At 44.9% G+C, this 71938-nt stretch overlaps 1 protein-coding gene and 1 long non-coding RNA gene across 2 annotated transcripts; one reads left to right on the forward strand and one right to left on the reverse strand.

Annotated features, from left to right (window-relative positions):
• Nucleotides 1–5078: 5078 nt before the first annotated feature.
• On the reverse strand, nt 5079–35630 carry PNPLA4 (patatin like phospholipase domain containing 4). The gene is made up of 7 exons (XM_047075871.1): nt 35598–35630; nt 34281–34465; nt 30328–30422; nt 30025–30160; nt 18138–18203; nt 6009–6161; nt 5079–5311 (listed from the first exon to the last, which is right to left on the reverse strand). The coding sequence occupies exons 1-7, from the start codon at nt 35620–35622 to the stop codon at nt 5180–5182; spliced, it is 792 nt and encodes a 263-aa protein (XP_046931827.1). The 5' UTR covers nt 35623–35630; the 3' UTR covers nt 5079–5179.
• A 574-nt stretch (nt 35631–36204) lies between these two features.
• On the forward strand, nt 36205–58212 carry LOC124509633 (uncharacterized). The gene is made up of 3 exons (XR_006961469.1): nt 36205–37362; nt 53145–53307; nt 57123–58212. It is a non-coding gene; the product is annotated as an uncharacterized LOC124509633 (long non-coding RNA).
• The last annotated feature ends 13726 nt before the right edge of the window (nt 58213–71938 follow it).

Consider the following 71938-nt stretch of genomic DNA (forward strand, 5'->3'; position numbering starts at 1 on the left):
TTGGGCATTTGCAGCAATGTGGATGGAACTGGAGGGTATTATGCTAGGTGAAATAGGTCAGGCAGAGAAAGACAGATACCATATGTTTTCACTCATAGGTAGATCCTGAGAAACTTAACAGAAGACCATGGGGGAGGGGAAGGGGGAAAAAAGATACAGAGAGGGAAGGAGGCAAACCATAAGAGACTCTTAAATACTGAGAACAAACTGAGGGTTGATGTGGGGTGGGGGAGAGGGGAAAGTGGGTGATGGGTATTGAGGAGGGCACTTGTTGGGATGAGCACTGGGTGTTGTATGGAAACCAATTTGACAATAAATTATATTTAATAAAAGAAAAAAAAGAGGCAGCATTACATCTGTGATGTCCCTGCCAATCAGAAGGAAATATCAGATACAATGAAGCTCAGGAAAATCCTATAAAGTAACTGTAGTGAGTGGAATAGTGACTTCCCAAAGTCCTGTCCATCTAGAACCTCAGAATGTGACCTTATTTGTAAGTAGGTCTTTGCAGATATAATTCGCTAATAGTATCAACATGAGGGGCACCTGGCTGGCTCAGCTGGTACAGCATGCAACTTTTGATCTCAGGGTTCTGAGTTCGAGCCCTATGTTGAGTGTAGAGGTTACTTAAAAATAAAATCTTAAAAAAAAAAATAAAAGAATGTGAAGACGGCCTCATCCTGTATTTAGGGTGGTCCCTAAGTCCAAAGACTGGCATCCTTATAAGGAAAAGTGAGGACACAGAAACATGCACAGGGAAGAAGCCCATGTGAAGACAGGATGGGAGAGGGATGAGACCAAAGGCCAGAAATGCCGAAGACCGGCCATCAGCCACCAGAAGGTGGGAGAGAGGAAGGGAGCATATTTGTCTTCAGAGCCTCCAGGAACAACCAACATGGCCTACACCTTGGTTTTTGGACTTCTGGCCTCCTGAACTGTGAACGAGTAAGTTCCTGCTGTTTGCAACCACCCAGTTTGTGATATTGGTTACAGCAGCCTTAGGAAAGTCATAGAGAAACAGACCTGTAACCTTCCACACTCCCACTGACGCTCCCTGTGCCACGAAGTCAAAGAAAGACTGACACAAACGGTCCAGACTGAAGGGCACTCCTAAAAGAGACCCCAGAGAGCTCCCTCACCCCGTCTGCCTTGGGAGGACACAGGGAGAAGACGGCCGTGTGCGAACCAGGAAGCACGTTCCCGGAAGACACTGAATGTGCCAGCGTCTTGATCTTGGCTTGTAGCTTCCATGAGTGTAAGAAGTAAAGTCCTGTAGTCTATGAGCACCCAGCCTCTGGTGTTTTGTTATAGCATCCCAAAGGGCCTAAGACACCTTGGTGTGGATGATAAAACTGCCATGATCGTGTTCAGCCAGTGGAAGAGCCATAGGAAGTAGCAAACTGGAAGAGATCCCCACCCCTTTGGAGGGACTGACGGGGATGACTCCCTTGGGTTTGATAGCACCGTTAGATACTTCTCCTTCGGGCTGGTTGGTACAGCTTCCCCTCCCAGCTCCACAGCCTTGCCAGTAGGAAGTTTGGGGGGCACCAGGAAGTGTGCCCATTGCCAAAGTATCGCCCGTGTGAGCAAGCCCAGGGGTCGATCACTCCTTTGCCAAATTTTCTCCTTTCCTGAAGCAGCTACTGGGTTTGAAGCGGTGCCACCGTCAGCCTGCCCAGCAGCACTTACTCTGAGCCCAGGCGCGTGATGGGTTGGGTGGGGGTGACGGTGGAGGTGTGACCTTGGCTAGCAGTGGATACCAATATGTCTTGCGTTGTGACAAAAGGAAAGGCACTGACTGTGCGCCCCTCTCAAGCATCCTGGCCCTTTCACACTGCTACAGCCTCTCATTTGACCTGCACCTTCCAGGATGGGATTGGGCACAGTTCTAAATCCATGAACCATTTGCCTACAGACCATAGCCTACGAGCCAGGGACCTACCTGCAGCCATGAGCTGGCCCACGGCTGTAAAATCATACGGCAAACCTCATGGGACGTGGTTAGGAGAGAGCTGTGCTTCTGGACTATCTGGAACGATGTGGCTTTTCATAAGTGGATGGTACACCGATGTGCCCTTTACTTGGTCTGCCCACAAAAGTGAATTTGACTATAGCGCCCTAAAGAATATCTATAAACAGGGTAGGTACGTGAAAACTTCACAGTAAGTAAATGGAAAAATTCAGTAACTAAATGCGTCACCTGTGCTCAGTTAGGATGCATGTGCCATGACCTGCCGTATGTCAGGCCTACGCGTGTCTGCATGCATATGTATGCTGAAGTGTCAGGTTTGGACCAAGTAACTATACCCTATTTCCAGATTAAGACGGATATGCTATTACTGTGAGGAGTGTAGGACTGCATGTTCAGAAATACTGTCTATGGTGTCGGAAAGACTGAATCTTATCTTTGCCCCTCTTTAAGTCAGTCAGGTGCAGGAGACATTATCCTCAGAGGAATACATAAATATATGTATCAGCCCTGAGCAAGGAGATATTTTACCTGTGTCAGCAGAGGCGAGGTTAAGTGCAAAGCTGAGTGATTGCATGGTGAGTTCAGCCCAATCTGCAAATAATAACTGTCAATCTGTAAATAATAGTAATTAATAATAATTACTTGTAGTTATCAGTAATTACTACTAATCATTAGCAATTATTATTGTTGTTTAAAAATTTGTCCAGTTTTTCTGATCTGCACAGATTGCTTTTCTTCCTGCTTTATGTGGGTAATTACTTCAAATTTCGAATTTATTTTGCTATAGTATAGCAATAACTTAGGCAAAAAAACCCTGAAAACCCTGAGCTTCCTTAATTATTGGTTCCTCAACTGTAAAATTAATGGACTAGATCCAAAAACTTTCTATGATTAATATGTAGAAATATAAAAAGGGAAAATAATTATACATGTACCTGTTTTAATCATCAGAAGAACCTTAAGAGCAGAATAACTGAAATGTGCCAGTTTTAAGTGCCCTTGTCTGTTGAAACTCATCATTCAATGCCCAGAGCCGTACGGCTGTGTTTTTACAAGCTTCTGGTATGCACACAATACACCCAATATTGTGACACCAGAATGTAACAGAGTTTTTTTTTTTTTTTTTAATACGCTGCTTGCTGCTTTAGAGTATTATTTAACTTCAAACCCAAATCTAGTTTCTCTAATTGTCAATGGAAACAGCGGGTTCCCATAGTTACAAAGGAAAGAGTGTTACTGAAGAGAACAGAAAGACTAATGAAATTTTAAATGACAGATTCAAAGGCACAAGGAATCTGGCCCCAACAGGGAACCGGGGGCTTATCAGGGCGACGATCACAGTAATTACCCTGCAAACATACCAGGATCTGGCTCTGAGCGTCTCCTCAGACTTTCCACACACCAGTGCCACAGCCCTTCCAAATACTGATGTCGATCCTGTTGTAGAGCCTGCTGGGAGCGCCTGGTTTCCAATCACCAGAGATGCGCGAGGGCACCTTCTGGGCACGACAGAGCCTGCCCTGTGACCTGCTTCACACGGGGGCCCTGTGTGGCACCCCAGCACGCACAAATTACTTTGCACAGTGTCCCGCCTCCACATTTCCCTCCTGGTGGAAGGCTACTGGCCTGCACACCCATCTGTCCGGGATCTCACTGTGTTCCTCAAGGAAAGTACTGTCCACCAACATGCTCCAAGACCTAAGTGGTAGGGTTGGTAGCTTAGAAGTCTAACACGCCAAGATCTGTCTTTGCTTCCGGGAGGCATCCTAAAGAATTTACTGAAATATCATACAAATGGGATGTTCATGTAAAATGAAAAAGGGGAACATCTGGTGAATGAACAGATGTGACACTGAACTGAAAATCGTCATGTCACTTATAAAACAACAGACTAAGATAGAACTACTTGTTTTCTAAAGTAACAAGAGACACGTACTCCAAGGAGTATCCCTATTCTGTAGCGGGTCTCTGCCCAACTCGGAAGCCTAAAGTAACAAGAGACGCGTACTCCAAGGAGTATCGCTGTTCTGTAGCGGGTCTCGGCCCAACTCGGAAGACTAAAGTAACAAGAGACGCGTACTCCAAGGAGTATCGCTGTTCTGTAGCGGGTCTCTGCCTAACTCGTAAGAAAAGAAGCACTAGTTAGTGCTATGTGCTAAAAATTGTGTATCTGGGGCTTTTAAGAGCCATAAAACTGATTTTAAGAAAGGGTTAAAGTGGTGAAAGAGAAATGCATAACAGCTAAAACATGCACTGAAGCTGGTTTGTTTCTAACTGACTCTTGGGAATTAAGAGTTTATGCTTCGCAGAGCCCCATAAAAACAGATTTAAGATTGCACACAGTGTCCATGAATTAGCGTAAACCCACAGACAAGTCTTCAATGTGATAGGGTAGCCACTCAAACAATAGAAGGCCTAGAATCAGTAGAACATGACTTGAAATAATAAATGAATGATTACTTTGGATTTATTTCTTCTTTACTAGGCTATGTGCTTGAATTGGTGCTTCATATTTAGTAGTATATTATCTAAGTTTCTAGAGTAGATACATCCAGTCCATTGACTGATGGCTAAACATCTAGTGAGGTATGGCCTTGCAGAAACAGAGGGGGCAAGAGGGCGAGACATCAATATGTAGGCAGAAGGAGATTGAGAGATACAGAGGTAAGGAGAGAGAGAATTATTAATGGCAGCTCCGGGTTCATAAGCATCAAGACAGACTGATAATCACGTTAGCTGGGGAGCTGGGGTTTAAAAGGAGGAAGGTGGGGATGGAATAAACCTCTACTGAAGAACGAGGAAACCCTACCTAGGGTCCAAATCTGCTGGGCTTCTGGGCTACCGTGTCCCATCCACCCTCTACCAGGCACAATCACGTCCACCCGTGAGAAGCAAACCTTTGCTCCTCCAACCCTGGTGACACTGGCATGTCACAGAAACGCCCACGTGTTTCACCGCAAAAACATGCAGCCACATTCTGTGTAGGAAGACAGCATTGGTGGTGGTCCTGTTTCAACATTCCATGGTTTATCCAAATTGCTGACCCTTCTAAATCTTTCAAAGGACACGAAAACTAGTAATCAAGAATCCTGATAGGCTTTTTAAAAAAGGGATTTAATTAGAAACATCCATCAAAAGCCATGTGGATAAAAATGAGAAAAAAAAAAAGGCGTGAAATCTGTTTTACATCATAAACTTTGAAGCTTTCTATTCAAACCAATTTTCTTTAAGTAAAAACTTAAGGGCGTCACGAAAGCCATGTTGATACAGAGATTCCATTTTCCTCTTGCTTGGTGGAAAAAGGGCTTGGTTCAGCCTCACCAAGTTAGCCACAGACAGCTAGAACAGAAAGACAAATTGAAGCTATGAGACATTACAGTACAGGGACATGTAACCTGAGATTTCTTATCACAGGTACAATTAGGGGCTTAAAAAGTCTGTAGGAGAAAAATCCAACTTGAAAGGTTAACTTCACCCACAGGCTAGATGAGGGTCTCTCGGTCTTGATGCTAATGACGTGTGGGGACACATACTTGTGCGTTGTGGGAGCTGTCTGCGCATCACAGGATGTTGGGCACCAGTCCTGACCTCTACCCCCTGGATGCCAGGAGTGCCTAGCAGATGTGAGAAGCAAACGTGTCCAGGCATCGCCACTGTGTCCTAAGTGTAATATCACCTCGGGGTGAGAACTATTAGACGAGGTTAAGGAAGTCAATATGCAAGTTCTTCAGTCGAGTTTTCCTCCAATACTTTGTGACACTTAATTATCACCATGTTTTTAAACCAATAAGCGATCTAATTTAAACTTGCCCTGAAATTCTCCCACTAGTTTACTGACCTGAAGAAGTGAAGAGAGAAGAACTTTTCACAAACGGACAGTAAATGGTGACAGGTCATGTACTGGAAACTAGTAAAAAGCCGTATTACTGAGAACATGCAGTTTGTACGTAACATTATCAACGAGCTTCCAACATTTTGGAAGCGTGTGGAAGTTCTTAGGCAGGCGACTTCAAATATCACTGGACACATCACTCACCATCATGTCCTGTTTGGCGACATTAACGTACACATTCAACTGCCCTTTGTCCTGCGGGGAGATGTCCAGTCGTCCACTGAAGGGTGAGATGGTCACCGTCCGGCCGACAGGGAGGATGGGAAGGCTGTTGGTGAGGCCTCCATCCACCCACTTCTGTGGAAAGAAACAGCCCGTGTCAGCACATGTCCATGAGACACGTCCCATGTGGAGCAGATAAACACAGATTTTTCAACAGGACTCCTTCCTTGTAATATCATCGAAGCCTCTTCTATGCTCTTAAATTACTGTTTATGGGGACTAATCCGATGGGTGATTTTTTAAATCTTTCTACAGAGATCATTTACCCATAGAATGAGAAGCTGACAGAAATCAGGAAACCTCTCCAATTGTTTAAAAACTTTCAGGGGCGCCTGGGTGGCTCAGTCGGTTCAGCGGCCGACTTCGGCTCAGGTCACGATCTCGCAGTCCGTGAGTTCGAGCCCCGCGTAGGGCTCTGGGCTGATGGCTCGGAGCCTGGAGCCTGCTTCCGATTCTGTCTCCCTCTCTCTCTGCCCCTCCCCCGTTCATGCTCTGTCTCTCTCTGTCTCAAAAACAAATAAAACGTTAAAGAAAAAAAAAATTTAAAAACTTTTAGAAGAGGGGCACCTGAATGGCTCAGTCAGTTAAGGATCCGGTTCGTGGTTTCAGCTCTGGTCATGATCTCACGGTTCGTGAGTTCAAGCCCCATATCAGGCTCTGCGCTGACAGTGCGGAGCCTGCTTGGGATTCTCTCTCTGTCCCTGTCTCTCTGCCCCTCCCCTGCTCCCTCTGTCTCTCTCTCAAAAATAAATAAATTAAAAGTTAAAAAAAAATTAAAGCTTTCAGATTATTTTTTTTAAATGTTTACTTTTGAGAGAGACACAGAGTGCAAGATGGGGAGGGTCAGAGAGAGGGGGAGACACCTAACCGACTGAGCCACCCAGGTGCCCCTAGTAGATTATTTTAAATACGACGTACCTAAATTTTTATGATGCCGGTGGATGCATGCCGGTGGATTCACTATTTAATCAGAGTGGAAAGCCATGTTTACAGTTGATCCTGAATAACCAACTAGCAAATGGGACGTTCCATTTTTGTTATAAGAACTAGACATTGGCATTTCCTGTAGCAAACTTAAAAATAACCAGAACAACCAGAAATCCTTCTATTTCCAAAGTGGCACCTTGAGTTTAAGATGTGAGTTTTTATTTATTTTTTTTTCAGGTTTTTTTTTTTTTCAGTTTGTTTATATATTTATTTTGAGAGAGAGACAGCGAGCATGAGCAGGGGACGGACAGAGAGAGAGAGAGAGAGAGAGAGAGAGAATCCCAAGCAGGCCTCGCAGTCAGCACAGAGCCCAACGTGTGGCTAGAGCTCACAAAACGTGAGATCACGCCCTGAGCTGAAATCAGGAGTCGGACGCTTCACCGAAGGAGCCACCCAGGCGTCCCAAGAAATGTGGTTTTAAAGCCAGAAAGAATGACAAGCACCACATGAAAAAAAAACAAAAAACAGACATTACTCACAAGAGGTTTCTTTGTTTTCTTTCAGACCCGTGCCTAATGGAGAGGGATGGACAGAGCAGGTAAGAGAAGCTTTAGAGGCTTCCGCACAACTGTGTGGTAAAAGAGAGAATGAGCAGGGGAGGGGCAGAGAGAGGGGGAGACACAGAATCCGAAGCAGGCTCCAGGCTCCGAGCCGTGAGCGCAGAGCCCGACGCGGGGCTCGAACTCACGCGAGATCACGCGAGACCTCGCGAGATCATGACCTGAGGATCACGCGAGACCTCGCGAGATCATGACCTGAACCGAAGTCGGGTGCTCAACGAGCTGAGCCACGCAGGTGCCTCATTATGCTGTCCATTTCAGAGCCACAGAGTGTCAGGCCACCGTTGTTCCAACGTGTGTACATAATCTTTGACAATAAATAAACGTGTGTGTGCGCACACACACACACAGCTCAAGTGCAAAATCTCCAAGTTATATCTGTGATTGGAAATAGCTTTCAGTTGATAGTCGCAAAAAAAAAAAAAAAAAAAAAAAAAGTCTGGTAATGGTTGACAAGCCCCCAGAGAAGAATCCTCACCGCAGAATTCTGCAGGCTGAGTTTCCCCTGAACATTGAGAATGTCATGTAGGGAAACCATATCTGTGCTGCTCAGCGTAGAGGCACAGGAGGGAGGGAGGAAGGGTTAGTAGACAACGTCCTGAACTTGGTTAAAACACACACTCATTTTGTTCTAAGGTGTCTTTTTTAAAATGTTTTTTACTTGTTTTTATTGCTAAAGCTGGTGACTGATCAGCACTGCACTGTTTGCAATGGCTTTGGCCAGCAGCAGCTCCCCCAAAGGGCATAAAGGTAAATGACGAGTGGACCCTGTGTTGAAAAGTGGAGGGGACTGCATTTTGCTGTTGCAGAAAACAGAAGCAGATCAAGGTGAAAAGAAAACCGATCTGCACGATTTGCATGTCATTATTTTTAAAAGAACGTCACATACCTTACCATGTAATTACATTATAATTCACCATTCATATGTGGTTGTGTGTTTAACTCCCAGACTCGTGTTTGTGTGTATTGTGTGTGTATATATATATATATATATATATGCTTATATAAACAGGTTTTTTTTATGTTTATTTTTGAGAGAGGGGGAGAGAGAGCGCGTGTGCAGGAGCGGGGCGGGGACAGAAAGAGAGGGACAGAGGATGCGAAGCCGGCTCTGTGCTCACAGCAGTGAGCCCGATGTGGGGCTCGAACTTATAAACCATGAGATCATGGCCTGAACTGAAGTTAGAGGCTTAAGTGGCTGAGCCACGCAGGAAGAATTTTTAAAAGGGAGATTTGCAGTGAGAAGGCCCCAAAATATGCGGTTCTGTGCCTTATTGTCTCAGAGCTTGCTTTTGTTTTGTCTTTTCTTTTTTTTTTTTGCTTTGGGCATGGATACCAATTTCTATAATATGTTAACAACTACAGGGAAAAAAAAAAACACCTCCCCAAATTATCTTTCATAGTCTCAATAGGATATTTGACCAATGACGTAGAACTGTGCTTAGTTTTCATCGAGGGATATCAATAATATGTACCTTGTGTCATGGGACTTGAGAGCTCATGCGACTTCACTCAATTTAAGGAAAAGAGGGCAATTTGGCTCATCCCACTGCCAAGTGTTCTAATATATCACAGGGTTAATGAGTGCTGTTTCCGGGAACTGAAAAGTCTTTGTCCAAATGTGCTTCACTCTTGATAGCTGATTCTGATTGCATAAAGGACTACAGGAAACGTACAGCTTATCTAATGACTTGACTGAATGTGCAGCAGACCAGCACCTCTCTCACCGTGATGCTGCCGGCTCGGGCACTCTGGACGCAGCACCTCTGGCTGCTGATGCGTGCTCTAGGGAATGGATCTAGACCATTCCCCCAAACCGCTCTTCTCTCTTTCGTTTTCTTTCTTCCTTCCTTCCTTCTTTCCTTCCTTCTTTCTTTTTCTTTCTTCCTTCCTTCTTTCCTTCCTTCTTTCTTTTTCTTTCTTCCTTCCTTCCTTACTTTCTCTCTTTCTTTTTGTTTCTTTTCGTTCTTTCTCTTTCTTTTTTTAATATATGAAATTTATTGTCCAATTGGTTTCCACACAACACCTAGTGCTCATCCCAAAAGATCCCCCCCTCAATACCCATCACCCACCGTCCCCTCCCCCACCCCCCATCAGCCCTCAGTTTGTTCTCAGTTTTTAAGAGTCTCTTGTGCTTTGGCTGTCTCCCACTCTGACCTCTTTTTTTTTTTCCTTCCCATCCCCCATGGGTTCCTGTTAAGTTTCTCAGGATCCACATTAAGAGTGAAAGCATATGGTATCTCTCTTTCTCTGTATGACTTATTTCACTTAGCATCACACTCTCCAGTTCCATCCACGTTGCTACAAAAGGCCACATTTCATTCTTCCTCATTGCCAGATAGTATTCCATTGTGTATATAAACCACAATTTCTTTATCCATTCATCAGTTGATGGACATTTCGGCTCTTTCCATAATTTGGCTATTGTTGAGAGTGCTGCTCTAAACATTGGGGTACAAGTGCCCCTATGCATCAGTACTCCTGTATCCCTTGGGTAAATTCCTAGCAGTGCTGTTGCTGGGTCATAGGATAGGTCTATTTTTACTTTTTTGAGGAACCTCCTCACTGTTTTCCAGAGCAAAACCGCACATTCTTTCAGGCGCGCTGATTCCAGCCAAATCGCTAGTAACAACAGTAACAGCGGTAAACATTCCTCAGCCCCGAATTAAAAGTGGAAATGTTTTGTATCCAGTGTGGTCTAGTTGAAACGCCTGCCTCGTAAGTACTGCTGTCCGTGAATTCTCTGGCTCTTTGCTACCGATTCCTCCAAGTGTTCCGTGCTGCCCACCTCGCGGCCAGCATTCTGTAAGGTGGGAACGACTGCCGTGGGCTTCTATGATTCCAGAATCTTTCACAGAAAAAACAAAAAATAAGAAAACAAAACCCCTGTGCTGTTCTTCCCATGACGGTTTGGTATCACGTATAAAGGGACTTTGGTGACGGTCACCATCATGCATGTGTCAGGTCTTGTCAAAGTTTGGGGTACACGCTGAGGTGCCCTGGGAACCTAGGAAGGACACGCCCGGGGTTTAGGAATTTGAGCACTTCTTGTGAAGTAACTAAAGGGGAAAAACGTAAGCAGGTGATGTCCACAGCGTGTGCCTGGATGCGTGGTGGGCACTGTGCTACGTCCATCCGGGAGAGGGTCTCCAGGCACGGCTCAATCGTCTTCAGGTGTATCTTGCTGGAAAAGCAGGTGAGTACAGGGGTGACTGGGTGGCTCTGTCGGTTCGGCAGCCCACTCTTGATTTTGGCTCAGGTCATGATCTCACAGTTGGTGAGTTCAGTCCCTGCTCGGGCTCCATGCTGACAGCACGGAGCCTGCTTGGGGTTCTTTCTGTCCCTGTCTCTCTGACCCTCCCCTGCCCTCTCTCTCTCTCTCTCTCTCAAAATAAATTAAAAAAAAGCAAGTGAATACAAACCACTTTGTCAGAACAAGCAATGAAACGCTGATGTCTATAATTATTTTAAGTACACAGAGCGCAGGGCTTAATGGTTCATAGAATGTCTCCCCTATTACTTAGTTTAAATGCTGTTGCATAGGAAGGTCATGCTGGTGTAGTCAGATTCCTCACTTGACAGAAGCAGAAACTGAGGCTTGCAGGGTCACTCACTCTAAGTTACAGGCTGGCAAACTGCGGCTGCTTTTGCGAATAAAGTTTTATTGGCAGACAGCCATGCCCTTGCGCGGAGACACTGCTGTGCTGCTTTTGCACTAAAACAGCAAAGCTGAGTAGCTGGGTCAACAGACACTGCACGCCCCACACGCCAGGGCGCTCACTACTCAACGCTTTACAGAACGTGTTTCCCAGGCACTGCCACGGGGTGCACGGGCAGAAGGGGTGCAGCTGGCCTTCTCACCTCCCTTCTTCCTTCACACACACCGTAAAGCGGCCGTGTCTGAGGGAGGCAGGGAGGATCAGAGTTGTTTTCTGCAGGGGCGCCTGGGGGGCTCAGTTGGCTGAGTGTGCGACTTCCGCTCAGGTCATGATCTCACCACTGGGGGGTTCGAGCCCCACCCCAGACTCTCTGCTGTCAGCACGGAGCCTGCTTCCATTCCTTTCTCCCTCTCTCTCTGCTCTTCCCCAGTTCGTGCTTTCTCTCTGTCTCAAAAATAAATAAAAACATCAAAAAAAAATTAAAAAAAGAATTGATTTCTGCAGGGTACAGGAGGTGGGGACGGGGGAAGGAATTATGGCACACATGCCTTATTTTCTTTTATGATACAGAGGACAGATAGTGATGTCCCACAGAACATTCTTGGGTTTTGTGGTTTTTGTTTAATGTATTATTTTACTTATTTGAGAGAGAGCGAGGCATGGCAGCTAAAGAATCTGAATCAGGCTCCAGGGTCTGAGCCGTCAGCACAGAGCCCGATGCCGGGCTTGAACGCACAAACCATGAGATCATGACCTGAGCCGAAGCCGGATGCTTAACCGACTAAGCCAGCCAGGTGCCCCTGAACACTTTTGGTTCTTGATTCTCAAAATAGAGGGGAGGGAGAGACAGAAAGACAAGGAAATACCCACTCCCCAAAATGTAGGTCAGACCCTCCCATTAGAGATAAAGAAATGCAGGAGGGGAGAAGAGATCTATGATCCCTTCTTAATCACAGGGAGACAACTTAAAACAAAAAATTTAAGAAGAGGTTAAAAAAAAAACCCTTCAGTACTTCTACTAAAGATTATGGGTACATTGTTGTATTAACTTTTGAATTTCTGATTTTTGATTCAAAAATGATGACTTTAGGTACTTACTTTTCAGAAAATGCTAGAGGTGTTTAGCTAGTGACAGTATAAATGTTACATCAAAAATATTCCCTGGAACGCTAACATGTTTTTTCAAACCGACAGTGCAAAAACTTTTAGGATGTTGCTGAAAACTAAGACCTTCTCCGTCAGAATAACTGACTTGATACCCAGATTCCCATCAAGCCTAATCTGGCCGGTCGCCAGGCCAGTTACCACTTACTGTTGACTATGTTGGTGACTGCACCACCTATCTGTGTGAAACGTCTAAGTCACGAAGAAATAGACGTGGGAGAATTATGGTAATAGTTATATACAAATACGTAGTAACAGTATTCCACGACGGTCTTTCCCACAAATATGTCAGTAATGAAAGAATTAATAATCCATATCCCATACAAAATGCTCAGTAGACTAGAATAATTCAATGTTAAATTTTCTCTAGATAATACATAGTCAAAATATTGCCTGAATTCTAATTCAGACAAGAAAAAAGAAAAAAAAAACACCCTAAAGCTTGTCTTGTGATGTGCATACCATCAGTTCTAGAGATGATCTTCTGTTATTATGACCAATTAGACCATTGCCAATGCTAATGCTATCACTTAAAAAACCAAACCAGACAACTTGTTAGTTCAGACCTCCTCTTGAAAATGCTCATGCTTGTTCCAAATTGATGTCAAGAAATGTGAAAACGTGGCATTTTCTGAGGATGCACATTCAGAGGCCAGATATGCTGACTGAAGATTCATGAGCAAGAAATACAAGTCTGACCTTCAATATGTTTCTGTTCTTCATTTATTCAGTGGCTAATGACTATCTACCATAAACAGGGTCCTAAAAACAGGTCTTAGAAGAGGAAGCCAGGAGACCTACAAGAACTTTAAAAAAGTTAGGGAAGGGGCTCCTGGGTGGCTCATTCTGTTAAGAGTCCGACTTTGCCTCAGGTCATGATCTCATGGTTCGTGAGTTCAAATCCTGCATTAGGCTCTGTGTTGACAGTGTGGAGCCTGCTTGGGATTCTCTCCCTCTCCTTCTCTCTAAATAAACAAATAACTTTTAAAAAAATTAGGGAAGGGGAGCCTGGGTGGCTCAGTGGGTTAAGTGTCTGACTTGGGCTCAGGTCACGATCTCAAGGTTCGTGAGCTTGAACCCCCGCGTCGGGCTCTGTGCCGATAACTCAGAGCCTGGAGTCTGCTTCGGATTCTGTGTCTCCCTCTCTCTCTCTGTCTCTCCTCCTCTCATGCTCTGTCTCCTTCTCTGTGTCAAAAAAAAATAAACATTAAAAAAATAAAAAAATTAAAAAAAATTAGGAAAAGGAAATAGACATCAGACTACGTCAAATAACTACTAGACAGGTTAGGAAGGAATTATACTGTCTATTAAGTTAATCTTCTGCCTTACGAAAGTATGAAACTTATTTAAAAAAAAATTTTTTTTAATGCTTATTTTTGAGAGAGAGAGAGAGCGAGAACGCACAAGTGGGCCACACGGTATACTCACCAGGCCACACCACCACAGGGCACTGTTCTGCCCCCTGCTGCTGCTGTCACCTCAGTCACTTCAGAAAAACCACCAAATCCCGCCAACCAATCAAGACCTGACTTCCACAAAAACACTAAAACCTAGAACAGGAGACGTGTTTTCAGCATGATGGGATTTTTTCTGTAAGTTAAGTCATAGGAAAAGCTCACACCCACTGGCAAATGCTGCATTTAAATCAAAGTTTGTGTTTGGCTGAAAATGGAAAGATTCCAGCAAGCAAGCTGGCCTACAAATCCTACAGAAACTGTGGGAGGCTCTCAGGCTGAAAGAGCATCTGTGATGAGCACGGAAGGAGGCCAGAATGTTGGTAAGTGTGTGCATATGTGCACAAGGTCTCCGAGGGTTCTGTCACTCACCGTGTGCTCAGGACCCCCTCTTTGTGGACAGCAGTAAAGCACAATGGAAACCTGATGCTTTCAGGAGACCTTAAAATTAAGTAAGTGTCACATGTCTACTACTTTGCACAGACACGGGTAACGGGCAACAAACAGACTGGGGCAGGAGACACAGCAGAGACACAAACGTTGGAGATCATCCTGGGAAAGGTGCCCACTCACTAGCTAGGTGACCTCTGTGAAGTCAAATGCACATCTCTGAACCTCCCTTTCTCCTCGTCTGCAAAATACAGCGCAGTCATCACGTGACAGGTGAGGGGGTTCTGTTGCAGCCAATAGAAAACAATAACAGCATGAGTTGTACTGCTTTTTCCATTACAAGGAAAATGGAGAGTGGACTGGTAAGGGTGGCCTCCCCAAGTCGTTCAGGGCACGTCTTTCCAGTTCACTCTGCGGCCATCTCCATGGTGGGATTGGTGACCTCATGATGCAGAATGGCTGCTGCAGTTCCAGTCATCACAGCTAGGTTCTGGGCAGCAGGAAGTAAAGAAAGGTATTCAAGCTCCCTTCCTATAAGTCCCACAGTAATCCAGCTTATAGCTCACCAGCCAGCACTTAAATGGGAGCCTCACCTAGCTACAATGGAAGTCTGGAAATGTCCAGCCAACCACTCTGATTCTGTCATAAGGAAGGAGAGGAAAGCTCACGGTGGAAGAAAGCTAGAAGCCTCTATCACCTGCACCTCATTCATAATACCTTTACTAGTATTTGTACAGGAAACTGTTTAGCATAGCGTTAGAGCATCCTTGGCTTCTGGGGCTCAGCTCTATTGTAACTTTTTTTTTTTAATTTATTTTATTTTGGGAGAGAGAGACAGAGAGAGAGAGAGAGAGGGAAAACGCCAAGCAGGCCCTGCACTGTCAGCACAGAGCCTGATGTGGGGCTCAAACTCACGAAGCGTGAGATCATGAGCTGAGCCGAAACCAAGAGTCTGGCACTTAACTGCCCGAGCCACCAGGCGCCCCAGCTGTTGTAACCTTGCTTCCACTCTCCCTTTCTGAAATTCCCACCTCCTTTCTAGCACATTCTACATCTACACCCTCCCTGCTCAATTGCTACCTCTTAATTATTGATCACGTTGGCAATTCTGGGGACTCTTGACTCCCCAACCCCCCTTTCATAACATGTCATCTCTAAGACACCTTAGAGTTTTTTTTGCCCATTTCTATCATTATTGTATATTCTATGTTTAGCCATTTCTATCATTATTATATATTACACAATCATACTTTGAAGTAAAATCATTACATTTCAGATCATTATAAAGTTAGTTTATAAGATAACATTGATTTTGGTACCATCTTAATAAAAATTTATAGCTAAAAATAAATGTTAACTTTTACTCCTATCCTATAATAGGAGGGAAAATGCTATTGAACTTAAAGTAATTACAATAAAGTACAGTACCTCTCAAATTTTTAGATGGCAACATACCTCACACTCCTTGGGAACTAAATACCTGTTAGGTCTGAGAGAAAGTACCAACAGTAGGGGGAAAAAAAAACAAACCCAACCCTGCTTTCCATGAACTGATGTTTAAATTATTTTATGTTGCTCTTAAAAAAAAAAAAAAGACCAGTGTATATTTAGTTTCTAAACAGTCACAAAGAGGGTTTTAGCATTCTGTTTGGACTGTATGCCTATGGCTAATAAACAGAGCTAAACTGAACTGTCCCTCTTAGGCTCTGCAACTTTGCATCTACACGGCTTTTCCGGTTGCTTAACATCTCTGTGCCTCTCTCTCCCTGTGTGTCCCTTTAGACAACGGTCCTGGGGCAGACCAATTTGGGCCCAGAAGTGTACAGGAAGCACGGCAAAGGCCTGGAAAGACCAAGAATGCTCAAAGCAAGAAAATCAGGAGGGCTTGCGAGATCACAAAAATCGATGCCTTTGTTGTGAGATCACCAATTCCTTGAGTAGAGGTACTGTGCACAGGGCCCTCGAAGTCCCTGAGTGAGTGAATGAATGAATGACAGATACTAAACATTTTTCATGTACTCACTTAGGAGTAAGTGCATATGATGTATATATATACTAAATAAAACAAATGGCATTTATTCATCTGTGAATATGTGCCAGATCTTGGCTATGTGTTAAATAGATACTATATTGCATTATACAATATGTATCTCTAGTATCTGTTAAATAGATGCTGTATTTGATTATAAATACATATCTCTGGTATATGTTAAATAGTGTATTTGATTATAAAATGCATATTTCTGGTATGTGTTCAATAGATATTCTATTTGATTACAAATATATATCTAGTATATTTTAAATAGATGCTTATATTTGATTGTAAATATGTATCTCTGGTATGTGTTAAGTACATACTGTATTGGATGATAAAATGTATTGCTCTGGTATGGGTTAAATAGATACTATATTTGATTACAAATACATATCTCTGGTGTGTGCTAAGTAGATACTGTATTTGATTATAAAATGCATAACTCTGGTATGTGTGAAATAGATATTCTATTGGATTATAAATATATATCTAGTATATTTTAAATAGATGCTTATATTTGATTGTAAATATGTATCTCTGGTATGTGTTAAGTAGATACTGTATTGAATGATAAAATGTATTGCTCTGGTATGGGTTGAATAGATACTATATTTGATTACAAATACATATCTCTGGTGTGTGCTAAGTAGATACTGTATTTGATTATAAAATGCATAACTCTGGTATGTGTGAAATAGATATTCTATTGGATTATAAATATATATCTAGTATATTTTAAATAGATGCTTATATTTGATTGTAAATATGTATCTCTGATATATGTTAAGTAGATAGTGTATTGGATGATAAAATGCATTGCTCTGGTATGGGTTAAATAGATCCTGTATTTGATTACAAATACGTATCTCTGGTGTGTGCTAAGTAGATACTGTATTTGATTATAAAATGCATAACTCTGGTATGTGTGAAATAGATACTGTCTTTGATTTTAAAATGCCTATCTCTGGTATGTGCTAAGTAGATAATTTATTTGATAAAATGTGTAACTGTGGTATGTTTGAAATAGATACTGTCTTTGATTTTAAAATGCCGATCTCTGGTGTGTGCTAAGTAGTTAGTGTATTTGCTTATAAATAGGGATCTCTGGCATGTGTTAGAGAGACCGTGTATCTGTTCTACAGGGTGCGCCTGTATGCAGGCTCCAGAGAGGGTGGGCAGGATCATGAACCTTTACTGCAGCGGCTGCAGAAGGCAGAGAGGAGCTGGCCCACAGTCCCGCCTGAGAGCAGATGGCAGGTATTAGCTCACCTTTGCCTCCCTCCCTCTCTCTCTCCCTCCCTCCGGCCTGGAGTTCGGGGCCCCAGGCGAAGAGAGCAGTCCTGGATTGCTGGGGAAGTGCAGGGCCTGGGAGGGGCTTGCTGCCTGGTGGGGGGGGGGGCTCCTGTGGGGGTTGGGGAAGGAGAAGGAGTGGGTGCTGGTGGGGGGGGGGTCACATGCAGAGCCCTGAGGCTTTTCCCAGCTGGCAGCTCAGCTCTGCCTGAAGGGGCTGTAAGTAGGAGTTTACTGTTTTAAAAATTCTTTTAGTCTTTTTTTTTTCTTTTAACAAAAGGGACAAAATTTATAACCCGATGGAAAAAGGGGCATCCCCATCATTCTGAGTGTCGAGGTCTTGCCGCCGTGCGTCCCGTACTTGATTTCTTTTCTGTTAAAAACAAAATTATTTACAAAAAAAATCATATAAACTGATTTGGAATCACCAGCATAATGATAAAATTGGATCCTTGAAAGGAAACGTGTTAATCCAGGGAATCCGGATGATTTATCAGTTACAAGAAGGTTACCTGCCCGTTGTACTCCACTGGTTTCAGGCCCGCGTAAATGGGCAGGAAGCTGCTAGCCAGGAGAACCTGGAGGAGGAAACAGAGAAACAGCCCGCAAGTGTAAGCGTTCACACACAAAACACACTTGATGTATTAGTAAAACATGTTACGTTTTTCCAAAAATAACAATGTTCACTGTAAAAGATTAAGTTCTATATATTTCTTTTTTTTAATTTTTTTTTTTTAACGTTTATTTATGTTTGAGACAGAGAGACAGAGCATGAACGGGGGAGGGTCACAGAGAGAGGGAGACACAGCATCTGAAACGGGCTCCAGGCTCTGAGCGGTCAGCACAGAGCCCGACACGGGGCTCGAACCCACAGACCGTGAGATCATGACCTGGGCCGAAGTCGGCCGCTTAACCGACTGAGCCACCCAGGCGCCCCAGTTCTATATATTTCAACTGCACAGCAGACACGGTTAAGGAGAAGGTGACGCTTCTACTGTCTGAAAAGACCATGAACACAGGGGCGTGATTCCATGCTCTGTGACTCAACTGACTTCACCTGAGTAAAATCGCTATTTTAGTTGTAGACGACCAGGTCATTAGAAAATTTAACTTCCAGGGAAGTCTACATTCGTGAGCACATACAGGCTGCAAATAAATTATTCACGATGCTCGGTCATATGCTATAAAAATCATTTCTCAGGTTGCACTGTGGAGGGCGCCTCGCTGGCTCAGTCTGTGGAGCGTGTGGCTCGATCTTCGGGTCTTGAGTTCAAGCCCCATGTTGGGGGTAGACTTTACTTGAAAAAAATAAAAATAAGGTTGCACTCTTATTTTTCAGAGGAGCAAACCCTCTGGTTATTACAGAGGAGACCAGCCTGCAGCTTGGGAGGATTCTAATTTGTCCCCACGATGTTGCTAACGGGAGCGACACATTTCATGTGCTAGCAACATGGTCTGCATATGTAATGCGACGGCAGCAGCTTGGGACAGCAGGTACGCGTTATCTTCTATTGAAAAAGGCGAAAAAGGTCGCCATTTAGAATATTACCATTTCTTCCAACAGAACTTGGGCATTGGGAGCTTTTCTGACGTTTACATGTTTCTTTTCTTTTTTCTAGTGCAGTCTCCAAATCACTACTGTTCTGTTCGGAAAGACACAGCAGTAGATACTGAATATTTAAGCTAGAATCTTTCAACTAGTAACTGTTTCTTGTCAAGGATTTCATGAGATTTGGCAGGGGTGGGGTGGGCGTATATTATTCAGAAATGGATTACGGCCCCAAAACTGATTTGCAAATCGCCTACTTAGAATTATTTACAACTCACAGAGCATTTTTCCCCAGAGAAACAATAGTGTAGGTATGTTTTCTGAGGTCAGCTCTCCAAGGCCAATATGTATATTCTGAACTGTGCTTAACGACAGATCCAGTCACCAGCAACTGCACTTTCTGTAGGAGGCGTCCTCTGTGGGGTGTAACCTGGCTGGACCGCTTTTATTTCTGCATCGTGTACCTGGAAGTTGGCACTGGCTTCTCTGTGCAGTGGTCCCAACTCTTAACAAGGCCCATGGCTCCTCGCTGCTGAAAAGTGCTGAAGGGACAGGGTCTGTGCCTCCTGCATGGTCGGTGAGGCATTCTCGGGCCTTCTCACACCCCACAAATGCCTGTTTGACCTCCCCGTCTCCACGGCAGGAATGCAGATGAGCACCCTTGATGGGGTTCAGTGGGACAAACAAGGATTCGCCCATGTTGTTGGGGACGTGTCGAGCACAAGGGCTGAGGTTCTAACAGTCCCCATGGCAACGGGCTCCTGACAGGTGGCCCGGAAACATCTGGGGCATCAGGTGTGAGTACTAGAACAGCACAAACCGAGACTCTGGCAGGAAAGTAGGAAAGGACTGACACGCATCACATATCCCTCTTGTTCCAGGCTGGTGCCGGGTGCCCGAACCAGCGACGTCATTTTTGTGCCCAGTGAAAAATGAAAATACAGGTATTAAGAAATGCAAGATGTCGGGGTGCCTGGGTGGCTCAGTCGGTTAAACATCCAACTATTCATTTCTGCTCAGGTCATGATCTCATGGTTTGTGAGATTGAGGCCCACATTGGGCTCTGTGCTGACAGCATGGAGCTTGCTTAGGATTCTCTCTCTCTGTCTCTCTCTCTCTCTCTCCACCTCTCCTGCTTGCATGCACACTCTGAAAATCAATAAATAAAGTTAAAAAAAAAGAATTGCAACAGGTTGACAACAGATCATCAAACCAAAGTACAATGGCAATCTTGCATGAGATTTGTCAACCATCTACAAACAAGACTGTAGGCATGCCTGTCCTTAGCATCCCTTTTCTATTTTTAATGTTTATTTATTTTGAGAGAGAGGGAGAAAGCGAGCAGGGGAGGGGGGAAGAGAGAGGGAGAAAGAGAATCCCAAGCAGGCTCTGCGCTGTCAGCACACAGCCCAACTTAGTGCTTGATCCCATGAACCGTGAGATCATGAGCTGAGCTGAAATCAAGAGTTGCTTAACTGGCTGAGCTGCTCAGGTGCTCCCGCGTTCCTCCTCAAATGTGTGGCTTGACAGAATGGTGAGCTGTGACGCTAGACAAACCTGTTATACAAAGAGGAAAGCAGGAGTGAATGTCATCTCGGGTGATCTGTGGGGCATTACTTCATAAGCCAGTGGGGGATGACAGGACAGAGCCAACCTTCTCGGCCCCACGACATCAGCACTTGGGTGTTTTCCAGAGAAAGGCTGTGCACGGTTTCCATTGTCACTGCATTCACCCTAAATGAATTTGGCTCTATCATCAATTGGCTACTCTTAAAAAAAAAAAAACAACAAAAAAACAATTACAGGCCCTAGGTATGTTTTGTAGACACGCTGTGGCTATTTAATGAAGTAATTTGGCAAAAAGCAACATGGTGATGTAGCAATCACTGAAACGCTCTGGGGATAGCAGACATATTGTGAAATTACAGTACTTAAGGGTCTTTAAAGAACCAAACACACTCTGTAAATATGACGATTTATTTCATTATGCTGCATAAATAATCATATGTGCCCTGCAAAAAAAAAAAAAAAATCACCACCATTAGAATCAGAATGATGTGTTTTTCCTCCCCCCTCTCCATGTCAGAGTATAATGTAAAGTTCACAAGTTAATGCTTGCAAGTGTTTTCGGTGTTTGGTTGAAAAATGCTATTCAATTACTTTCCTACAGATAAGAAGAGTACGAATCTTCCTAAATGATATGAGGACTGCAGTGAACTAGAAAATACCTGTCAGTCCTCCAAATCAATATATTTATTCTGACATAACTCACTTTCCCTGTATGTGGGCTGCTGATTTGCATATCAGACCAAGTTCAGTGGGAAAATTAGCTTCCACAGTAGAGAACTAAGTGGTCTGTCTTATTCGTGGTCTGTTTGCTGCTATTTTATTGCAAGCAAATGGAACGTTCGAAGGAAAGAGGCGAAGACTCACACTCTGAGGCCATGTAATAGGACACACAGTAGGTCTAAACATGTCCATACAGCGTGTCTTACCTCGTTGATTTCCCAGTGAAATTTTTCTCACCAATAAAGCTCCACACACATAGAGTAGAGGTTCTCAGTGAAGGGAAGAGTGTCTTTGTTTCCTGGGGACATTTAGCGATGTCTGGAGACAGTTTTATTTGTCACAATTGTGTGTGTGGTGGTGGGGGGATGGTTACTACTGGCATCTAGTGGGTAGAGTCAAGGGATGCTTCTACACACCTATTAGTGCACAGGCCAGCCCCCACCACAGACAAGTATCAGACCCCAAATGTCAATAGCGTTGTGGCTGACACACGGATGTAACATCTGGGTCTTGCCATTCATGGCCCATCACAGGACTCAGTACTTTAAACAGTGCACAGAGGTCAGAACGTTGATTTGCTTTTTTGTCTCATTCTTACTAAATACACAATGATAAAAATAAAAGCTAGTGACATCCTCTAGCAATGCACAAAGCATCGCCACGTGCATATTCAATGCACGCTCTGACTAGTTCTTTTCATTTTACATGTTATAGAAAAGGGGTGTTTAGAAAATTATGTGGCCTGGCTTCCTTCGAGAATGAATTCCCAACAAGTTTCATTTATGCCTAAAGTTTGCTGTGGAGTTTAATGAGGAGCTGGCTATTTATTCAGAACCTGCTGGTGTAGTTGAAATTCAAAGACACGGTCAAATTTATCTTCCCAGGCTTCCCAGGATAATGAACAATCTTACATCAGGCCTTCGTTCACCTTCACTAGGCGAAATGTGTGAAGATCTTGCCGTAAGAGCATTCTCGCTAAGCGTGCGGCAACACGGGACTTCAGCACGATGGAGAGAGGGTGGTTCTTCGCAAGCGGGGCACGGTTCTGCACGAAAGCCTTCCTGGGACTATCGATCCACGAGCACTCACTTGGGTCAAATGACCAGCTCAGACTACCTGTGACCATCAGCTTTACAACGTGAAGAATTCAGCGCTTGGTCCTAATGCACACAAGCGGCCACCACCAGCACGCCATGGCACAGTTAACTTCACAATCATGTCTGCTCGGCTGAGGAAGTGACCTAGGACTTTCTTAGAAACAAAGGATTTACCTCCCTCGTCACACTTTGCTGAAGGCTGATATTAAGATGTGCTTGCATTTCCTGGCTGCATGTTTCCCTGTGAAGAAAGATAGCCCAGAATTCCCGGGATAATGTGTAACGGGGCCCGCTAGTAAAGGAATCGCTAAGGACCTATGGCACACGGGACAAGAGCCTGGAGAGCAAGGGCCCCTGAGTTGGTAAGTGCCCCCACACACATGACTGCAGCTGGTCTGCATAGCAATTTGTGGGGTAGGTGGGAGTGTGCATTCCAACTGACAGAGAAGCTAAGGCACTGAGAAGTCAGTGGTCCCACCCATACTCCACCGAAGATGAGGGCTAGGCTTTCCATCACCAAGGTACCAAATGCCTTTGCAGAAACTGACCTCAACTTGGTGTTGATCTCCTCAACACATCGGCCCACAGAAATGATCAGTGGAGTTCATCCTCCAAGGATACATTTTTATCTGCCCCCACAATTCATCCCCAGAAAGGGTGAGGCACCCCAAATGGATGTCCCTGGTTGATGAGAACAAGGGAGGTGTTTGGGGGAGGGGGCCCCTCGGGGGCTCTGGTTTCACTGTATAAAGGGATCCTCCCTCTGGGGCTCATCTCCTACTGGCCTGGTAGCACACTTCACAAGTGCCTCCCTGTCTCTGCTCAGTCACTACTAGGGGGAGGGGCGTACTCAGCACAAATGAGTTCTGCACAAAATAACACCTGCAGACCACAGGTGTGACTTAGGCACACCTGAAGTGGTATACAAACAATGGGGGAAAACCCCAACACGGAGTGTCTTAGTCAACTCTGGCTGCTGTACAAAATACCATAAATTGGGGGACTTCTAAACAATACACATTTATCACAGTTTTGGGGAGCACAAAGTCCAAGAACAGGGCACCAGCAGGTCTGGTGTCTGGTGAGAGCCCACTTCCTGGTTCATGGACAGCCATCTTCTCACCGTGTCCTCATGTGGCCGAAGGGGCCAGGGCGCTCTTTGGGGTCACTTTATGAGGGCACCGTTCTCATTCATGAGGATTCGGCCCTCATAACCTAATCACCCCCAAAGGCCCCACCTGCTAATATCATCTCATGGGAGTTAGGTTCAACGTGAATTGTGGTGACAGAAACATTCAAGACCTAGCATTTCACCCCTGGCTCCCCCAAATTCATGTCCTTCCTGCATGCGAAATATATTCATCCCCTCCCCGTACCCAAAAAAGTCTTAAGTTGTTCTAGCATCCACTCCAAAGTTTAAAGCTCAAAGCCTCACTCAAATAGCATCTAACTCGACTCTGGGTGGGACCTGAAGTACCGTTCATCCTGAGGCAATCTGCTGTCCAGCTGAGAACCTATTAGGTCAGTCAGGTTATGCGTTTCCCAAAAATGCGGTGAGAAGGCACAGCAGAGAAGGTCCCCTTCCAAAGGGAGAAATAGGAAGGCAAGAAGAAGCATTCAGAGCAAGTCTGAAACCCAAGGGGGCAAGTGCCACTAGACTTGAAGGCTGGAGGGTAGTCCTCCGTGGCTTGATGTTGTGCCTTATGAGCCCATGGGGGCAGGGTCCTGCCCCTGAAGCTTTGCTGGGCAGGGCTTGGGCCCCACCTCTGTGCTGGCTCTGCGCCTCAGTCTCCCGCCAGAGGCTCCCTGGGGCTGGAACCCTCTGCCCACTGCGCTCTGTCTGGGATCTCCAAAGTGGGCCCTCTCCCATGGCTCTAAGGCAGGGAGGACTGGCCTGTGAGAGGTGAGGGTGCGTCTACACTTGCCCTTATTCTCTGGGCTTCTGATGAGACGGGCAGGCCTCCTGTGACCTCTCTGAGATGCCTCAGGGGTCATACTTCCATTGTCTTGGGACAATAGTCCTGGCTTCTCTTTATAAGGCTGACAACAGCCTCATCAGATGACTGGTTTAGCCACCTCTTCTAGTTCTGTTCCCAAGAGGCTGTCATTCTTTTCAATAAGGACAGGCTGAGAAAGTCCCAAAGTTTTAAGTTCTACCTTGCCTTTGATAAGCAATTCCATCTTTAAGTCATTTCTCTCTTCTTGCATTTTATATAAGCAGTCAAGAGAAACCAGACTGCTCCTTCAACGCTCTGCTTGGAATGAGGACTCATCAAGTATTCATTTTCATCCCTTCCAAGTTCAACCTTCCAGAAAATGCTGGGACAAGAACACAGTTCAGGCAGGTTCTTTGCTCCCTCATAGCAAGGAGGGCCTTGCTCCTATAGCGTTTGAGGACATGTCCTTGTTTCTTTCCGAGACCTCATCAGAATGGCTGTGCCACGCACAGTCCTACCGATTCTGTTTCCAGCCCCTTAGGGATTCATTACGAATATGGCGGCTCTCTCTCCAGCTCTTCTCGTTCTTTTCCGCGTCCTCTTCAGAATCACCTCTAAAGGTCCATTCGTGGCAACGGGGGCTCTTTCTAGCATGTACCTCTAGTGTCCCCCCAGCCTCCGTCTGCTACCCGGTTCCAAAGCTGCTTCCGAATGCATAGATATGTGTTACGGAAGCGCCCCACTTTCCTGTGTTGGTCCATTTGGGAGCTACAGACCGGGTAGCTTATAGACAACAGACATCGACTTCTCACATTTCTGGTGGCCAGGACGTCCAAGATCAAGGTGGAGTCAGTGCGTGCTGAGAGCCTCCTTCTTGCTGTGTTCTCACGAGGCAGGGAGCATGACCTAGCTGTGCAGGCTCTCTTTTATCGGGGCACTGATCCCAGGTGGGAGGGTTCCACCTTCATCACCTGTTCACCTCCCAAAGGTCCACCTCCTGGCACTATCACGTCAGGGATTCAGCATTCACTGTCTGAACTGGAGTGGGGGGGGGGCTACAAACGTTCAGACCACAGCACTGAGTTAAATCACTGTGGACATAAGATGCAGAACACTATGGAAATCCAACGCTAAGGGAATCTTTGGACCACATAACTGGTTAACGGAGGTTCGCAGAAAATAATCTATCAGCACAGATATCAAATCAAAGAGTAATCTTTTATGGAACTAAAAGCGGAGTTAACTAATGAAAGTTAAGTGTGAGTCATCACACAAAAGCAAATTTATAAAACGAAGCTAATGGTAAAGAGGTGTAAAATTAAATGCCACAAGGTGGCAAAACTGGGTAGTAATGCATCTCCTGAGATGTTATAGATTTAGGTTAGCACACTGTGCGTGAACACAGAAGATAAGTAAGAAGTGAAAGCAATACGTAAGCAAAGGTGAATTGTACTCCCCAGAAAGAAAGCGGTGACACTTCAAATTTGACAACAGACTCATACGGACATGTTAACTGGTCACATGTGTGGCTGAGTGCCTTATTTGTTTAACATTTACTGAATTTTGGCTTTAACCAACATGCACACAGGGCTTTACTGCTGCAACACCCTTTTCCATGCTTCATTCCATGTGCTCTCCATGGTGACACAGATCGACTTCTCACCTCCATTCCACAGTTGGACAAACTGAGGCTCCAACATAATTAGCCCCAGAGGACACTGCCAGGAAATGGCAGACCGGGATAGAAACACTGGGAGATGCACATAAGACATGCAATACTCCAGGTGGGCCTGCGTGCGCCCACGCGGGCAACACTTTTACACAGGCACCCGCTCCGTAATGAGAACTGGCAGTCAGCTGGTGGGTAATAAGGAGCCCAGCATTAACAACAACAACAACAACAAACACAAAAAAAGCCCTAGTTGGTGAGGGAATAAATAGTTAATGATAAAATGGGTGTGAGATGCAACATGGTAGGGCGTCTGGGGGGGGCTCAGTCGGGTAAGCGTGCAACTCTTACTTCAGCTCAGGTCGTGATCTCATGCTTTGTAGGATCAAGCCCCTCATCGGGCTCTGTGGTGACAGCACGGAGCCTGCTTGGCATCCCTCTCCCTCTTTCCCTGCCTCTGTCTCTCTCACAATAAGTAAATCAACTTGAAAACCCAGGAAGCAAACCCAAGGCTGTGTTCAGACCCAGGTATACAAGGCCCCCAGGAGACCAGCTGTGCACCGTGGGGCTGGTTCCCCTCCTGGCTTTAGGACACCTCGCGGCTCCCTGTCTCCCCATCTCCCCGTGAGGGAAGTGGAAAAGCTGTCTCTGAGCTTCCTTCTCTCCTTCCCCGCGGCTCTACGTGGTCAAATTGGCCACCCTGCACGTGGCACTTCACAAAGCATTCCACCACTGGCCTCTTTGCTACCCAGACCACGTGAGCTGGTCACGTCCCCACCCAGAAGGGAGCGGGCTTTCTTCCCCCTCCAGGAGTCTTCTCCTCTCCTCGTGTAGTCTCTGCTGGTCCTACTCCGGAACTAAATGCTTCCCAAGTATTCCAGGCACAGATATCAGACATTTCACAGTCACCGTCTACCATCAAGGAAATATCTATCCTTCCTATTTTCCGTTCTGAAAAAGGTTAGAGCGTTCAGCTAAACATTTAAAACGCTTCTCGTAGAACCTAGGATAAATGTTAATTATTCAATTATTCTCCTTACAAGATATTACACATTTGTGTCAACTATTTCTCTTCTGTTCAATGAACTCAAGTAATTACACCAATTCTCTGAATAGTTATTATCCAAAACAAAGGAAATTGAAAAAAAAATCATGTTTACTTACTGCAATAGTTGCTGTTGCTACTGTAACAAATTACCACAAACGGAGAGCCTTAAAATAACACAAATCCGTCCTCATGCTGTCGAGTGATAGGCATCTCTCCTGGAGCTAAAAGTGAGCTGGGACTGGCCCGCACTCCTTCTGGGAGGCTGCAGGGGGAGTGTTCCCTGCACTTCACATACTGGCAGAGTTCTGTTGCATAGGCTGCTGGACAGAAGTCCCCTTGTGCCTTGATGGCTGTCGGAGGGGAGCGGCCACAGCGCCCTCTATGTGTGTGCTCTATTTCCAAGAGGGCTCTAAGGCTCAGAACGAGCAATGGTGCCTGGCATCCAGGAAAGATCTCCATCTGTAAGGACTCACAGACTTATTAGTTGGGATCCCCCCAGATAATCTGGGATCATCTCCCCATTTCTAGATCTTTACCTCAATTGTATTTATAAGATTCTTTTTGCCACGTGAGGTGACACATTCACAAGTGCTGGAGATGAGAGTGTGGACATCTTTGGGGGCCACTATTCAGCCAACCACACTGCCACATAAAAGGAATTGAGAGACAGGGCGCTTGGGTGGCCGAGTCGGTTAAGCGTCTGACTCTTGATTTTGGCTTAGGTCATGATCTTGTGGTTGGTGAGTTCGAGCCCCGTGTCAGGCTCTGCCTGCTTGGGATTCCGTCTCTCCCCTCTCTGCCCTTCTCCCGCTTGCACTCTCTCTCTCTCTCAAAATAAGTAAACTTAAGAAAATTAAAAAAAAAAAAAAGTAATTCAGAGGAGGATAATTTTATCCACCATATGATAATCTACACGTAATCATGTAGAATGTTGGAGACCTTGGCTGTATTCCCAGCAGGGCCATTGACCAACTAAGTTATTTTGTTTTTTAATTTTTTTTAATGTTTATTTATTTTTGAGAGAGAGAGAGACAGAGTGTGAGTGGGGGAGGAGCAGAGAGAGAGGGAGACACAGAATCCAAAGGAGGCTCCGGGCTCTGAGCTGTCAGTACAGAGCCCAACGCAGGGCTCGAACTCGGGAACGACAAGATCATGACCTGAGGTGAAGTCGGAAGCTTAACTGAATGAGCCACCCCGGGGCCCCAGCTAGGTTATTTTGTAAAGGTCACTCTACATGGCGGATCCAGAGTCTTTGTTCTTTCTTTTTTTTTTTTTTTTTGTTTTTGGTTTTTTGGGTTTTTTTTGTTTTTTTGTTTTTTTGTTTTTTGTTTTTTTTTGTTTTTTTTTTTGTTCTTTCATCGTAAACGAGGCCACTGTGACAGATGCCTCTGCAGTTCGTTTACGTATTCATGCATAGTCACTCACTGAGCCGTGCCAGGTGCCGGGACTATGAGAGCGGAGAAAACAGAGCAGCTCTTGGCCATGCAGAGCTTACATTCTAGTGAAGAGAGACTGACAGTAAAAATGAAGTCATAAAGCAGGAAAATCCGCAGCGCGTGAACAGGGATAAAGAAGGTAGGACGGGAGACAGGAAACACCAGGGCTCCGCCAGTGAGGACAGGGTAGGCAGAGGACAGATGCAATGAGGAGGAAGTGACTGGAATGAAGTCCACCTGTTTTATGACACAGCGACTGCAGTCCTGCTCCCGTGCAAACCAGAAGAGGTTTTCTAACACACTGACAGCCTCCTGTATCTGTACTGGCATCAGCACATTGTGACAATTCACGTGTGCACTGACCAGTTTCTCCCTTTATACTTTGCAAGTCTCCGTGAGATTATAGAAAAATGTCTTTTTCTAAGATAGAAAGACAATTTATAAGCGAGAGACTAGCACAGTCAGCACAGCAAGTAAAAATATTCTAATCTATTAAGTCACAAAGTAATTTCGCTTGTCAGTTCAACATTTCATTAGGTATTTCAAATTATATCATTCACCCAGTAAAACTCGAACAGTATGATTCGATAGTAAAAATCAATGCATTTATCATGTAATTCAGGCGGAACTTTTACCAGTCGCTCCAAATCCATTGCCCACTGCTGTAACCAAACACACATCCTCCATCATGTCATCCAGAGCTGGCCATGATTCCCACAAAGGGGGAAGGAAAGAAAAAAACTGCCCGGCTTCTGCAAGAAAAGTGCACTCTTTCCAATTTACAAATATTTGATGTATTACCTTAGCAAGCACACTGTTATTTGCAACTTTAGCCAAAGTATTTCCCAGAGATCATAAATCCACCAGTGAGCAACTTTCCAATGCATTTGCATAGAAAAGCATGAAAACAAAATGGGGGAATCCAATGGGACATGAGACTGAAAAGCCAAGAGACCTGGGGTCCAGAGGGCATTCCCGCTGGCAGGTCATGCAAAATCTCTCCACCCCTTTCTCCTCCGTGAAAGAAGAGAAAAGGGGCAGTAATCACATGTGTCTTCCCTGATGTACAGGAGGCCTGGGAAGGACCGAATAAGGCAACGTGTGGACGAAGTCTTACGTGAACTGGAAGCTACCAGCTACGTCATTTCAAGGTACTGAGTACAGCTACCCTGCTCAGCTGCACCCAAGTGACGCTGTGTGACACCCAGGGACACTGGTCAATCGATCCCCAAACACATGATTTGTTGAGTGCGCATCGTCTATCAGGTGTGATGTGAAACCTGGATCTACAGAACGTGGTGATGCTCACTGCTGGGAGAAGTATTTAAATCAGTACTCGCCGAATTCCTCAAACGTGAGATGCGGCTGTGTTACCTTAATAAGGTCCTCCCTGGAGGAAAACTTTGAGACCAGGTAGTTTTGTCTGGTTTTCGTGTTGGTGATAGATACGTGCAGTCGGTTGTGGGCCAGCTCATGAGCATTGGCAGGGAGAATCAAGTCCATTCCGCTTCTAAAGAAGAAAAAGTGACTCGCGTCACTCACCTTGAATTATCGAACGCCTTGTAAATATTTTAGAAGAGAGGATTCTGTGCTGAGCCTGCCATGGTTTACACAGAGTGTCCTCCACACTGCGTCTTCACAGGCTTTGGGGGAAATGTTCCATACACAGAGGTATACCTCAATCGGGCCATGAAATCATAGCCGGGTGTGAGTGCCCCAAAAGACTGCCTTCGGATTTCTTCGGCAAACTTGTAGGTAAACTCATTACATTCCTGGAAAAGAAAATGAATAGGTGACCCTGTGATTTCCAAGGAACAGTAACGACAACAATTCCTTCTTTTTCCAGAATGCTGTGGCCATCACACAAGGAACCCTGGACCCTACACCCTGTAAACCCAACCCTTAGAGTTTGGGGGCCCCTTTCCTTCACAGGTACGTGAATCCCCATTTGACCTGGCCCTCACCCATCGTTCTTAGTCCCCAGGCAGGCTCTGTGTTTTCCAAAATCCCATCTTTTTGTTTTTTGTTTTCCCCCCTTCTTTTCTTTCCAAACGAGTTCAAATGGCTTCAGCCACATCTGGGGAATCCTTGAAGTCTCAATTCTGATGCTCATTTAGGACCCATTCTGCTACACGTTTTTCCAACACAACTGACCTCCCCTCCCATCCCAACTCTGTGGCCTCTGGAACAGTCTGACTGCGACAGTACTGATCATTAATGATACCGTGAACGACCGAGAGGGGAGTCATGATCACTGCCGTTTGTCTTTCGAGTCCAGTCTCGGGCATTGGTATTTGTTTGTAACAGTCTCTGAGGGGCACGGAGTTGGGGAGCGGGGTGCGTCTAATGTGCTGGTATCCACGGATACAGTGTCTGTCAGCTCATGCTCACATAACCCTGCAAGGTGGATATAATCACCCCACTTGACAGGTAAGAAGACTGAGGCTTGGAAAGATTAAGCTTCCTTCTCAATTTTTCAGCAAAAATCCTCCAGAGTCGGATTTGAAACCAGGTCTATCTTTCCTTTATTAATTCATACATTAAGCAACCTAGATGGGGTCCGAGGCACTGGGACTCAGCCGGAACGAGACACAAAGATCCCCTGCCCTCATGAGACATAGCGGTGCCTCAGTGCGTGGGGCCCAGAGCACTGTGAGAGCGCCGTGAAGGCGTGAGAAGCAGAATGAAGCCTCTCATCCCCAAAGATGTCCACATTCTGGTCCCTGCACTGTGTGCATGTTTCCTCACGGAGCAAAGCAACCTTGCGGATGTGGTGAAAGGTTTTCAGATGGGACCTTATCCCGGATTGCCTAGGTGAGGCCAGTATAATCACAAGGATCCCTGTAAGTGAAAGAGGCTGTCAGGAGTAACAGCCTCAGAGAGATCTGAAGGTGCCGTGCTTAAGGTGAAAGAGTGAGGGAGGGGCTGTGACCCCAGAGATGCAGGCTGCTTCTAGAAACCGTAAAAGGCAAGGAAACCGATTCTCTTCTGGAGCCTCCCGAGGGAGCGCGGCCCTGCTGACGATCTGATTTTGTCCAGCGAGACCCTTCCAGAATTACGACCTCCAGAACTCGAAGGGAATAAATGTGTGCTGTTTTAAGCCACTAAAACATTTTATCGTAGCAGCAGGAAGAAAAGTAACACAGTGAGCGTTAACCAGAGCCTCCCACAGCGTGTGACGTGCGTAGGAGCTGGACAGGAGATGGGAATAGATGGGGAAGACAGAGACATCTGTGAGCACAGGCCAGCAAGGGACACTGACCTGAAGGTCATCATCAGTGAGCCGTGCGAGGACTAAGTCACCTGGGGCCTTGGGAAGCATGCTTAGAAATCTGGATCCTATGCTGAGTCAAAAGAGAGCCGGGAGTGGCGGGTGGGTGGGTGGGGGAAGGTGGAGGGAATGAGAGAATCAGAGTTGTGTTTGGGTAAAATCACCAGAAGTGCTGTGAGGTGGGTGGTCTGTCGGCAGTGGGAGTGGACACGGGCCGCCATCAGGAAGCCCCCGTGAGACGGCCCCCCAAGTGTGTGCTCCTTCCACTAAGCTGGATGGCCCACCTAACTTCCTTTCTTATGTTAATTTTAGTTACACACACCCCTGATCACAATGGAAACGTATTAAGGAATGGACTTTGTGTGCTAACACTGTGCCTGGCAAACTGAGAGGGCTGAGGAAAGGCTTGAAGCACTGAGCTCTTACATATCAACATCTAAATTTGCCTGCCACCTAAAATACACCCAGCATCAGGTGCTTCTCTTAATTATACATGCATACGCTCTGAACTAGATTAATTACTCACGTATTTTTCACAACACCACACAGCTCGAGGAACCGTCAGCAAGAGCTGAGCTAACACCGATGTGACTAAGTACAAAACAGTGTGCTGAAAAACTCAAAGCGATCCTACAGGTGGTGTATTTCAAGTGTTGAAAAGAAGAGAAATAAAATAACCTTAAACCACATGGCTGAAAATTTATGTTGAAAAAGGAGAAATGCGGATGCTCTAGGTTAATACAGAGAATCATTCTCCACCTTCCAGTGTGAACAGCCAATAAGTCCTACCCCTTTACCAACCTACCAACCAACCCAATCACAGCAACACAACTAGACGATAAGATGGGTTTCCAATTCATTGAAAAAACAAAGAACAGGTAATCTAGCTTCAATATGATATCAAATCTCGAATCCAGATGAAACGTCACTATCTGATCACAGAATTTCAGTTAAGTGCCAGTATTATGGCAGCATTTCCAAATCATGTTAATTCTAAATCACACTTAATACATTTTTCTTAATGTTTATTTTTGAGAGAGAGCGAGAGAGAACGAGCAGGGGAGGTGCACAGAGACAGAGGGACACAGAGGGTTCAAAGCAGGCTCTGCGTGGACAGCACAGAGCCCGACACGGGGCTCAAACTCATGAACCGTGAGCTCATGACCTGAGCTGAAGTTGGACACTCAACAGAGTGAGCCACCCAGGACCCCACAATTAAAACATTTCAAAATCTGAGGATTCAAAATCAAGCCTACTCAATTCCATAGCTGGGGGTTTGCCCCACCTACAGGAAAGACGGCACTAGGGAGGAGGAAACAATCTCTTAGTAGACCCCTGCCTCAAAAAGTTCTGGAATAGAACTACTTTGCAATCCAAACCATAGGATTCTGCCAACTTAGGGGGTGTTCACACCTTAGTTATATGTTCACTGCCTTCAGGTTCTCATTCTGTGCCATGTATACAGTTTTCCATCACCTTCCTGGTTACCAATAAAGCAACCATATAAAGACGGGAAGACAAGAAGTGGATTTCCAAATGGCCTCATATCCAGTTTCTGTTCCCTAAGAAGCTTGTCATCGATTTGAGAACAAGATTTTGGGTGTTTAAAATTTTGTAGCTTTGAAATTTCAAACGTGACTTAAATTTATTCTTGGGCATGAATGTGTTAATTATTATTTGATTACCGCTTAAAGCCACTAGAGTACGTAAGGAAGGAATGAATGTGATATTCTCCACCTACAAAGGCCGCTCTCACAGTCAGCAGATGCATGACTGCTGTCCAGAAGCAGAAAACACGTTTTTACCACATAGAATGCATTAAGTGAAATGCCTAATGGAAGCTTATTTTCATTACTTCTGGATAAATCGCTTGAAATTCATGGTGTCTGACTGAGAATGAAAAACAAATAAAACCCCTGTATCATTCCACTTAATAGAAATTATTGGCCCACGTTTTCATTTATACAACTGTTTGTCAATAGGAGCGAACAAAGTGTTATCGGCCACATGCTCAGGGCCTTGAAAACAGGCCCTGTGTTCTCATGATCAGATAAAACAAATATTGTTTGCTTGAAAGAAACTGAGCTGGAATCTTAAGACTAAATACTCAAGAGTAAAAAAAAAAAAAAAAAAAAAAAAGGCATTTTGTTTCCTTGTCTCACTGTCACCCCAAATAATCCTTCCCGTATCTAGAGCACAGATCCCTAATAATTAAATTTTTAAAGAAAAGTCTTAACCTTTTCTGTTACCCAGGCAAAGGATTATTTCTCTGCAGTTAACTTAGCACAGCTAACGTTCATCTCTGTGGTTCGGTCTTAATTTCCCGACAAGGAACACAGCCTAGTTACCACTTAATTACCTCTATTCTTTCTGGTGCTGTTAGTAGGACGGTAGCAACCAAGGATCCCGCAGAAGCCCCTGCAAAGGCCTTGACATCCTTCAGGAGCTTTCGGCCATGTCTGTAAAGTGCCGATGCTGCCCCCAAGTGGTAAATGCCCAGAAACCCGCATGCTGCAAAGGACAGGTTGATGTGCTTCATTCGAGCTGTGAAATTGACGAAACAAAAGACAAAAATGCTGTAAATTGGTATAGCTTATTCCACATGGCTTGAGTCTTAGGATAGTCATCATTCCAAGGCTTTCTTTAAATATACAATTCTCTGTGCTAAGCACAGTATTTTCAATTAAAGTCTAATTAAATACTCAAAATTTTCAGGAGAACTTTTTCCCCTTTCCTCTTGACTCAATATAGTTTTATTAATTAAAAAAATGACAACATTCCATATGTATTCATCACATATATTATGCAATGTACAAGTACTCGGCAAGAAACGTCAAATTACAACCGGCAAGGCTCTTTTTTTTTTTTCTTTGACCTTTGTACTTTTGAGACAGGGCTGCTATAGTGAAAGGTAAAATCGGCATATACTAGCAAATTCCTAAGGAAGGGTGCATGTGTTCTTTGCAAATGCATCACTACATTTCAAAAGTCCCCCTTCCCATTGCCCCACATTTCCATTGCAAGCATCCATATATTCAAAACAAAACAAAACCAAAAGAATACTGATGCCCACGACTATTCCATAAGGCAATGAGCGATTATTCATTAATGCCATATATTTCATCACCAAGTTTCTCAAGACAAACTAAGGTCATGACTGACAAGGGCAACTGAAGGCTCCAAGGTATGTGAAGCGCACCCGTTCCTTGATTGCTTGTGATAAAGTGAACGAAAGAAGTGTTCCCTGAAGGCTCAGTGCACCTGGCATCACCACGTGAATGAAATCAAGCAGCCACAACGCTGCTCACCTGGAGGACCCCCATTCTGCCCACCCCCCCCACCCCCCCCGCCACGACTCCGGGGACTTCGAATGAGGCACCTGGCCTGGGCCTCGAATTTAGGAACCTGAGACCACCCTTGTGTGCGGGAGGAGGCTCAGCCTAACCGCAGTCGAGCCCCGGGGTTGGTTTACTATCTGCAAAGTGGAGTGGGGGCTCTCGGGATCGGGGAGGCCGGCCGGCGCAGGCCCTGCTTCCGTCTGCTGCCAGGGGGCGGTGGCGTGGGGATCGCCGCCACACCAGACAGGGTTCTGGGGCCCAGCTCCGACCCACCCACCCGGGGGAGCGACCTCCAGGGGCTGGAGCCCGCCCCGCGCCCGCCCTGAGCTCCGCCCTACCAATGCAGGCCTGAGGCACTTCCATGTTGAGCGGCCCCCTTAACCGGAAGGCGGGGCCTGGCCGTCACTCAACAAGGCCCCGCCCATCAGGGCTGGCCCACGCTCGCGGCGCGCCTGCCCAGGAAGGTCTCGTGAAGGGGTCGGGGCGGAGCTACGCGCGCGGCGCTCCGAAGCCGTCAGGCTGACGCAGGTCTCCCCCCGCCTCCCCGCCTCCCGCGGCCCCGCCCACGCTATTTAAACCACTGGACTCAACATGGCGGCGCGCACTCGGACGCTTGACCCGCGCGTCCCCGGACGCGGGTAAGCGGCGACACTTTCGTCCCCAGTCCTGCTGTCTCCCATACCTAGCGATGCGTTGTAGTCCCTCTGCGCTTTTTAGCTGACCCCTCGCTTGCGAGCTCACTGACCCTGAACGACCCTCAGGCGCTACGCACCGGAAGTGCTTGGCCCTCTTCGCGGCTGTCTCCCGGAAGTGGTTTTCCGCCTTTTCTCCCCCTTCCCCTTTAGGGGCGGTCCTGCTGGCCCAAAGGGCGGGGGCCACGGGCGGCGTTGTGGCCGGACGCCTGGCTGCTCTTCAGCGCCCCCCTCTACTTGTTCCGTAGGCATTATTGGAAAGGCCGGACTGTGGCTTGGCGCAGCGTGCACAGCCTCAGGCTCCTCAGGCTTTGTGACCTTGCGCGGGTTGCCTCACCCCCGTGAACTACTCCGCTGACAAACCTGCAAAGTGGGATGCTGACGTGCAAGCTCGTGCTAAACCGTAAAGCTCGTGCCCCTGCCGCACCGGCCTTCAATAGACGGCCTCTGTTTCGTTTGCTGGCTCCGGATAGACTTGAGACCTGGTGGCCAAGCCGCTGGCATCCCCTGAGAGCCAGCTTCTCTGTCTAATCTGAGAATAAGCGAGGCTGGAATTCCTGGTGGAAGGTTCTCCAGGTTCCCTTTGTCGAAGGACAGATTTACCCTGACCGCAGCTACTATAGGAGAATCTGAAACATGTGCCAGTGTCTTGGCCCGAAAGTGAAGGGTGGGGGGGGGGCTCCCCAAATGGCCTTCACGTTGGGCTTTTTCTTCCTCCGGCACTGGGGATGCCAGGACCTGAGCCCACAGCGCTAGCTGGAAGCCAGAGCCCCGGAGGTGATGAGTGCGCAGATTTTGGTGTTCGTGCTCCTAAATAGCCTTCTGAGAGCGAGCGGGGGTCCTGAAGACACCCTAACGTCTAAGCCTAGTGCGACTGCGTTAGGTGAGGAGGTTTTCACTGCCCTAAGAGTTTCGGGAAGGGAAGATGAAGTGTACGTCGAGGAAATCAGGGAGGACGAGCTCTCCCTTCTTTCTTCCTTGCACCGCCCCGTAAGCGTGGTGGAGGGTGGTCCTGCCAGGAGAGCATCCTCCCGGAAGCGTCCTAGGAAGGAAGGCTCCCGGGCCTCCTATCGCGTGTCCTGAAGCAGCATCTGCCTTTTAAGAGCCCCCTGCTCCCCCCTCCCCCCATTGCTATGCACCCTGAAGCTTGTGAAACCCTGGTGTAGCTGGTGGGGTGATCTGGCTCCAGGTGACGCGGTAACATTGCCAGTTCCCGGAGAGACAAAGTCCCCAGAGCCAGAGGCTGGGGCGGTGGTGAGACGGCAACTCTTGCCTGTGTGTGAGCACTGTCGGCAGGTTGATTCAGAGCGCGCTGGAAACTCGGTCACTGGGCAGCCTGGATGAGCAGGATGACCACGGGAGCCTTCGCTTAAAGGAAACCTGAGATCCCACGCTGTTACCACACCTGCTGGTGAGTGAGATTCCTCGCCATTTGAGTGTCATGGCAAAAGCGTTCCAAAAGCTGCATAACTTAATTCTTACCGTTTTAGTGCTCGCTTCGGCAGGACATACACTAATTCTTACCGTTTTAAACTGTCTTAAAAACTAGTCTCTCCTTTTTCTCTTCTACCCCATGGCATATTCTCGTGCAGCTGATTTGAAAGCTCAGCAATCATGGGCGCCTGGGGGGCTCAGTTGGTTAAGTGTCGGACTCTTGCTGTGGCTCAGGTTTTGATCTCCTGTTTCGTGAGCTCAATCAAGCCCTGCATTGGGCTCTGTGCTGACAGTGCGGAGCCTGCTTGGGATTCCCTCTCTGTCTCTCTCTCTCTCTAAATAGATAAACTTAAAAAAAAAAAAAAATTCAGCTCCCCAAGGTAAGGAACAATATAAGACCCATTCACATTTGTTTTCATAATTTAAAGGCCAGCCATTAACACTCGGTGCATCATCAGTAAGTATGTGTTTTGGGTTGTTGCATTTAAGTGAATTACTCGTGTGAATATATAGTAACTTAATTGCCCTTTAAGAACATTTTTTTTACCAGTTCGTTTGCTTCTTTTGGCTTCTCTGTTTTCCTTCGTAATTTAGTTTTGAACTGGTTTGTTGAGCCATTCATCAAACATTCGTCAAGCATACGTTGTGTTACAGATACTGTGCTGGTACAGGGCTGACAGAGTTGAGCAGAATGGAGTTGTCCCTCATCAGAAATGCCGGTTGTAAGGACAGGGAGGCGGTTGATTTATAATTACAGAGACCTGATCCTGTGCAAGCATGTGAACGCCCAGCTGCAGGGAAGGAAACGCTGCCCTCGGAGAGACCGCCCACGGGAGCACCTGGCAGGAAAGCCCAGGTGGAGACCTGCCTCTCCTTTCCCTGTGCCCAGCGTCCTCCCTCGGCATTTTATCAACTGTGCCATAAAGACGGAGAAAGGGACAGGGTAAGGGGTACTTGTCACACCTCTGCCCCCAGGACAGGACGTCACCTCAGTATTTCTGATCTACCCTCTTCTTCCAGTCTATTCTCCTGTCGTAGGCTCTGGCTCTGGAGTTCTGTCTTGTCCAGTAAGAGAGCGGACGCAGGCTTGGACTGCAAAAGAGGGTAATGTCCAGGAGGAGACAAGAGCCCTGAGGAAGGGTCCTGGCTCTGTTTCTATTGTTATTTTTACAAGCGTGATGGACGTGCACAAAGAGACGATGAAACCGTGAACATTAACTCATGGGTGTGGGGGAAAGGAGGTCTTGAAGGTATGCGGTGTTAGGGGTTTGGGTCAATACAAAACAAAATCCTGGTGCCGGGCAGATGGTTGTTAACGGCAGTCGTGAGGCGCCCGGTCTCTTGGTCTTAGCTGGCCTAGGGGGTGAGACAAATAGAGCACGCTGCCTCAGGGCCAACAAGGCACCTGACTTTTGCTAATTAGCTCCGCTCTGGGCAACCTCGTCTAAAGTCCTCTTTACCTATCGTGGTCCTTTCTTCCTGTGAAGCATATTCTCGCGCAGCTGATTTGAAAGCTCAGCAATCGTGGGCGCCTGGGGGGCTCAGTTGGTTAAGTGTCGGACTCTTGCTGTGGCTCAGGTTTTGATCTCCTGTTTCGTGAGCTCAAGCCCTGCATTGGGCTCTGTGCTGACAGTGCAGAGCCTGCTTGGGATATTCTCTCTCTCTCTCTCTCTCTCTCTCTCTCTCTCAGTAAATAGATAAACTTAAAAAAAAAAAAAACAGCTTTCTGCTGTTGTACTAAGTTGGGGGGCACTTCTGCCCTGACTACTTATTTTGATTAACTCACCTTGGAAGCCTTCATTCTGAGGCTTCTGGTTCCTATATGCCTTGTTAACTCATGGCTGCAAGCTCCGGGACCTTCTGAGCTCTTTCCCACACTCTCCGTGTACTGTGATGTCATTTTCCCATCTTGGCGTCTTACCGCATGTTAATACCTCTGTGGGACTGGCTCTCATTGCCTGGCAACAGCCTTGTCCTCTCTCCTTTTTGGTAACTCATCACCCCTGTCACCTCCTCCCAGAATCTTGCACACTGTTACTGATTTCAGGGCAGTGTGGCCACACCGTTGGAGTGCATAGCAGTGCCCTTTCCACGGGGGCGTCAGGTCCTAACGGTAGATGATGTCGGCACACGCTCTGTGTCTCGTGGAAGTGGCCCCTCGTTTAGAGAGCACTGCAGAATTCAGAGAAGGGCACTTTTGCAGTCATGGCGCAGAATGTCCCATCCGAACCCAGGGAGAGACACTGGATCCCTTTCCAGGGATCCCTCTCTCTGAGGAAGGACGTGAACTCATCGATGAATGAATGCCCCTACGCAGAGGAAGGACGTGAAGTCATCGATGAATGGCAGAGGGAGCCAGCCCTCACGTAAACGTGACTTCAGGGGAACCAGGGCTGAGGAAGACACAACCAGGGGTAGGCGTGATGGCATTTCTTGAGCCCGTGGGTGCAGCAGTGACCGTCTGTGGGTCACTCCCCCATTGCACTCACCCTTTTCTGTTTGCCTTCTTGAGGTACTTAGAACTCACTTTCTACGTCCTGCAGACAAGACAGTGTCACTAACAGACGTACTTCTTCCATTGCGTCTGTTTTCTCTTTACTAGAAATTTGCGGGAAAAACTAATGCCTTGAAAGAGCACTGGGTGAATCCTTTCTAAATGGGAGAATATTGTTCCAAAAATTATTTGAATTATATGTGTAATATACACGTATTCTTTCTTTTGCATGTATATAACAAAAGGCCTTTCTTTGACACCATAAGAACACAAAGTAGACATTCTTAAGTGTGATTTATTTATGATTGGATGCATCTAACAATATATACGTTCTTCTAAACATGGCATAGAAATTAAATATCAAGTTGTCTGTGTGGCATAGAAATTAAATATGAAGTTTCTATGAAAGACGTTTTTAAAATGTAACACTTATTTATAAGCTTCATTTTATTTAATTAAAATTTTGGGGGGGTGCCTGGGTGGCTCAGTCGGTTGAGCGTCTGACTTTAGGTCAGGTTGTGACCTCGCTGTCCATGAGTTCAAGCCCCGTGTCCGGCTCTGGGATGACAGCTCAGAGTCTGCAGCCTGCTTTGGATTCTGTGTCTCCCTCTCTCTGCTTCTCCCCACCTGCTGTCTCTCAAAAATGAATAAACATTAAAAAAATTAAAAAAAAATTTAAGCTTCCTTCTAGTTTAACACATTCCCAATATGTTATACATTTGCATTGACAAATAGGGATGGTGAAGATTCTCCAAGTGTTTCTACTATTGAGTCGGAATTAATTAGACTACTTGTGGTTGATATTCTACATAAGTAGAAGATAGAGCAGGAGACGTTTGAAAATTTGCATACTTAAAAATAGATTTTGTTGCAAAGAGGTTTCAATCTTTGATACGGAAGTGGTGGGATTGGGGCACCAAATGCATTACTGAGTCCTAATTTAAAAAAAAAAATGATTTTTGGGAGAGCGCAAGCAGGAAGGGGCACAGAAAGGGGGACAGAGGATTCGAAGTGGGCTTGAATTCAGAAACCTCAAGATGATGACCTGAGCCAAACTTGGTTGCTCAACAGACTGAGCCATCCAGGTGCCCCAAGGTTACAAATATCTTGGAAAGCCCAATGAAACAAGATCTGTGTTTGCTGCCCTGTATACTTTGTTGCGGAACAGCTCTACCCTTGACAGGCCACAGTCGTGGTCCACAGTTCGTACAGGTGGATGGATGGATAGCATCCTTCAAACCGGCCTTCAAATGGTTTTCTTACAGTGGAGGAGATCATTAGGGAAATAACGTCAGTGTCAAGTAAGTGAAATTGTTGAATGATAAGCAGAATGTCCGCGTTCGTGACTTCAGCTTCATTAATTTTACCAAAATGCTGTATTTTAATGCAGACCGCTGTGTTCATTATTGCTGCTGTTAGCAAAAGAAGCACCCTAATTGCTAGAACCTCCAATTATCTAATCACCTCATTTCAAGAGGACAAACTAAGGATTTCAGTCTCTTTTGGTTTTGCAAAATGCCTTCTTTTCCTGAGCATCTACTTCATTTATTGACCTCCCTTGACATGCTGGTCCTTCATAAACACCGTCTCGTATAACTTTTACAACAATGGGGAAAGGGAAAACACATATAATGGGTGGAAATTTAGAAAGAAAACCGTTTTCCCATATCCACACAGACGCAGAGATTATCAGCCGAGATCCCCGTCAGACCAAAACACCCCTGGTACAGAGATCTGTCCTACACGGTTGGAAAAACGAATTAGTAAGTGCTCACGTACAAAAATGAATGAATAACATAGTAAGCTCTCATTAGGTGCTGAGGATTGTGCTGTTTGGCAACCAAAGGTTTCAGAACCTTGTTTCTTCCTTCAGTTCTCTGGCCGGAATTTGTAACTGGGTGTTTGTATTTAGATACTTAAAACTTTACTGAAAAATGGTAGAAGTCTTTAATGTGACCTATAGATTTGTGTATGGCATTTAGAGAACTTGTTTATATCTGGCAAAGAAGAAAAAAAAAAGCAAGTCTAGCAAGTAATTAAAGCTGCCCTTTCTCCATGTATCAATGACAGCAGTAACTCTTTCTGGTTATTTTCCTGGAAGCTGTGTCACAAAGTAGGTTATTATAAAAACGTAATTTCCAGTAGGAGCGATGTATGTCAGTGAGCAAGGTCTTAACTCAGAGAAATCATTTAGGTGATCATTTATCTTTATGCCTTTGTTCTTTTTTTTTTTTTAATGTTTATTTATTTTATTTATTTTTTTTTTCAACGTTTATTTATTTTTGGGACAGAGAGAGACAGAGCATGAACGGGGGAGGGGCAGAGAGAGAGGGAGACACAGAATCGGAAACAGGCTCCAGGCTCTGAGCCATCAGCCCAGAGCCTGACGCGGGGCTCGAACTCACGGACCGCGAGATCATGACCTGGCTGAAGTCGGACGCTTAACCAACTGCGCCACCCAGGCGCCCCGATGTTTATTTATTTTTGAGACAGAGAGAGACACAGCATGAGCAGGGAAGGGGCAGAGAGAGGGGGACACACGGAACGTGAAGCAGGCTCCAGGCTCTGAACTGTCAGCACAGAGTCCGACGCGGGGCTCGAACTCACGAACTGTGAGATCGTGACCTGAGCTGAAGTCGGACGCTTAACCGACTGCGCCACCCAGGCGCCCCGATGTTTATTTATTTTTGAGACAGAGAGAGACACAGCATGAGCAGGGAAGGGGCAGAGAGAGGGGGACACACGGAATGTGAAGCAGGCTCCAGGCTCTGAACTGTCAGCACAGAGCCCGACGCGGGGCTCGAACTCACGAACTGTGAGATCGTGACCTGAGCTGAAGTTGGACGCTTAACCGACTGAGCCACCCAGGCGCCCCTATGCCTTTGTTCTTTGAATAAACTTTATTTAGTGTTTAGTATATGACAAGGACTGCGCTAGGGATTGGGGGAAAAATCTTAAGATAAACTTTCTGCCTTTAGTTCACTGTTTTTTAAAATTTTTTTCTCTTGCTGGAATGTCCTTGCACATTTTTTTTTTCTATTTTATTAAGCCCTATTTATTCTTCAAGGCCTAAATCAGGTGCTGCTGCCTCATATCGTTCAGTATTCACCATACCCTCCTCTTTGTTGGTCCATGAGGTGTTGCCATACCCTTTATAAGTTTTTATTTCAGTAGAGATGTAGTTGCTTCCGCTGTGTTCAGAGTTCATTGGTAGGAGAGACTGGTGCTTCTTGGTTTTGCTGGCATCTAGTAAGTATAGACTAGTAAGTAGAAGAGTTGGGAATCTTTCGTGGGCATGTTTCAGGTAATCTAACTGGCTTAAGCAGGAAGAGAATTGCTGGTTAAAATAATCTAGAAGTTTAGAGGTAGGGCTACCTGCAGGTATGGCTGGATCAAGCACTCAGTTTTCATTTTGTTTCATTCCACAGGCAGAGCATCCCCAAGAGGCTGCTGTGACCCCCCCCCCCCCACATCCGCTTAGCCTGTCAGTGGAAAAGCTCTTCCTTTACTGTCTTCCTTTCAGACTTAGAAAAAGACTCTGTTTTTATCACATGCATATCCGCATATCTCTGGAACAGTAATTGTGAGCAGCAAATTGTACTACAGATTTCCTGGTATCTGAAAGTGGAAACTCCCTATGAAATCTTTCATTGGCTGAAATGATGTGAGGCACAGAGGCAGTTGCCATTAATTTATATAGAAAAAGGATTTGTCAATTCCAAGACCTAAAAAACCTGGTATCTTAGGATACATCTCGCTAACAGATGCACAAAATATGTCAAGACAAAGCACAGATGCTCACAGACGTGACTCAGTGAGCACGTGCCATGCAAGAAACGGACAGGTAGATGGAACCGTTCCAAAGTCTGCACTTGCCTGGGCACGCCTCCTTAGGAAGAGGCTGGCAGTTCTACATCGACGTATCCACTGCAGTGTTCGATAAATACCTGTTGAATTAAGCACAAGTAAACGTGCAGGTATGATCTCTATATAAGACAGGGGAAAAATTTATTTACTCCTCGACTAGATAAAGCTGCACAATACATACTCATCTTGTGACTATTCCCCCAAAGAAATAAGAACACAGCTGTGATGTGTGATGCCTTCAAAGGTTAGTTGCAGTGTTAATTATGTTTGTACAGTAGATATTACTTGGCATAAATGTTGTTAAGCCCTGAATTAGCTGTAGTATTGTTTGGCTTTTTTTTGAGTTATATGGGATATTTGGGGTGTTGCTCATCAAGTCAGTGTAAATGGAGGGAAATGTTTCCCTGTGGTAAATTCCCCTGTAGGAAGGTGTGCGGCTCAGAGCTGTAGCAAGATCTTAATGTTTATTTATTTTTGAGAGGGAGAGATAGAGTGCAAGCAGGGGAGGGGCAGAGAGGGAGACACAGAATCCGAAGCAGGCTCCAGGCTCCCGACTCCCAGCTGTCCGCACAGACCCCCACCCAGGGCCCGAACTCAAGAACTGTGAGATCATGATCTGAACAGAAGTTGGACGCCTAACTGACTGAGCAACCCAGGCATTCCAAGCAAGATCTTACCTTACACTTAGCGTTAAAGAAATAGATGCTAGCAAATGTTTGTTTTTGACAGCAGTGACGAAAATGACAATGCCCTTTCTTTTTTTTTTTTTTTTTTTAAATTTTTTTTTTCAACGTTTATTTATTTTTGGGACAGAGAGAGACAGAGCATGAACGGGGGAGGGGCAGAGAGAGAGGGAGACACAGAATCGGAAACAGGCTCCAGGCTCTGAGCCATCAGCCCAGAGCCCGACGCGGGGCTCGAACTCACGGACCGCGAGATCGTGACCTGGCTGAAGTCGGACGCTTAACCGACTGCGCCACCCAGGCGCCCCGACAATGCCCTTTCTACCAAAAACATTTTGCAGAATAGGAAGCAATTCCAAATGTCTTTTCATCTCTAATTTTCAAGCACTTTGAAAAAGCGTATGGTTGCCATTGAGTGAGTGCTCACTGAACATCTTGTATTTTATTTTAAAACCATAAATAGATACACAATTCACAAACTTTCAAAAACATTCTTTACAACGACTTCAAAAATTTCTAGGATAAAAGTGACATCCCCAACTATACAGATGGATTCCCTGTTTGGAAAACTACAAAATGAACCGGTAAAATGGGTCAGCAACCTGAAATGAGGAGCACCTGGGTGGCTCAGTCGGTTAAGCATCCGGCTTCGGCTCGGGTCACCATCTCATGGTTTGTGGGTTCGAGCCCCACATCGGGCTCTGTCGCTGACAGCTCAGAGCCTGAAACCTGCTTCAGATTCTGTCTCCCACTCTCTTTGCTCCTCCCTCACTTGTTCTCTGTCTCTCAAAAGTAAACATTGAAAAAAATTTATAAAAAAAAATCTGAAATGGAAGTCAAAGTGAAATTTTGAAAGGACCCAGCCTGACATGTAAAAGACAGTTGTAAGTTCAAAATCTCCTATTATGGTTTGGATTTTCAGCACACATGCCACAGAGCAGGAACTAGTAAAATGTGGGAGCACAACGGGGTAGTATTTGTTGAATTATATGGACTGATGCAGTTTTCCGTGCAGGGGAAAAACATCCCCGAGTTCTGATGAACTGTCCTAGATCCCTGTGGGCATACGTACTTAAAATAATGAAAACACAAAATCCATTCTCTTCGTAGGAAAGATGGCAAGTTCAGGTCACTCCAACAACATCCCATCACCTAGGGAAGTCTACCTCCCGTGTGCTGGCCTCATACTTGTTTTGTGTTTGTAAATTTCTCATGGAAGGCAATTAGCTGTATCTGTGTTGTCGTTTTAAGCACCAGGCTTTCTTTCCAGTACCTTATTCTCTCTCTCTTCACCTTGGAGTACATTATCCCACTCTTAGCATACTTTGAAAGTGCCATATTAAGAAAGTAAGCTTTTTATAGTGTAGTCCTTGAGTAGCTGCAGATTCACATCTCAAAAAGCAACTATAAATGTAGAACACACTCCATATGGACCATCAATTTAAGGGTCTTCAAAAGACTTTGTAACTCTGAAGTGTAATTTTCCTTTAACTTTACATATACTCCAAATTTTATTTATTTAATTCAATTTTGATTAAAAAACTTGGGGCACTGGGTAACTCAGATGGTTAAGTGTCTGACTTCGGCTCAGGTCGTGATCTCACAGTTTGTGGGTTCGAGCCCCATGTCGGGCTCTTTGCTGACAGCTCGGAGCCTGGAGCCTGCTTCAGATTCTGTGTCTCCCCCTCTCTCTGCCCCTCCCCTTCTCTCTCTCTCTCTCTCTCTGAAAAATAATATTAAAAAAATTAAAAAAAATAAACTTAATTGTGGTACAGTTAACATGCAGTGTTCTGGATTAACTTCAGGTGCACCATACAGTGATTCAATAGCTGTTCCGTACATTACCCAGTGGTCATCATGATAACTATTCTTCATACCCTTCACTTATTTCCCCCATCCCTCCACCCACTGCCCCTCTGGTGACCACCTGTTTGTTCTCTGTATGTAAGAATCTTTTTCTTACTTTGTCTCTTTTTCTTTGTTCATTTGTTTTGTTACCTTTTTTTTTTTTTAAAGTTTATATTTGAGAGAGAGAGACAGGGCAAGTGGCAGAGGCGCAGAGACAGAGAGAGAGAGAGAGAGAGAGAGAGAATATCCCAAGCGGGTCCCGCACTGCCAGTACAGAGAGAGAGAGAGAGTGAGAGAGAGAGAATATCCCAAGCGGGTCCCGCACTGCCAGTACAGAGCCGGGTGACGGGCTCAACCTCATGAAACCGGGAGATCATGACCTAAGCCGAAACAAAGAGTTGAACACTTAACCCACTGAGCCACCCAGGCGCCCCTGTTTTGTCGCTTAACTTCGACATAGAATGAAATCATATGGTGTTTCTCTTTCTATGACTTACTTCATTTGGAATTATATTCTGCAGATTCATCTTTGTTGTTGCAAATGACAAGATTTCATTCTTTTTTGTAGGTGAGTGCTATTTCATTGTATATAGAGCACGTCTTCTTGCCCATTCACCTGTCGGCGGACCTTGGGCTGCTTCCGTAATTTGCCAGTTATATATAGTACTGCCCTAAACATAGGGGTGCGTATGTCTTTTTGAATTAATGTTTTTGTATTTTTTTACAGGTTAGTCTTAAAAGTAATCTTTATACTCAGCATGGAACTCAAACTCACAACCTTGTTTGTATTCTTTGGGTAAATACCCTGTAGTGGGATTATCGCATCATATAGCAATTGTATTTTTAATTTTTAAAAAGTGTTTATATTTGAGAGAGAGAGAGAGTGCACGTGAAGGGGGGGGGGGGAGACACAGAATCGGAAACCAGCTCCAGGCTCTAAGCTGTCAGCACAGAGCCTGGTGCAGTACTTGAACTCACTTGCTCTCACATCATGACCTGAACTGAAGTCGGAGATTTAACTGACTGAGCCACCCAGGCGCCCCTCTATTTTTGATTTTTTTGAAGAACTTCCAGAATGTTTTTCACAGTGGTTGCACCAGTTTGCGTTCCCACCAACGGTGCACAGGGGTTTCCTTTTCTCCATACTCTTGCCAACAGTGGTTGTTTGTTGTGTTTTCCTTTTAGTCATTCTGACAGATGTGAAGTAATATTTCATTGTGGTTTTGATTTGTATTTCCCTGATGATGAGTGAGGTTGATAAGTGAGCATCTTATGTGTTGGTTGGCCGTCTGGATGTCTTCTTTGGAATAATGTCTATTCAGGTTCTCTGCCCGTTTTTTAATTGGATTATTTGGGGGTTTTTTTGGTCTGTGTTTGAGTTGTGTAAGTTCTTTACATGTATTTTGGATACTAACCCTTTATTAGGGATGTCATTTGCAAATATGAGGTTCCAAAGAGGGCTCCGAAGTGACAGCAGAGAGCTGGATGTAGGGCTGAAACCCACAAATCCAGAGATCACAACCTGTTGTACTCTCAAGAGACTGAGCCACCCACATGCCCCTGAAGGTTTTTATTTTGATGTAGTCTCAATACTTTAATTTTGCTTTTTTTCCCATCGCCTCAGGAGACATATCTAGAAAAATGTTCCTACGGCCAAAGTCAGAGGTATTAGCACCTGTGCTATGTTCTAGGATTTTTATGGATTCAGCTCTCACATTTGGGTTCTTAATCCATTTTGAGTTTATTTTTGTGTGTGGTGTAAGAAAGTGGTCTGGTTTCATTCGTTTGTATGTTGCTGTCCAGTTTTCCCAGCACCATTTGTTGAAGAGACTTCTTCCCATTGTGTATTCTTGCCTCCTTTGTCAAAGATTAACCGACCATATAATGTGGGTTTATTTCTGGGCTCTTTATTGTGTTCTGTTGACCCATGTGTCTGTTTTTGTGCCAGTACCATACTACTTGCATTAATACAGTTTTGTACTTTATCTTGAAAGCTGGGATTTGGATAACCTCCAGTTTTTTTCTTTTTCAAGATTGCTTTGGCTGTTTGGGGTGTTCTGTGCTTTCATACAAACTATTTATGTCTTTTCATTGGAGGCTTTAGTCCATTTACTTTCAAAGTAATTATTGATAGATATCCATTTATTGTCATTTGTTACTTGTTTACGGTTTTTGTAGTTCTCTACTCCTTTCTTTGACTCTTTCCTCTCACATTTTTCTGGCTTTCTTTAGTGATATACTTCTTTTTATTTTTTGCATGTCTATTACTGATTTTTTGATTTGTGGTTACCATTAGGTTTGTATATGACATACATATAGCACTCTGTTAAGTTGGTTAAGTTTGTACCCATTCTAAAAGGACTTAATTTTTACTCCCTCTCCCAATTTAGGTATGTACTGTCATACTTTTCATCAATTTATTTTTTTGGATGTAAAAAATACTTGTACATTCTACTTTTCTTACTTCCTATGGGTTTTCCTTTCCACTCAAAGACTCCTCTTTAACATTTCTTGTAGGGCTGGTTTAGTGGCGATGAATTCCTTTAACTTTTGTCTGGGAAACCCTGTATCTCTCCTTCTATTCTGAGTGAGAGCCTTGCTGGATAGAGTATTCTTGGTTGCAGGTTTTTGTTTGTTTGTGTTTTGTTTTTCTTTTTAGCCCTTTGAATGTATCCTGCTATTCCCTTCTGGCCTGCAGTTTCTGCTCAAAAATCAGCCAATAACCTTATGGGGTTTCCCTTGTAGGTATCTGCTTTCTTTTCTCTTGCTGCTTGAAAATTCTCTATCAGTACTGTTTGCCTTTTTAATTACTTGTGTCTTGGTGTGAACTGCTTTGGGTAGATTTTTTTAAAAATTTCTTTTAGTGTTTATTTATTTTTGAGAGAGAGAGAGAGAGAGAGAGAGCGCGCGCGAGCAGGACAGGAGCAGAGAGAGGGAGACACAGAATCGGAAGCAGGCTCCAGGCTCCCAGCTGAGCTGTCAGGATAGACCCCGACGCAGGGCTCAAACTCACAGAGTGTGAGATCATGACCTGAACTGAAGTCGGATGCCTAACCGATGGAACCACCCAGGCACTCCACACCTTGGGTACTTTTTGACGGGAGTTCTCTATTATTTTTTCTCTCTCCTGTTCAGCTTGGTTGCTTTCCATTACTCTGTCCTACAGGTTGCTGATCCGTTCTTCTGCTTCTTCTGATTTACTATTTATTCCCTCTAGTGTCCTTTTAATTTCAGTTACTGAGTTCTTCATCCCTGAATGGTTCTTTTTATTCAAACTTTATTTATTTATTTTTCATGTACTTCAAATTTTAGGAAATTAGTTCAAATCCAAAGGTGACCATATATTTCTTCTTCCGTTTTAGGAAAAAATTGGATTTTTCAGTGTATAGAAACATTCATAAAGGGTGCCTGGGTGGCTCAGTCAGTTAAGTGTCCGACTTCAGCTCAGGTCATGATCTCGCAGTTTGTGAGTTCGAGCCCCGCGTCGGACTCTGTGCTGACAGCTCAGAGCCTGGAGCCTGCTTCGGATTCTGTGTGTGTGTCTCTCTCTGTCCCTCCCATGCTCATGCTCTGTCTCTCTGTATCTCTCAATAATAAATAAACGTTAAAAAAAATAAATAAGAAACATTCATAAGATAACGTTTACATGTGATTAAGCTTAATTTCACCATTCTGTGAGCACAAATATTTAAGTTCGTTTTCTTTATGTTATAAAGAAAAATAAAATAACATTTTTGCTTAATTTTTAGAAGATAAATACGTTTGTAACAATGTAGTCAAGCACATCAGCGACCACACTTTTACAGTACTTAAATTAACACCCACCCAGGCTATATTTTCATTACGTGTTTGCATGTAATTATTGAAATCATGGAATGTTTCCATTATTTACATGTATTCCTGATATTTGGTTCATGCCTCTTATTTTCTTTACTAGAATCGTAAATCATTGTGGTACCTTGTGCAACACAAAAACCCTCTGAATGTATTTTTTATTAGCTTTGTATTTTATGTCGTTAAGGGAAAACATAAGTGCTGTCCAATTTGTATTTGTGTTTATTTATTTAACACACTCTCGCATGGTGTTTGCACTTCGCCTCTCTCAAGCAACTTAGGAATACCAATGCAGGTAATATTCCTAAGAACGCCGTGAGTTGAGTCCCTACAGGGGCACCCGCCTTTTAAGGCTGGCTGACCAGCAGAAGGAGGCTCACTTTCTTGAGATAGCACTGACCATTAGCAGAGCCAGGATTCATTTGTCGACCGTGTTACCGTGCTGCTTCCCCAGTGCCAGAGTCAAGGGTACATGTCCACTCACAGGTGTTCACAGTAGGCATTTTCACAAAGACATTCCATGAACAGAGTGAGAAGTGAAGCTAGCTGTCCAGCCGTACTTTCCCCGGATCTGTAGAGGCTCATTCTGCACCCAGCGAGGAAATGGGGATTCTCATGACTTAGACTTGGGGCCTCCTCCCTTCTCTCTCTGCATGTTCAAACTAGGAGGCACCATCATGCCTAAATCTTCAGCGCAGCCTCTGGGCTGTGGCCTCCTTGTCAGGTGACGTGATGATCTGAGGACTACTAATTTTGATAGGCTCCCCATAGATGCGGGGAAATGGGGATATAATTTAGGGCAAGTCCCTGCCTGTGCAAAGGGGGAAAGCCCATCCCACCCACCAGCACCGTTGAAGACTGGGAGAAGGAAAGCGGGACAATGACATAGGAAATCAGCATGCGAGGGGCGCTTGGGTGGCTTAGTCGCTTAAGCGTCCAACTCTTGATTTCAGCTCAGGTCATGATCTCACGGTTTGTGAGTTCGAATCCCACATCAGGCTCTGTGCTGACACCACAGAGCCTGCTTGGTGTTCCGTCTCCCCCTCTCTCTGCATCTCCTCTGCTTGTTCTCTATATGTCTCTCAGAATAAATTTAAAAAAAAAAAAGGAAAGAAAATCAGCATACTAATTCCTGGCATCCGTATTATTAGGAAAGGACAAGCAAGCAAATGCCTCCCAGGGAAGCCTAATGTGTAGCCAGGGTTGAAAACCACAGTTCTTGGAGACGTTCCCAATTTAGCCAGTGTGGGACCGGAACCATAAGGAAGGTTTGGCACAAGGAGGTACCTGAATGGAGAGCCTGAGCTAAAATAAGCCTGGCATGGTGATCAGAAAGCCTAGAAGCTTCCGTTCAGCCTGATGAGCAGTCACAGAAGGGCTAGGAGAATCAGGACCAGCCTGAGATTGGGATGCAGAGTCCTGGTGGCCTTTGAGAACCAGGACAAAAACCAGCATCGTGACCCTACTATCAGGAACAAAATTAACGCTCCACAATGCCAGAGGACAGCTCAGTGAAACCCAGACCAGGAAGCAAACCGTGGCAGCAAAGACCAAGGCAGACCCTGCCGCTCTATCAGAACTTCCATCTGTATTTGCACCAAAAAGTCCCAGGAACAGAGCTGGATACAATTTGCAGGGTCCAATGCGGGAGGAAAACACAAGAACTCTTGTTCAAAAAGAAGAGGGGAAGTGCCATTCAAAACCTTTTCCATATCTCCACGGTCTACCTCTCTCAACTCGTCATAGAGTATATTGTTTGCTATTTCGTGTCTTTCTAAATGAAGGAAAACTAAAATTTTAAGTTACTGGCACGAGTTTTATTATTCGTGTTGACATCACATAATGCCCAGTGCTGTTAGTTTACAGCCTGCTTCGGATGCTTTGGCCCCCCCGCCCCGACACCTCCCCCACTTTTGCTGTCTCTCTCTTAAAAAACATTAAAAAAAGGGGTGCCTGGTTGGCTCAGTTGGTAGAGCATGTGACTCTTGATCTTGGGGTTGTAAGTTCAAGCCCCACGTTGGGTGTAGATGTTACTTAAGAATAAAACATTTTTTAAAGCATTTTTTTTTTTTTTTTATTTTGAGAGAGAGAGAGAGAGAGAGAGTGTGCACATTGGCGAACGGGGGAGTGACAGAATCTCAAGTGGGACTCCATCTCATGGACGATGAGATTATGACCTGAGCTGAAACCAAGGGTCAGACGCTCAACCTGTTGACTTACCCAGGGGCCCCAAAAATAAGATCTTAAAAAAAAAATCTTAAGCAAACACAAGTTGAAAGATAAAATTATTACGAATTTCAGAATGGTGATCTTTAAATGTGGGTCCTTCTGGGCCTGGGGCCCATCAAGTAAGTCTTGCTCAGAAATACTCTTCTGTATACTCAGATGTTATCTTCGAAGAAGAGGGGAGAGAAGACATTTTCTGCTACCCCTGAAATGAGACTGTCTTGATTATTGGATCCTACTTATAAATTGAAAGACTGAAATAATTACCTCTTAAAAATTATCTGTTCCCGAGATTCACTGCATTAGTTAAGATCCCATTGGTTGCTGAGAGAAAAAGTGAAAGTCATTATATATGTTAAAAAAATTATTTTTAGAATAGGGACCCAGGGAGGGGCTCTGGTTGGCTCAGCTGGTTAAGCATCCGACTTTGGCTCAGGTCATGATCTCACGTTTGGTGAATTCAAGCCCCGCGTCAGGCTCTATGCTGACAGCTCAGAGCCTGGAGCCTGCTTCAGAGTCTGTGTCTCTCTCTCTCTCTCTCTCTCTCTCTCTCTCTCTCTCTCTCTCTCTCCCCCTCCCCCTCCCCTGCTCCTGCTGTGTTTCCCTCTCTGTTTGAAAAATAAATAAACATTGAAAAAAATTAAGAATATGAAGCTAGGGAAAGATGGAAATGTAGAGGATGGACACTAGGAAGGGAAATCCCTCAGACACCACGCCTCTGCTTTGGATTGCCAGGCTCTTGTGGATTCACATCGGCATGTTTTATTTTCTTTTGTCTCAGGAGATCCACTTTCTTTGTTTCTCAAGGTGCACGTGGCCGGATGTGGGAGCCCCTCAGTTGGGAAGTTTACGTTGCCTCAGTCCCAGCAGACGGCACTAAGGATAGCTGTTCTTCTGGTGGAGAGAACCTATGATTGGTCAGCTATACATCTGGATCCGTCTCTGGTCCAACCACTGATCACTGATGAGGGTAGGTACCGAGGTCTGGAAGCTCCTGGGCTGGACAAGCGCTCCTGAAATTTTGTACGGTGCCCTTTGTAGTTGATTAAATGTTCTGTGCATGAAAATAGTAAGCGTTAATAACAACCAGCTAACATACTATGTACCCATACTACGTGCCAGACTCTTTGCTGACCGTATATTCCCCATCTCAGTCCCCACAATAAATGCTCAGGAGGACATAGAGTGGTCTCACAGACCCACTAAGACACTTTTCCCAGATGATCTGGACAATAAGCAAAGGAAAGAAACCCAGGTTCATCGGTGCTCAGGGCTATATCGTTAACCGTTTCCCTGGAACCTAATAAACAAAGGCTGGTCTTAGTGTATACTCTGTTGAAAAAAACTGTCATCACTCTTACAGTTTCCTTTTCCCCGTGGTTATACGTTGGCTGCTATCAAAGAGCCGAGGACACTTGTGATCCTTGATTTTGTTCAAGGAACTCAGTTAAAGTGATGGTAGCAATTAAGCACAGCAGATTCTCAGAAATCGTTGCCCTTAGTTAATGAGTGACTTTCAGAAGAGTGGTCGTATATCCTCCAAGAGGATGTGCATAATAAAAATTGATGTCAGGTGGATCCGGCCTGCGTGCGGAAATAGGCTTCCCGGAATGTTCAGGATGCGTGTGGTTTTCTGTAAGTATTTGCAGACTGCCCCCTGCTGGCTGATGGAGGGGGACATTGCCCACCCCAGAAGGGTGTGAATGCCAGCAAGAAACCATGGATGGGTCCAAGGAGGCCTCAGTTTCATGTGGCCTCCGTCCAGGTGGAAACGGCTGAGTCTCCCCTCCCTGTATTTTATGCCCCACGTCACCTCCACAGAGGAGTGAGAAACGGTTCACAGCAGTTTCTTGGTTTTTAATCATCTCCTTGCTGCGTCACAAGGGCTACTTTTGTTGCTTACCAGAGTCAGTGACTGAAATCTCGGTACAAAATTAACTTTGTAAACATCAGAAAGCAGTTCAGGTAGATTAGTGGTCATTTTTGTCCCCCTCATCTCTTGTCTTTCTCACCTGTAACCTGCAGGGTACTTACTGATTTGAAATGTAGGTGAACTAGGTTCTGTCCCCAATAAAATCCAGATGGTTATATAGTTACTTGTTTACACTGGTTTCAGTATTTATTAATTTTTAAAATTTTATTTTCCTCTTGTACTTTATAGCTGTGTCTGTATTCTGAGGCTGGTGAATTTTCTTTTCCTTTTTTTTTTTTTATTTTAGAGGGAGAGAGTGTGCCCATGTGTGCATGGGTGTAAGCATGCATGGGGGAGGGGGAGAGGGAGGAAGAGGGAATCCCAAGCAGGCTCTATGCAAAGTGCAGAACCCAGTACGGAGCTCGATCCATGACCCTGGGATCATGACCTGAGCTGAAATCAAGAATCAGATGCTCAGGGCGCCTGGGTGGCGCAGTCGGTTAAGCGTCCGACTTCAGCCAGGTCACGATCTCGCGGTCCGTGAGTTCGAGCCCCGCGTCGGGCTCTGGGCTGATGGCTCGGAGCCTGGAGCCTGTTTCTGATTCTGTGTCTCCCTCTCTCTCTGCCCCTCCCCCGTTCATGCTCTGTCTCTCTCTGTCTGAAAAATAAACGTTGAAAAAAAAAAATTAAAAAAAAAAAAAGAATCAGATGCTCAACCGACTGAGCCACCCAGGCGCCCCTTAATGTTTATTTTTATTTAAAATGTTTACTGAGGTGCCACCTAGCTACTACTGTATTAAGTCCACTTTAGGAATTATTATTATGTTTTTGTGTGTGAAGAAAGTTAACTTTAAAATTTTTTAATTTTTTTACATTTATTTATTTTTGATAGGCAGAGAGAGACAGAGCACAAGTGGGGGAGGGGCAGAGACAGAGGGAGGCAGAGAATCCGAAGCAGGCTCCAGCCTCCAAGCTGTCAGCACAGAGCCCTCTGCGGGGCTTGAACTCACAGACCGCGAGATCATGACCTGAGCCGAAGTCGGACGCTTAACCGACTGAGCCACCCAGGTGCCCCGAAGAAAGTTAACTTTAAAAAATGATTGAAAGGTGGGGCACCTGGCTGGCTCAGTCAGAAGAGCACACGAGTCTTGATCTCAGGATCGTGACTTTGAGCCCTGTGTTGGGGGCGTAGAGATTACTTACATACATACTTACATACATGAATGCTTTAAAAAATAAAAAATAGGCATAACATAATTTCTGTATTGGCTAGTACAATTATTCAATAGCTCTCATAGTTAGAGCTAATACAAAATATCTAGGACTTGAAAACTGGCGGTGAAACTGCTTGTGTGCACACACAAATGCACTCAAGTCCTATTAGAATTTCATTTAGAATAAATTAGTTTAGGATTTAGTATAAAATATTTTTCTAATTTCTAAAGAAGCACATTTTCATTATAGAAAATTCAGAGATTACACATACAGATTTAGAGACATAGTGACTACATGTAAAAGTAAGGTGTGATGTATATACCACATGTATACATGAATGTTGTGTATAATTTACTTCCTAGAGATTCCTATCTCAAATTTGAATACAGAACATTGTATAAAAGGCCATTAGTATGAGATAACCTAGCCAAATAACTGACAGTAATTTAAATGATCATGTAGTGAATGAGCTAATACGATTAAAGGTGTGTAAGACTCCTATTTCCATATGTGGCTTCCAACATCTAATCAGTAACCCAGACTGCTGAAGATGATGTTAGCATATACAAGTGCCCACTCATGAATGAGAACAGAACACAGGTTAGGTATTGATGTTTAATTAGCTGCTGGGCTTTTTTACCACCTAGGTAACCTCTCCCCACAAATTTTAACAACCTAGCTGTTTGAGCTTAGGTCTTAATGAATTTATAAATTGTGACATGCCATGAGCCTTGATGCTAGAAGTTTAAATGCGTGAAGACAAGGACGTGTATAATGTAATATAGTAGGTTTGTTTAAACACACCCCTTAGAGCTCATCCCTTCAAGTGTTTTGTCCCACGTAGTTGTGTTCAGAGGTTATGAATTGTCTCCGCAATGCATGAATGTAGTCATTCAGCGATATTGATGGAGTGCTGTGTGTGGACGTAATTGTGGGTGAGACAGGCAGACTGCACTGTCATGATGGACAGAGATGACTCCTGGCCAGTCTGAGACAGGAGTGTAAGTCCTGCATGGAAGGTGGCCCAGGGTGATAGAGACTCCCGCCCAATCCCGTCCCTGGGGTCAGGTCGATGGAAAGACACATGACTTCTCAGCTGAATACCGGTCACTGAAATTCCAAGGTGGTGTGGGGCCTTTAGAGACTTGTCATAGCCAAGGCTTCAGTTAGCACTGTGGTTAACTGTGGCTTCAGTAGACTGTTCAAGTCAGGCCTTTGACCTGTGGTTTTATTTTTATTTATTTTTAATGTTTATTTTTGAGACAGATTGAGAGAGACAAAGAGTGAGCAGGGGAGGGGCCGAGAGAGAGGGAGACACAGAATCGGAAGCAGGCTCCAGGCTCTGAGCTGTCAGCACGAGCCCCACGCGGGGCTTGAACTCACGAGCCGTGACCTCATGACCTGAGCTGGAGTGGGATGCGTAACCGACTGCGCCACCCCGGCGCCCCGAGTCAGACCTTTGAAAAGCCCCAGGATTTAGCGGAGGGCATCGCAGTACGTACTCAGCGACCGCTTACTGATGATCAACCGCAGGAAGTCTGATGGAATGATGCTTGCACGACTGAAAAATCCTTGTTCTGCTCTAAACCCAGATGGGTCTAAGCGCTAGGATGGCTTTGCTTGTCTGGCTTGCTAATTCGTTATCTCCATCCCAGCAGCTCTTCAGCAGTTCCAACGAGAGAGGCCAGGCAGCCAAGGCGTACTGAGCGTGTGTCGCGCCCTCGGGGTGAGTAGTTTGACAAGGACCGTATGTATTTCCATCTTAAAACTGGGATACGTTTGTCTCAGTCATATCCATTCGATTTAAAATTACTCAGTTTGCATGTGGATTGACGCACTCATGGACCACACGTTTAATTGATGGGAGTTAAGATGAGTCAGCACTTCTTTTTCCTGGATCGTGCTGACAGTTCAAATCCAGGCTCTACCGCTTAGAGCTGTGTGACCTTGGGAAGGTTACTTGACATCTCTGTTCCTCATTTCCTAATCTATACATGATGATAATGATTACACCCAAATTATAGAATGCGTCTGAGGCTAAATGACTTAATGCAGGTAGGGAACACAGAATACTGTTTGTCACATAGTGAGAACTGTATAATTACTGTATTGTCACTATCCTAAAACATAAAACATTAACATAAAAAACATGTAATTCAGCAGAGAAGATAGTCTATAAAGTAGTTGTTAATATATACAAGATGGTGATTAGACTTAAAATTCTAAACATATCTGAATCCAAATGAGTCCATATTGCAAAGAACAGAGAACCCTGTCACATGGTACTGATTTTATTGTTCCTAACCGTGATGGTATTAATATGAAGAATATTTAGATTATTAAGTCAAACTAATATTTAGTTGATCATCTATCACGAAGGTTTCCATTATTTTCGATGTTTTAAATATGTTGAAAAACATGAATTACAACAATGAGGATGAAATTAAATGGTGAAAATGGAAATGTAGTCATTTAGAATAGTTTTTCTGTCTTCAGATGAAAAATAGATCCTGGAGGAAGCTAGGTCCTCGGAACTGAATACGTTTTAAAACCTAATTTGTTTTTCTTGCAGTTTGTAGATGTGGAATTGTTAAAATGTTCATATCTTTGAGCTAATGTGGCATAACAAATTTAATTTGCAAAACAAAGATGACGTGTCTAGAACATGATCCATAATCACTTTTTTCCCTCTTTCAGCTTCACGTTGTAGGGGCTCCGTTAGATAGACTACTCAAGCATATTTTGTGACTCTCTAGAAATTTCCAAATAAATAAAGTCTTGGAAAATCATAAAAGAGTAGCATTTTGGAACAAAACAGTCGCTCATAATTTATCCTTTTCACCGTTTCTAAGTTGTGTCGAGTTGTTGGAATGTCTGGGGTGCTCTGGGCTCGTAATTCACTGGGAAGCCTTCGTGCCACGGTGATCGGATCCGTGGGAAGGGATGGGGGAGTTGGGAGCGGATTGGGTGGTGAGAACCACACGTGGCATTTGCCCCCCAAGACAAGGTGGGCTGACGGGAGGGCTGCCTGCAGCGTGGTAGCTCCTGGGGCCGCCGTGGCCGCCCCCGCATACCCACCACTGTGCTCCACCCTTGGCTGGCGGCTTCCCCAGCACGAGCCGAGCCTTCCTTTCAACACCGCGGCAAGTCTGGAGGTGCTGCGGTTGGAGGCTGCCAGCCAGTGCTCCACTTGCAGTGGGTCTCGGTTCATTCTGGAAGGCGGATTGGAGCGGCACGTCTGGTCACTGCTTCTAAATCCAGCTTAGCATCTGCGTGCGGTCTCATCACACCTTTGCCGTGTCACACAGAGATGGCCAGACTTGAATATCGGTGCACTTCTGGGGTGTCTGGTTTCGTAGAGCGTCATCTTCGAAGGTCATTCATGCTTCCTGTTGCTGCTTTGGCAGAGTGTGTGGGAAGGGGGTAAAGAGTAGCTCAAAGGGTTTTATTATAATTGAGTTTGTCTATTTAAAGGGCCATTTACTCTGCCAGTCGCAGGGATTATTATTATTAGCTCTAGTGGTAGTGGTAATTATGGTGGGAAAAGCAGGGGAGGGGGAGAGAGGAAAGGAATCTAATAGCCATCCTAATGCCATTAATATTTATTGGGCCCACTGCTAAGGCCTGCCATGTAGAATGTCGTGCAGTACTTGCATCGGCATCACAAACAGCGTGTCAGTATGGTTCTCAGGTTGGAGATGATGTACAGAGGGGTTGCGTGACTCGTCCCAGCTCACGGAGCTAGTAAACGATACAGGTGGATGCAGACCTCTGCGGTAGGCATCCTTCATACCCGCTCCCATCTGTGTCCTTAGAACCAGGACCTGGGCTTGATTATTCCGTATGCTCATCTTGTGATATAACTTGTCACTATGGGTTTGATCTTTTTAGCCTCGATATCCTCATCTACGGAAACTCCCTAATAACGATAACCAATCTTTCTCGCAAGCGTAATGTGGGGGGGGGGGTTTGTTGACAAACTGTTTTGTAAACTATAAACCCTTCATCGATAAATGTTAGCATCTTACTGGTGTTAAGTATTTTGTGTTCTAGAAGTGAGACTAGGATGCAGTTATAAAATGTTGACAACAGCAAATGCTGTCAATTCATTCTCAGGAGTTGTGATCCCAGGATGTTGGATGTGGAGGTTATCCAGTCCACAAGTGCTCAATCAAGTGCTGCGTATTTGTATCATTTAGGGGAGCTTCTAAAAATGGTTGTTGCTCAAGATTCAGTCCATTTTCAGAAATCGTATTTCATTGGTCTGGTGTAGGGCCGAAGCATCTAAGTATGTGTACACGTGCATGCATACGTATTTGTACGTGTAGACATGTGTCTGAACATACGCGTTTATATGTATGTTTGTGTGTGTTCTCCAGAATGATTCTAGTATGTAGCCAGAGGGCAAAAATGGCTGGATTCAGCCAGCCAGCTTCCTTCTGATGTGAGGGGTGACCACCTGTTCACCAAGGACAGCCCCCTGGACACATGCTGCCCACTGTCCCACCTGGTTAGCCCACCCCCTTTTACTCTCAAAAGTCATTGTTGGGATGGCACATGATACAGGTTACGTAGGTGATGTAGTCCCCTGCTGATGAGGAACTGAGGTTTTGGGAGGCTATTGTCCTTCTAAAAGGAATAGAATATGAGATTGCTGCAGAGTCATGTTGAACATCTTGTGAGTAAGTAGGATGTTTCTTGTGATTCTTAAGCTGAGAGGATTTCTCAAATTTTCCTTGATAATAAGAAGTCTTTAGGGGCGCCTGGGTGGCGCAGTCGGTTAAGCGTCCGACTTCAGCCAGGTCACGATCTCGCGGTCTGTGAGTTCGAGCCCCGCGTAGGGCTCTGGGCTGATGGCTCGGAGCCTGGAGCCTGCTTCCGATTCTGTGTCTTCCTCTCTCTCTGCCCCTCCCCCGTTCATGCCGTGTCTCTCTCTGTCTCAAAAAATAAATAAATGTTAAAAAAAATTTTTTTAAAAAGAAGTCTTTAAAATAAGAATATGCTGTGTTTCCATGTCAGCCAACAAAGTTTTGTGATACTGACGTCTCATCCCACAGATTGATTCACGTAGAAAATAGTTGATCCTCGTTTATAATTGCTGAAAGCAGCTTCTTGTGAATACTGTCCTTTGTTATTTAACAAATTAGATTTAGGAAACAAATCAACAGCTTTATCAACTGCCTGAATACTGGTTTTCTGAACATCACATATGGTCCTCCTGGGTACCATGTGCTTAATGACAATATTTATGCAACCTCGGACCAAAAGAACATTCGATCCTGACCAAGAGGTTTGACCTGTTGTTCCTCTGACAAAATGATGCAGTGTTCTTAGCTGACACTTTCTCAGCTGACGTCAGACTTGATGTTGGCATTAAAGCCAGCATTAGCCTGCATATCCGTGCCCCAGAATAGCTAAGATACTTTTCAGCCAGTAGTCTGGGTTTTAAAGGATGCACAAGGAGTCTGTATTCAGTCCACCTACAAATCCATGGATGTGGGCATTTTGCTGTGGTAATAGTAATGTTATCCTCTCATCACTGGGCTGCTGTTCCAGGGTGACCCAATCAGAAGTGCAGATCTAGGAAGATAACAGGTCTCAGAGTGAAACCAAGGGTGCTAGAAGTTTACATCACTGGGCAGTAATGAGTGTCTGCTTGTGGAGTCTGGGAACTGTATGATACCCTAAAGATCCAATACAGTATACCATACGAGACTGGAGTGTTCTCACTTTTGTTTGTGTATGATTATGGATGAACATCAGAAATTCATTTAACTTTTTTAAATTCTGGCATAGTTAGCATACAGCGTTATAGTGGTTTCAGGTATACGATATAGTGAGTCAACAATTGTGTACCTTACTCAGTGCTCATCATAGTGAGTCAACAATTCTGTACATTCAGTGCTCATCATAGTGATTTAACACTTCTGTTTATTACTCAGTGCTCATCATAGTGAGTCAACAATTCTGTACATTACTCAGTGCTCATCTTGATGATTCTGCAATTCTGTACATTACTCAGTGCTCATCTTGATGAGTCAACAATTCTGTACATTACTCAGTGCTCATCTTGATGATTCTGCAATTCCGTGTATTACTCAGTGCTCATCTTGATGAGTCAACAATTCTGTATATTACTCAGTGCTCATCTTGATGAGTCAACAATGCTGTATATTACTCAGTGCTCATCTTGATGAGTCAACAATTCTGTACATTACTCAGTGCTCATCTTGATTCAACAATTCTGTACATTACTCAGTGCTCATTATAGTGAGTCAACAATTCTGTACATTACTCAGTGCTCATCTTGATGATTCTGCAATTCCGTGTATTACTCAGTGCTCATCTTGATGAGTCAACAATTCTGTATATTACTCAGTGCTCATCTTGATGAGTCAACAATGCTGTATATTACTCAGTGCTCATCTTGATGAGTCAACAATGCTGTATATTACTCAGTGCTCATCTTGATGAGTCAACAATTCTGTACATTACTCAGTGCTCATCTTGATTCAACAATTCTGTACATTACTCAGTGCTCATTATAGTAAGTCAACAATTCTGTACATTACTCAGTGCTCATCTTGATGATTCTGCAATTGTGTACATTACTCAGTGCTCATCTTGATGAGCCAACAATTCTGTACATTACTTAGTGCTCATCTTGATGAGTCAACAATTCTGTACATTACTCAGTGCTCATCTTGATGATTCTGCAATTCCGTATATTACTCAGTGCTCATCTTGATGAGTCAACAATGCTGTACATTACTCAGTGCTCATCTTGATGAGTCAACAATTCTGTACATTACTCAGTGCTCATCTTGATTCAACAATTCTGTACATTACTCAGTGCTCATCAGAGTGAGTGAACAATTCTGTTCATTACTCAGTGCTCATCATAGTGAGTCAACAATTTTGTACATTACTCAGTGCTCATCTTGATGATTCTGCAATTCCGTATATTACTCAGTGCTCATCTTGATGATTCAACAATTCTGTACATTACTCAGTGGTCATCTTGATGATTCTGCAATTGTGTACGTTACTTAGTGCTCATAATAGTGAGTCAACAATTCTGTACATTATTCAGTGCTCATCATGGTAAGTGTACTCTTCATCCATGTCACCTATTCCCCCCAACCCTCACTTCCTGTCTGATAACCACCTGTTGGTTGTCTACAGTTATGAGTCTGTTTTTTTGTTTTCTCTTTGTGTGTTTGGTTTCCTAAATTCCGCCTATGAATGAATACCTGTGGTGTTTGTCCTTCTCTGACTTATTTCTCTTTGCATTATACTCTAGCTCTATCCTTGTTGTTGCAAATGGAAAGGTTTCATTCTTTTTTATGGCTGAGTAATATTCCATTGTATACATGTACCACAACTTCTTCATCCATTCATCTGTTGATAGACACTTGGGCTGCTTCCATAATTTGGCTGCTGTAAATAATGCTGCTATAAACATAAGGGGGCATATATCTTTTGAAAGTAGTGTTTTTGTATTGTTTGGGTAAACACCCAGTGGAATTACTGCATCATGTGGTAATTCTGTTTTTACGTTTCTGAGGCACCTCCATACTGTCTTCCACAGTGGCTGCACCACTTTGCCCTTCCACCAGCAGGGCATGAGGGTTCCTTTTCCTCCACATCCTCGCCAATGCTTGCTGTTTCTTGCGTTTTTGATTTTAGCCATTCTGACAGGTGTGAGGTGGGATCTCATTGTAGTTTCGATTTGCATTTCCCTGATGATTAGTGATATTGAGCATCTTTTCATGTGTCGGTCATTTGGATGGCTTCTCTGGAAAAGGATCTGTTCATGTCTTCTGCCCGTTTTTTAATTGGATTATTAGTTTTTTGGGAATTGAGTTGTATAAGGTTTTTATATACCCTGGATACTAACCCTTTATTGGATATATTATTGGTAAGTATCTTCTCCCATTCAGTAAGTTGCCTTTTTGTTTTGCTGATTGTTTCCTTTGCTGTGCAGAAGCTCTTTATTTTGATGTAGTCCCAATAGTTGATTTTTGCTTTTGTTTCCCTTGCCTCTGGAGACCTAAGAAAATGTTGTTATAGCCGATTTCAGAAAAATTACTGCCTATGCTCTCCTTGAGACTTTTTATGATTTCAGGTCTCCCATTTAGGTCTAAATTTAATCTGTTTTGTGTTTGTTTTTGCGTATGGTGTAAGAAAGTGGTCCAGTTTCATTCTTTTGCATGTTGCTGTCCAGTTTTCCCAGCACCATTTGTTGAAGAGACTTTTTACCATTGCATATTCTTGCTTCCTTTGTCAAAGATTAATTGATGATATGATGGTGGTGTTTCGTTCTGTTGATCTGTGTGTCTGTGTTTGTGCCAATACCACACTGTCTTAATGACTGCTGCTTTGTAATGTAACTTGATGTCTGGAATTGTGATGCCTCCAGGTTTGCTCTTCTGTTTCAAGGTGGCTATCACTGTTCAGGTCTTTTGTGGTGCCATACAAAGTTTAGGATTGTTTGTTCTAGTTCTGTGACAAATGCTTTTGGTATTTTGATAGAGATTGCATTAAATCTGTAGCTCGCTTTGGGTAGTATAGACATCGTAACAGTATTTGTCCTTACAATCCATGAGCATAGAATATCATTCAGAGGTCGATTTTGATGTATCTGAGATTTCTTCTACAAATCTCCAAAAAACCCTTTGCAGAATATAGTGGCACTTTCCTCGATTGTAAATTTTGAATGGTTATATGGTTGATTTCGAAAGGTGCTATGGCTGTGCCAAGTGGGCCCTCCGCAAACAGTTGGCTCGTGTTATTTGAAAAAGAGGAGTGTAACTCTTTTTTTTTTTTTTAATTTTTTTTTTTCAACGTTTATTTATTTTTGGGACAGAGAGAGACAGAGCACGAACGGGGGAGGGGCAGAGAGAGAGGGAGACACAGAATCGGAAACAGGCTCCAGGCTCTGAGCCATCAGCCCAGAGCCCGATGCGGGGCTCGAACCCACGGACCGCGAGATCGTGACCTGGCTGAAGTCGGACGCTTAACCGACTGCGCCACCCAGGCGCCCCAAGAGGAGTGTAACTCTTAATGGGATTTAGAGTCCAAGAAATGTATACTCTTCTCGTAGTTGTCTAATTTACGAAAGAAAGGTCAGCAGATATCCCCATTTTCTGAGGAAAGGGGACAATGAAAAGAAACAGTTACTCCAGCTGTTTTTCTGATTCTCCCAAGACATGCTGGGTGTCCCTCCTCTGTATTCTAAGCGCACCATGTACATTTCCTTTATTAGGATCCATTGCACAGTGTCCTAGAAGTACTGTTTTGGCAGTCTTTCTCTGGTCTAGAGCAGAAACCATGTCCTTCTTAGATTTGTATGCAAAGCTCTCGGCAAAGAAATTAACCCATACTGGATTTACAAAATACCTTTGGAGGTAACACATAGTCAGGGAGCAATATTTAGGGTGACATGAAAATCTACAATGAAGCATCACAGAAACCAGACCGTTCCCATAAACAAAACACTCATTCACTATTCAGAGTCAGTTCCTTTCTACAGGTGATCAAAAGAATGAGGGAGGTAGAGAGAGCTTATCAAAATCTGGTTTTGCTCAAATTGACCAATATGTTTTGAAGACCGTAACGCAGATGCTTTTAAATAGTTGCGCTCATCAAAGTTCACTCTGACTTAATCTGAGCGGTGGGGAATGTCTTTGAATGTGGAGATGGCCAAAGGTTCATGGATACACTTTCCAGAATAATATGATTATGAGATCAAGGATGACCAAATGCAAAGGGTTTAAGTAGTTCTAGAAGATGCTGGCTGATTGTCTGGACGAAAATGACAGCATACATGCCCAATAAAGCACATTACTGATCCCGGTCACCTGCTTCGTATGGCTCTACTGTGGCCCTGTTTTCCAGGGTGGCAGTTTGGCCGTCATGTCCAGAGCGTAAGGACTGCCCACCTTCCTGAGTCCGTTAGACTCCCTGAATGCTTTACTTACAGGCAGGTATCCATTTCTGAGCCACTGCACCGCCTACGTGGTAGAGGAAAAGAGCGGTGATAGATGGAGTTGGCCTTGTGAACAGGAAGGTGCTTTTTGTAATACCAAGCAGTTACTGACTTCCCTGTGTGTGTTCAGAGGAGTGTAAAACACCTGGCGGGTTTCAGTTGTGCCTATCCATAAAATGCCAGGTGGCCCCGCGACACCAGCTTTGCCTACTAATCACAACCAGTGTCATCTGTATATCGGCGTAATGCGCACACTGATAAAGTCATGCAGTTGTCATGGGACTAGAGAAGGTTTATAACTACACCAGCTTCTGCACTTTACAATCCGTAATGTTTACACACCGCTTTGGGGACGTTTCTCCAAGGATCAATCGATCCCTTTAATCTTGGTATCATCTATACATCACTGACGTGTTTCGCTCTGTGCTCTCGCCTGTTCACAAGATGAAGGAAACTCTTCCTTTTGGATCTCACACCAGCATGCAACACAGGAAGCATCGGCGACCTCACGGTCCCGGGAACCCCATCACACGCCGAGCTCTCTGACCCCCAGGCCATCAGTAGTGCTTGTAACTAATACGGGTTGCAAACTGTATAGCTACCAGAAAACCAGATCTTCGAGAACATTTTCCCTGAGCTTAGCACGATTGACTGAGCCACCTGGCCTTTCTTCAGAGATCTTTTCTTTGTCTTTTGTCTTGAAGGAGGGGAGTCGATACCTACTGGTCTCCACCATCCCTTTGTAAGAAAATCTTGCAGAGAATCTACTTCACATTTTACCAAGGACAGTAACTGGCATAATGGTGATTCTATTTCGGTTTCTTATTTTTATTTTTTTTTAAGTTTATTTTTAACAGAGAGAGAGCATGAGTTGGGGAGGGGCAGAGAGAGAGGGAGAAAGAGAATCCCAAGCAGGCTCTGCACCACCAGCACAGAGCCTGATTCAGGGCTCGAACTCATGAAACTGCGAGACCATGACCTGAGCCAAAACCAAGAGTGCAATGCCTAACTGACCGAGCCACCCAGGTGCCCCTCTGTTTCTGTTTTTTTGTTTGTTTGTTTGTTTTTAAATAACAGTTGTGACTTTATTTATTTATTTATTTATTTATTTTTTAACGTTTATTTATTTTTGAGACAGAGAGCATGAACAGGGGAGGGTCAGAGAGAGAGGGAGACACAGAATCTGAAACAGGCTCCAGGCTCCGAGCTGTCAGCACACAGCCCGACGTGGGGCTCGAACTCACGGACCGCGAGATCATGACCTGAGCCGAAGTCGGACGCTTAACCGACCGAGCCACCCAGGTGCCCCAACAGTTGTGACTTTAAAATGCAATATAGAGCAGTTGTATTTTTTTAAATTAATTTTTAAGTAGGTTCTATGTCCAGTGTGGGGCTTGAACACGACCCCGAGGTCAAGAGTCGTGTGCTCCACTGACTGAGCCAGCCAGGTGCCCCAAACGGCAGGATTATTTTTTTTTTTAAACAAGATAATGTTATATGTGAGCTGCAATGCATTTCATTTGAATATTGTTTGTTCCACTATTTCTGTGTTTCAGTTCTTCTTTTCCATAGTTTTTACTCTATGAAAAATGATGTATTTTAGAATAGATGACTCTGCCATTGTCCACTTCTAGTTTTCCAAACAGACATTTCTGAGACGGTTTTTAAAAAGTAACATTTTGGGAGCACCTGCGTAGCTTAGTTGATAAGCATCTGACTCTTGATTTTGGCTCAGGTCATGATCTCACAGTTTGTGACATTGAGTCCTTAGTCGGGCTCTGTCCTGACTGCACGGAGCGTGCTTGGGATTTTCTCTCTCTCTCTCTCTCTCTCTCTCTGTGCCCCCACAAACTCTCACTCTCTCAAAATAAAGAAACATTAAAAAAAAATAAGTCACATTTTGCCTTTTACACAAGCGATGGAATCATGCTTCCCAGGAGTGAAACTTTTTTCCAGTAATGTCTGCACCATAATAGCCATGACACGACCAATTCTAAATTTCAAAATGATGAGGAAATCGGTATATTAAGTTAATTTTGAGAAGCATCACTTTTAGAGCAGCCTGTTGCTCTAGTGATGTTAATAGTGTGTACACATTTTTGTAATAGAGAGGTAACTAGAATCACTTAAAAAAACCTTTTTAGCGTTTATTCACTTTTGGGAGAGAGAGACCGTTCACAAGCAAGGTAGGGGCAGAGAGAGAGGGAGATAAGAATCCAAAGCAGGCTCCAGGCTCCGAACTGTCAGCACAGAGCCCAATGCGGGGCTCAAACCCATGAACTGTGAGATCATCACCTGAGCCAGAGTTGGACACTTAACCGACTGAGCCACCCAGGGGCCCCTGGAATCACTTTTTAAAATGGCTTGGTAGGGAGTCTGCGGTGAGGGAAGACCTGAGGATTGGTTTCTTCAGCCTTTTGATAAGATACTAGTAGAGGTACGGCTTCCTCTTCCTAGATAACTGGTTTCTCACAGTAACCATAAATATTCTTTTGGATTTCACAGACCTGTATGTTCTGCTAAGGTCAAGGTTTCAGATAGAGCTTAATAAATTTGTGGTAGTATTTGGTGACTCAGTAGGGCTTTGGTTTGTCCTTGGCCAGACTCTCAAGAGAATATCCTGTCCTAGCCTCTTTATTTTTTTTTTTTAATTTTTTTTACATTTATTTATTTTTTTTTTTCAACTTTTTTTTTTTATTTATTTTGGGGACAGAGAGAGACAGAGCATGAACGGGGGAGGGGCAGAGAGAGAGTGAGACACAGAATCGGAAACAGGCTCCAGGCTCCGAGCCATCCGCCCAGAGCCTGACGCGGGGCTTGAACTCACGGACCGCGAGATCATGACCTGGCTGAAGTCGGACGCTTAACCGACTGCGCCACCCAGGCGCCCCAACATTTATTTATTTTTTGAGAGACATAGAGAGACAGAGCACAAGTTGGGGAGGGACAGAGAGAGAAGGAGACACAGAACAGAAGGAGGCTCCAGGCTCTGAGCTGTCAGCACAGAGCCCGACGCGGGGCTCGAACTCACAAACCGTGAGATCATGACCTGAGCCGAAGTCGGACACTTAACCGACTGAGCCACCCAGGCGCCCCTGTCCTAGCCTCTTTAAACTGTGGTGTTTCTCCCACTCCATGCAGGTGGGGACAGCTTCTCCAAGGTGGTCTCTGACTTTAGTGATGCCCTTCTCTGGGCAGAAAGTCCACATGCTGTCCGATCCCATTCAACTCCAAGTTGTAAGGAGAACAAAATTTTGTGACTGGAAACACAGGTGCTTATCTTTCACGTCTACCCAGCTATTTCTGCTACGCTGCAGGGGATCTCCATCAGTTAAAACTGGTAGAATACGGATGGCAAGCAAGCATATGAGTAGATGCTCTGTGCCTTCTGTCATCAGGGACATGCAAATGAAGACCATCATGAGATACCTCTACACAACTGTTAGAAATGGTGGAATCCACAATACTGACAACACCAAATGCGGGGGGTGGGGGGGTAGATCAACTGGGACGGTGTCATTCAGGGCTGGTGGGCATGCAAGATGGCGCAGCCACTTGGGAAGACACTTGGATGATTTCTTACAGAACGACACAGCCTTACCGTATGATCTAGCAATCATGCTGTGCAAAGGAACTGAAAACTTACGTCTTTGCAGAAACCTGCACGCAAATACGTATAGCAGCTTTATTCATAACTTCCCAAACTTGGAAGCAGCCAAGGTGTCCTTTAGTAGGCGAAGGGCTAAACCATGGCACATCCAGACAATGGAGTATTATTTAGCACTCAAAAGAAATGAGCTATCATACCAAGAAAAGACCTGGAGTGAACTTGTAGTGCATATTACCTAGTGGAAAGAGCTAACCTGAAAAAGCTACGTACTGTGTGATTTCAAGTCGATGACATTCTGGAAAAGGCAAAACCATGGAACAGTAGACAGATCAGTGGTTGCCAGGTGAGTGTGGGAGACATGAATAGAGCAGAGCACATAGGACTTTCAGGGCAGTGGAAAGACTCTATGATACTATCGTGGTAGGGACTTGTCATCATACATTTGTGCAAACCTATACGACGGACAGTACCGAGAGTGAACCCTTATGTAAACTGAGGACTTTGTGCAATTACGATGTGTCCGTGTAGCTTCATCAGTCTGTAACCACGCTCTTGTTGGTACTAGGAGAGGCGATGCGTGTGTGGGGGCACAGGTGTGCAGGCAGGAGATATCCCTTCACCTTCCTCTCAGTTTGGCTGTGCACCTGAAACTGCTCTAAAACACAAAGTCTTAATAAAGACAGAAGCAGAAACTAGTGATCACGTTTTGGTGTAGCATGATCAGTTACTTCACGAGATCGGAGCCTCAATTTATGCTATTTAAATGCGATTTAATCCTCGGGTTGCAGAACTTACAATACCCTGTGTTGTCTGTGTTGGTTTCGTGCATCGTTTGTTTGCACACATTCTGCGTAAGCTCTTGTTTAGGTTATTTTATGAGTCCATCTGTGTATCTTAGATGCGGAAATGTGCTTTCTGCCTCCGCCTTTTAGACGGCATTCCTCGCCTTTTCCTTGAGTTCTTTAAGCACTATGACCAACCTTTCTGTACACCGGCACAGGTCCGCTACCTGCTCGGATGCCATGCCCCTGGCAGCTACCTCCAACATAAACTTGTACTCCGGAATCCATCGGAAACCATATTTCCTTCTTTTTCTCCAAACGTGTGGAGTTTTAATAATTTCAGGAACAATTTACTAAGTGCTCGCTCTGAGGCAGGGATCCCACTAAACGTCAGACATTATCATTTTATTTGTCTGCCCAGCAGCGTGGGCAAGAGCTGGGCGGTGATTTTATCCCTCTTTTGAGATCTGCAGGCTGCAGTTTAGTCAAGTAACTCTCCCCAGGTTGTGCAGCTAGCGGTCGGACCAGCCAGAACCGCAGCGCTCTATCATCCTAAAGCCCGTCGTCTTCATCGGCGTGCTCCCTCCTGGTTGGTAACTCGGCCTTCGTCCGGGCTCTGCAGCAGGCCTCACCGTGTCGACTCTGTGCGCCCCTGGCCACGTCTGCAGCACTGGCCTCGGCTGCGCCTTAGCTGTGCACCGCCTTTCAGACAGAGTGGTTTCCTCCTCTTCCCTAGCCCGTGTTCTCCCGTACAGTCCCTGAGGGCACACGTGGCTCCCTCGGTTCTGCTGGTCTCCCCCTCCTCCGCCCATCTTGTGAACCCCACACCCTGCAGCGTCCACTTCACCCCTGACCTGCTGGATGACGTTTCCCCGGACGTCCTGTGCGGAGCTGCCTCACCCTGAGCTCACTTAGGTCGCTCTGTGCGTGGAGATGTGGTTGCTTTCTGCTGTGAATCTCTCTCACGTACTCGGAGTTCCTCGAAGACAGCTCAGGTTTCATTTGCCTTTGTATCTCCAAGATCTGCAGTGTGAAGAGCTTGATCATGATGTAAGAAATATTTGCTCAACGTATTCCCACTGCCCACGTGTGTGTGACTCGAAGTCTTACGAGGTCAGAGCGTCTAAGGGCATCCCTCTGTCACGTCTTCTCCACTCTCTCAAGGTTGAGCAACACGACATCCCATCATTTCTGATGCGGGTGTGGGCATCTTGCGGGCAGTTTGTCCTCCGAGCTTTTGTTCGTCTGATTGTCTGTGTTCACAAATCCTTGCTCTCCATCAAATTCTGTGTGTCCCACGTTTCCATAGTGTCTGCCTGGGTGCTCATACCGTGCTCATCTTGTGTCTCGTTTGTGTGGAATCTCTACTGGTGCTTTGGACCCATTGAAGTCTCTGTTCCTTTGGGTTGGCATCTCCAATCAGGACCTTCCTCATTAAGGCACATATGATGCGCTCTCCTTCCTGTTGTCTCCTCCTCTTCCTGCTCTCCCTCCCTCTCCTTCTTTCCCTCCTCTGCCCCTCTTCCCCCTCTTCTCCTCCTCCTTAAAGTAGGGTCTACACCTAACATGGGGCTTGAACTCAAGACCCCCAGATCAAGAGTTTCGTGCTCTACCTACTGAGCTAGCCAGGCGCCTGTCTTTCCTGTCTTCGTGATCCTTTATTAGAACCTTGGTCCATTCGTTCATCACTGTTGATTGATATAAACATATTCACATACGTCACTGTTTATTTACACACAGATTTTATAATTTTATCGTCTTCCTCTTTGTATCGTAATGCCATGCAGTGCACCTCCTGCATCCCAGCCAGGAAATGCTTACTGCAAGGTCCTTCCAACTGCAGACCGATTTCAAAGGCTTGCTTACTTATTCAGCCTTGAGCTATCTCTTGATTGAAAAGAAGTGACTTTCTTTCCTGAACAATAAGCACATATAATAGTATCAATTTTTATTTCAAGAGTTGAATAATTAGTTATTAAAGAAAACTTCCCATTTTTAGGAGTTTGCAGGAATCACGTAAATGAGTTAGTGACTTTTACCCAGGCTTTATCGAGGGAGCTGCTAATTTTCTGTAGGTTTGTCAGTAGAGTT

This window comes from Lynx rufus, unplaced genomic scaffold (assembly GCF_022079265.1).
Source record: "Lynx rufus isolate CCGP_SWC_20201006 ecotype Redwood Valley unplaced genomic scaffold, mLynRuf1.p SCAF_14, whole genome shotgun sequence".
Classification (NCBI taxonomy): domain Eukaryota; kingdom Metazoa; phylum Chordata; class Mammalia; order Carnivora; family Felidae; genus Lynx; species Lynx rufus.

Coding starts and splice junctions, on each gene's coding strand:
- PNPLA4 (XM_047075871.1), bottom strand. CDS start 35,622: ATGGAAGTGCCTCAGGCCTGCATTG. Junction 34,466..35,597: donor AGTGCCTCAGGCCTGCATTG/GTAGGGCGGAGC, acceptor TCAATTTCACAG/CTCGAATGAAGCACATCAAC. Junction 6,162..18,137: donor CAGTGGAGTACAACGGGCAG/GTAACCTTCTTG, acceptor TTCTTTCCACAG/AAGTGGGTGGATGGAGGCCT.